Raw genomic sequence first — 65,324 nt, 5'->3', positions numbered from 1 at the left:
TTTTTGTAAAGAAAGTATATAAGAGATAATGAATGAAAATTTATTTTAAAGAGATAATAAATGGCATATATTTAATGGAATAAATGTAAAAAAATGAATTTCAAATTTCAGACAAAAAGGATTTATTTCCTATATTTAGAAAACATCCTTGTGAGAAAGATTGTTGTTTTATTGGGAGTAATGTTTTATTTTACTGTTGAGTGGTTGTAAAAATCCATTTTCTTGACTGGGAAAAAAAGGTTTAATTTAGACATATTTATATTTATAATTTATAATTTTCATACAATTAAGTGTATGATGTAGAAAATATATAAAAGAGAAAAATATTATAAATATAATTATGAAGCACCTTCGGAGTACTTAAAAGATTTTTTTTCGACTTAATAATCTTTTGTTTATTTTAATAAAAATACGTGAAGGAAAATATCACCTTTAATTCTTCTGTCACTGTCAGCTTTCTTTTTTAAACACAAAACAAATCACGATTAAATTTTATAATAAAGTTGATCTTAAATCTTTCAGTAGTTCTCTAATCTTATTTTACTACCAAAATTTTGACCAGGTCCAATTGCTTTATGAAAGAGCAAATAATTGTGAGGGAAATAGTAAGTGGCTGAGAAGCTATCCTTGTCTCTGTTTTATGTTTCAAATTTCAATAGTGTCATCTAATGGTAAAGGACCACAGCTTTTTGACTAAAAATATCTTAGGGGACCACTTGGAATCTTTTCTTTTCTTTTTTTTTTTGGGGTCCAAGCTAGGGTTACAAACTATTTATGTTCCAAGCCAATCAACTATGTTACGTATCATCTGATAAAACTGAAATTATTATTGTTGCAGAACATATAAGTTACTTATAAATTGATGCCTCCTTCACAACATGTCTGGAGGAAATATGTTTCCTGCCAAGAAAAAAAATGACAATCACATATTATTAAGATTTTTTTGGTAATTATTTTTTTTAGATTTGTTTATAATTCTTCCATTTGTTTATGCACTACTCGTAGTCGAAGAAACATCTTTGGCCAAAAATCCACTGTGGTGGACCCACTGGATTAGAAATTTATCCACAGACAAGATGGGATTGAGAAGCTACTCAAGTGCTCAAGCGTAAATAATTGAATTTAAGATTAGAAAATGTATTTATTTCAACGCCCTTAAGTGACAACTGACAAAATGAAGGAATAAAAAACCAAATTGGATACTAAATCAGTTGAGATAGTAATTGAAAGATAAGTTGATCAGACCTGGGTCAAGTCAAAGTCAAACAATCATATTAAAATAATATAATTTAATTAAAAATAAAAAAATATAACAACATTAATAATCACTAATAAAAAAATACAAGAAAATATAACAATAGTTTGTTTATAACAATAACAAAGTATAATAGTATTAAGAATTTTAATCTTTAAGATTCATTAATAACTACAATTAATAATCATTGATATCAAAATTATCATTAAAATTTATTTAAATCTATAATAACTGACATATTAAGAACTAAATGAGAAAAATAAGATGAATACTAACATAATTATCCAGATCGGTTCAACACCGATTCATACTAGTTTAACCGGTTTAATAAGAAAACCAAACCGAATCACTAGGTAGTTCACTGCTTTTCCGATTGAACCGGCCAGTTGGATTCAGTTTTTTTTTCTATGAACAAAATATCAAAAAATATAATTACCATTTACTCCCCCATCTCCTTTTATAAGAAACATATGATCAAATTGGATAAAATAAAAAAATTAGTTAAAAATAACAAAAATTATAAGTTTTATCAAAAATATTCTTATCTATGAAGCAAGGAGAGTACAAGAGAGAATAAAAAAGTAACACCCCATGAAAAGTTCTAGGGTGGTTGTTTTTTTTTGTTTTTAACATGAACAATTTAAAACATTTTCTCCCACACACCTCCATTCTTATTTGACAACATGGAACATAGAACTAAGAAATTTCTCTATAAGAAAAGATATAGGGTGTCAATAAAGTAATTATTTAGAATAACTTATAAGTACTTTTTTAATCATAATTTATAAAATATGAGATAAGTATATTAAAAAAAAAATTTAACTTACATAAAATGTGCTTATAAACACTTCTCAATGTGGTTCCAAACCTAAGCCTTGACCTTTGTTGGTTGTCTTGGTCATGTTGTTGATAATGGGGAGGGACCACAGCTTTTTAAAAACACAACCGAAATGTCCTCTGTGGACCAATACACTGAAGACTCGTCCACCGTAGCTGCAAATTAGACGTCACTTCATACGTAGCATGAAAATAGCAAGGGAAAATTATGATGGAATACCACCAAAAAAAACAATCTAAGTCGCATAGCCACTGAATGACAGCAAGTGTCTGGGAAAAACAATTATATTACCCACTTGTTATTAGGACTTTTTATTAATTATTTTTTAAGTTTTTTATAATATTTAGTTATTTAAAATTTTGAGTTAATCCAATCTTTTCATATATGATTCAGTTTGAAATTATCTTAATATTAAATATATTTTTATATGTAGTCATAATTAAATGCATCATCCTTTTCTCAGACTTTTTCTCTCTTTTTCCTCATTATTTCTTTCCCTCGTTTATCTTTTGTAGTATATTTGAAAAAAGGTACATTATTGATTCCTTACATACTTATTACTTTTAAAGGAACCGAAAAAAAGTGTATTTTTTCTTGAGATCTCATAGTAATCTCTCCAAATAAAATAATAATGACTGGAGCAAACTACAACAGTAATCACAATGAGATAATTGTTGTATATTTATTTTCAATAAAATAAAATAAATCATCGTATTCAAACAATAATACAATAAATTTTTTTTACAAAAGAAATCATGATGATCCATTCCATATCTACTGAAACAAAATAAAAATATAATTTTATTTAATGAGGTACAAGGAGTATACTTTATCATCAACGGGAGACTTTAATCTCTCTCAGATGTTGAGATAAATGATAAATCCCTTCAATTATTTTTTTACCAGCGATAATTCTCTTTCAATTAATTAGATTGCTAGCTAGCTGGGATTGAGATATTTTTTTTGCCAAAGTTGATAGCTCTGCCTGCAGTGTATGGCGGCCACCATCATGTGTGCATAGTCTTGTTTTCTCTTTGATTGTTCTGTCTTTGTGATATTTTAATATTTCTATTCATAATTACATGATGAATCAAAGTTCAAATCCTTATTAAACGAAGTATGCACATCTAATAAAACAATACTTATGTTTAGCAAAAAAAACATCGATTCATCATTATATTTTATCTTTAAAACTTATAATTTTGATCCATTTATGGCACCAGGCGCGTTAAATTAAAGTTATCATGTTAAATATTCTAATTATTTAATATCAATTAAAATTTACGTTAAAAATTTTAAAATGATTAATCTACTCTAGTGTGTGAAAAATTTTCAACAAAACCATAAAAATCCATGCAAAGATCGATCAATTTGGTCTTGAAACTACAAAAGTACACACACACACACGAGTTGTAACATACATTTAAATCTGACAATCTTTTCACCTATATATCCCTTTTGTTCATCCAATTATATGTGAATGATACTTTTTAATTTCTACCTACATCAGTGATGGGTTGGCATACTAAGTAAACTGAAGCAAAATGAATTAGATTTATGAATTAGATTTACGAGAGATGAATGTAAGCTCTATTAGAGTACTACAACAATTACTTTTGGATGATACGATTGACTATAAACTCTAGGATTAATGAGAGGTGAAGACCCTAATTGACTTTTCTGGTTTTGGTGAGATTTTCTTATCCCGCATCCTTAACACAGCAATCAAGGGCCATTTATACAGAGCCTTACTTAACTAACTAAAATAGGTTTAATAACACCATCAAAAAGTATATTCACACTTTACAAAATAAAAATCTTTTTAGATATTTATCTTGTACAATATTCAAGGTAAGTTAAACCAAATTTAAGTTTAGCTTCCCTGTGCATGCATGTTGTTCTGAGATTATAAAATTATTAAAATTAGCGTGCGAGCTCAATGTTTTTTAATTTTATGAAGTCTAAAAGAAAATTATAAGCTCCACTACTCAACACAATAATTTGTCAGAACTGTGCACGCGTTGAATTCATGGTTTCAACAGATTGATGTTGTCCAGACGACGACGATGATGAAAGGAAGGTCGATAACAAATCACTTGCCTTCTTCTTCTTCTCCTGAACACATACACTAACCCTAAGGGTATGTTTGGCTCAATGAGAGGAAGGGGAGGGGAGGGATTTTAATGGAAGGAAGGGGAGGAGAGGAGAGCGGAAGGATTTTAATATTATCTTATTTGGATTTATAAAAAAAGAGGGGAGGGGAGGGAAAAATATTTTAATATGGACAATTTTGTTCTTATTTTATTTAAGATATGGGCATAATAGTCACAACATGATAAAATATGGGCATAATGATCACAACATGACAAAATATGGGCATAATGGTCACAACATGGCAAAATATTGTCCTTCCCCTCCAAATCCTCCCAATGTTGGAGGGGAGGGGAGGGAAAAATTTTTAAAATTTTCCCTCCCCTCCTAAAATTTGTGTGTTGCCAAACAAGGAAAAATAATTAAAATCCCTCCCCTTCCCTCCCCTCCCTCCCAAATCTCTCATACCAAACACACCCTAAATGGATGCATCTCATTATATCATTTCTTGAACCAGCTTCCTACATAAATATATACTCTTCAGGTCCTTAACATGAGACCCAGTTCTTAAATTGGTTTTGGTCCTAAATATAAGACTCATTTATCATATTTATCAATTTTCTCTAAATTACCCCTATGGATACTCCTTCAATCATAATCAAGTAGAAAAAGGAGAGGGAGCATTAAGAAAGATGATTATGGTGTTTTAGGAAAAATATGTCACTTTTCTTATAATTAACTAACTTAACTAACTTCTTTAATCTAATCAAATTAGTTAAATGGGTCTTATATTAAAAACCGGAGGAGTATATATATAATATACAAGGGTTATCATGAGGAGGAGGAGGAAGTTAATGGTGAGGAGTGTGATCGAAGTCAATAAAGGAAGGGGTAAGTTGATAATTTTACAGAACCACTGGGCCTATATATATATATATATATATATATATATATATATCATCATCATCATCATCCATGGTTGGAGAGGAAGAAAAGAAAGTAAAATAGATCAATGGGGAAAGTGAGCGTCGTATTGTGGGCGGTGTTCGTGGTGAGCTCAGTGGGAATAGCATGGGGACAAAGCGCCACCAATGTGAGAGCCACCTATCACATGTACCAACCAGAGCTTCAGAACTGGGATTTGATGGCCGTCAGTGCATTTCACTCCACCTGGGACGCCTCCAAGTCCCTACCCTGGCACCGCAAATACGGCTAGACCGCCTTCTATGGCCCCGTCAGCCCCCACGGTCGGGCCTCCTACTGCTGTCGCCTCCAAGTCAACAACACCCCCACTCGCGCGCAGCAAACTGTGAGGATTGTGGATCAGTGCAGCAACGTCGGTTTGGACTTGGACGTCGGAGTCTTCCGGAGGTTAGATACCGACGGCAACGACAACACTCAGGGCCATCTCTTCGTCAACTACGATTTCGTCGACTGCAAAAGAAAAAATTGACATGAACTTGATTGTTTGAGGTTTGATTGAGGTTTCCAAACGGTGGTTGGGAATTTTTTTTAACAGGTGGATTAATAACCATAATACTTATAAATTATTTCAAAGGTACACATTAGGAAAAACTTTTAATGGTACAGCCAATGGTTAATATGGGGTAAAAGTTGTAATTAATAGAATTTATGAGAATGGTTATTTGAGGACTGTAAATTCAAAATTAAGGAGATTGAAGGATGTATAGAGGCTGAATTGCTTAGCTTTCCTAGTTGGGTTTTGATATTGATTAGATGAATATATTTGTTGTAACGTGTGTCTTAGTCAAGAATTAATTAAAAATTAAACTTACTTGATTGGGACTCAAGTAAGCAAACTTGTATCTAAATGGTTAGAATGGGTGGTAACCAGTTAATAAGTAAAATAACTATTTGGGTTGAGATAAAGGGTGAAACCCTCCACAGTGAATGTATTGAATAAGAAAAAGTGTCCAGGATGACCAACTATTACGTTAGAGCAGAATTTAATGAAATTTGGAATTTAAAGAAGGTTAGTTAAATTATAAATTATGTTGGATCAAGCATTAACCTACCCTTACTGACATAATAGGTTTTGATATCTGCAAAAGTCCACCGAGAAAGATAAAAAGAAAGGAAGAAAGTAAGGTTTAATTTTGAAACGGAAGGCTCAGGTAGTAGTTTTTCCTATCTTACATTTATGTATGATTGTTGCATGTTTGTTTGTGCCATATTGCTATTCCAAAGCATGAGAACATGTAATCCTTAATTCCTTGCATGAGTTATTAGCCGTGATCATGTGCAACTAAAAGATATGGGGCCTTATGAGCCATTATTTGCGCGGCCTTACGAGCCATTGTATGTCCAGCCTTATGTGCCATTGATTGCGTATTCAGCTAATCAATCTGACTATTTGTCATTACACTTAAATGCTTTTTATGCATAACTTGCAAGGTTTTGTTCCGTATGGCTTGTTTTGCATGTTTCATATAACCTGCATATATGTTTGATAGAAATTACTACTACAGGGATTCTCTAGAATCTCACCTTCCCTTCCATGATGTGCAGCAAGGGCAAGCAGCTCCAAGGGTAAGGAGGTAAGAGCTGAAGGTGGGCATCTATGAAGAGCAGGAATGCCTGCTACTTTTGTACTTGTGAAATAATTATTTTGGTAGATAATTAACTAACTTATTAAATATTTAAGGGCAAGTAACCTCTACTTTCCTCTGTATATACTATTTTGTATCCTCTATAAGGAGGTATGCACTATCAGCGCACAGGTAAGGGCCATTGACTGAGATGACCAATATATCTACCTAAATATGTAGCATTATTATATATCTGTCTACCTACTTTATCAGTAATAGAGACAAGGTTCAACTGTGTGAATCACTCGTCAGTATTTAGTTAGTATTTGATATAAAAAAATTTCTTGTCTTTTCCCAGAACAGAAATCTGGCATTTAGTGATTCACAAATACATTGATGTTGAAATGACCCTATTAGTATATATATAGTTAGGTGTTGCAAGTATTGTTTTTATTCTAAGGTAATAATTAAAGCAGAACACACATATCACATTTGAAGTAAAACCAAGGAACAAAAAACCGGACCGAGGACTAAACTGGCCAAGGTAGTGGGTCAAGGGTCATAGGTCGGACCAATCATATTAAAATAATACAATTTAATTCATAACATTAAAATAAAACAATCATCATTCTAATTTCCAACACTTCTACTTATCAGCTACATAGTAGCAGCAGAGTTTCAATGGAGTAGCAGAAAATAATCGATCATATTCATTATTCTAACACTTCTAACATTGTTTATTTGTTTTATTTTTAAAGAAAAAATCTGGTGAAAGGCAGAACAAACCTCTCGGCCAACGGAGAAACTCGAAAGGCAAAGGCAAGGTGAGCAAACCTCTCGATGAAAGGCAGAACTCTCAAGAAGCTAAACTTAGCTAGAGATTTTCATCTCCCCTCACTTCCTATTTCCCAAACCTCTCGACCAATGGAGAAAGGCAGAAATCAAAGGCTCAAAGCAGAGATATCTATTTTCAGGCAAGGCGAGTAGAACGGCCAATGGATCTGGGGCAAGGCGAGCTAGAGATATTTATTTTCAGGCAAAAATCTCTACTTAGCTGGAGATTGAAGGATGCTGGATGCCTTTTAGTTTCAGGCAAGGCCAGCAGCAAGGGATCTGGGGCAGGGAGCACAGTCGAAATGAAGGAGGGAATAGGAATCTTGGTTAACCACTGTGGCTCCGTCTCCAACACAAGTCGACCATTGCGCCGTTGTCTCCACTTTCCACGACAACTCGATGGCACTGCAAGGGATTTGGGGCAGGGAGAAGTGGAGAACAGTTGAAGACTCGAAGATGGGAATGGGGGAGGGAATGTGTAATCTAGCCAGGAGGAGGGAGGGACCGAGGGAAAATTATCAAACGACAGAGTTCAAAATTTTTTTTTAAATATAAGACAACATCGTTTTAGGCATTGGCTGGGGCAAAAATTAAACTGGTCAACCCCCCAAACCGGACAGTTGACCGGCCTAATACTGGTCTAACTGGTTATTTACCGGTTCTTTAAGTGGTCGGTTTTCTTCATGAACTAGATCGGACCATGGACCGGTTCACCGGTTTTCTAGTTGAACCGGCCGGTCCAGTCCCCTTTTTTTTCATTGAGTAAAACTATAACTTTAACAGATATAGTAAACGTTGGTTTAAATATTACAACAGTACTCTTATCTTTGGCCAACAAAGAAACTCCTATCAATTTCTTTTTAAATATCAATTGCCTGCCATAAGAGTTATAGATTATGCGAGCTAATTTCAGCCAACAATATCATGTGAAACAAGGATTGGAACCCCTTAATTTAGTGCTCTCATTTAAGTCTCAATTAAAGGATATTAACTATTAGATTGCCCTCTAACAATGTTGAGATTTTTTTAAAAAATAAATTTGTAATTCCTTTCAAAGCTATCAAACTCGCGAGTTTAAACACACTTGTGATAGACATGTAAACTTGAATTATAAATTTGAATCTTGAATTTGTAAGAGTTTACTTTTGTAACATCCCGAATTTTCTGACTCAGGATGAGCAAAAAAAAGAAAGAAGAGAAAGTTCATTAAAATTATTTAATAGCTCAATCACAATTGGGGAAAATTATGGAATATTGATTTTTCAAGATTTATAAATATTTTGGAAAAGTTCATTCCCCAAAAAGTGGCTTAAATGATTTTAAAGCTATTTTCATAGCAAAATGGGTTATTGCCTTAGAAAATACTTAGAGGTTTCTAATTAACTAGAAAATTTTAGGGAAATTATCTTATGAGGTAAAGAAGTTATTTGAGGCATAAAATCTTTAAAATGGATTAAGGATTAATTTCTGAAGTTAAGAGCTATTTTCTTGGAAAATTTCAGAAAAATAGTCAGGAATGGACTTTTGACCTGAAATTCTTAGGAAAATTATTTTATGGGTCAAAGAAGCTAATGGATAAGAAAAATCCATTTTGATATTTTGGTTTAATTTCTGGATATATCTTATATTTCAGAAAAATAGGAGAAGGAATAGGATTGGAGGAATAATTATTTAGAAGGGTAAAATGGTCCAGAATGCTGTAAACACGTGCTGCCTTCTCCTCAAGACGTCTGAATCATTTTTCCATTCAACAGCTGGTCCTCCACGCGTTTAGATTCAGCTCATACGGTGGCAAAAAGAAAAGAGAGAAGGAGAACGAAAGAAAGACAGAGACGGAGAGCGAGAGAGGGAGAGCACGGGAGAAACAGAGTCGGTGGAGCTGGAGGAGTGACCGGAGGTGGTATCCAGTGCATACAAACCGATCAAACAATCCAGGTGAGCTCCACGGGTCCATTGCTGTCTTCATTTTCTGGTTTGGGTTCATGTTTCCGGTGAAGTTGAGGAGAGAAAGAGATGAGCTTAGAGAGAGAAAGTCAGGGAAACGGATGATATATGTAAGGAGGATTGTAGATTGAATCTTGTGTGGTTGAAAGGTGGTGTTGCATGTTGATAAATTTGGTTGCATGTGGATTTCTTCCTCTGTTTTTCAAGACCGAAACAGAGGCTAAAGGTTTGGGGGGGGTGGCGTTTTGTTTGGGTAATGTTGCTGGTTTAACGTGAAGCTTTGCTGTTGAATGAATGAAAAATTTCTCTGTATATGATTACCGAAACAGGGTCTGTGATTTCTTGGTTTAATGGTCTCGGCTTCTGAGGCATTAAAAGGAAAACAAAATACTGATATATATATATATGAGACTACACGTGACATCATTAGTTTAGTGCTGCAGTGATGATTTTGAAACTCCCAAGCTCTATTTTAATTCAACAGCATTAGGTTCTCTGTTTCAGGTGTTATAAGCTTCGGTCACTAGAAAGTAAAAGAGAACGAAATATTTAAACGAAGTACTACTGTAGGTATATGTTGATACGTATGTACATGTGTGTGTGTGTGTGTATATAGGATGTGTGTGTGCTTTGTTGCTGTCGTGGGACTGAAAATTTTAGAAACTAGAGTAGTGCAGATATATATATATATATATATATATATTTATACACACGGTTATTGCTGCTGTTAGAACTTGGGAGATACATTCATATATATGTCGTCGTTGCTGGAAGATTTGGGATTGCATTTTCTGAGGTTCATATTGAGGAAGCTGGAAATGGTTTGAAAATGAGTATTCCATGTTTTCAAGAGCTGTACACTAATTTCAGATGGTTAAATAATGGGTAGGAATTATTCTTGAACCTGGAAGCTTGAGGGATAAGAGTATATGCAGGGCAATGTGTTATGGAGAGAGAGCATTCTTTAATATTCTAGAGGTTGAGCAATGATTTTGGATTACTGAATTAAATTTGAATGCCTTAAGTCAATGATGGAGTTAATAAGTAATTATAAAGTCTAAATTAAATTAGTTAAATGTGAGAATTATAAAGGTAGCTAAGAACATGGGGAATTGGACTTGAATTAGAACATGTAGTTATAGTAAATCTGGAAAATTTTCAGACATAAAATAAAGGGGTACAAAGGTTTGAAGTGATAGGATAATGATTTAAAGAATGTTTAAATGTGGTCTTAATAGATGAATGGCCATTGGGTTATATAATTATAATTTGGAAATTTTAATAGTTTATTCGTGGCCGTTCGAAGTGAGAATTTTGGGGGTTATATAAGCGAATATATATAAACTTGATTGTTGTCTGTTTTGACCGTGGAAGTTGGGGATGGAAAATATTGAATATGGAATTGTTTTCCAGGAGGAGGTTAGGCTGCGAGGTTTATGGAATGGGTGATTAAAACATAATTGATATATTATATATGTTTGCTACATGTGTGTATTGATTGGAGATATATAGAAGTCTAGAAGTTTTAGATTGGGAAGTATTTGAGCATTATTGAAAGCTAATGATAGTTAGGAATTTAGGTGTTAATAAAGTCATTGAGAATGTTACTAAGTAAAGAAACTGTATGGATTGAGATAAGGAAGGAAACCCTCCATAGTTTGAATAAGAAAAATTGTCCAGGATAATCAACTGCTACGTAAGGGTAGAGATTAAAGAAGATTTGGGATTTAAAGAGTTATTTAATTTATGAGATACAGTTGGATGAAGTATTGATCTACCTTACTAATATGATAGGTTTTTATATCTGCTCAAGCCCACCAAGAAATAGAAAGAAAGGAGAATGGTAAGGTTTGATTTGGAGGGATGCGGACCAGGTAGTAGTTCTTTCCTACCTTACACTTGTGTATGATTGCTGCATGTCTGTTTGTGCCATATTGCTGTTTAAAGCATGAGAACATGTAATCCTTAATTCCTTGCATGGATTATTTAGCCGTGATCACGTGTAGCTGATAGACATGGGGCAGTGATTGCCAATTATTTGCGCATTATTTATTCAGCTTGTCTATCTGTCATTGCGCATAAATGCTTAATTGCATTAGCTTGCAAGGTTATGTTCCACTTTGGCTTGTTTTGCATGCTTTATGTGATCTTCATATGTGTTTGATGGAAATTACTACTACGGGGATTCTTCGGAATCTCACCCTCCAATTTATGATGAACAGTGAAGGCTAGTAGCTAGAAGGACAAGGAGGTTATTTAAGAAGAAGGTGGGCTGGTTGAAGAACAGAGATACCTGTTATAATTCTGTAAATGGTATAGCAAAATATATGGGCAAGTAACTTTACTTGCTTTATGTAAATATTATTTTATATCCTTCATAAGCGAAAGAGCACTGCCGGGTGCAGGTATGTGCAGTCAACCAAAATGGTTGCTATATTTTTAATATAATATTATAAGATTGCACGGTATGAAATCATTCTGGGTGATAATAGATTAAGTTGAAAGTAGGATTGATTGTGGATCACTCTTCTATTATTCTAAAGGTTTGAAATATTTGATCAACGGTTTCCAATGTTAAAGGATGAGGGGAAAAAAAAATTTTCCTGTCTTTTCCTAGGACGGAAACCTGGCGTTAGTGATTCATAGACGTTAAAATAATCCTATTAATATATATAAAAGTAAGGTGTTGCAACTTTTATAATAAATGATTAAAATATAAAAATAACAATAATTTTATTTAAATATATTTTAAATCCAAATAATTGAAATTAAATTTATTAATGTTCATAATATGCCATATTTGACAAAAAGAATTTTGCAAAATTCATATATAAAGTCATTAAACATAACCAAATTAAAAATTTTAGTATGAGTTCAAGAGTAAGTTAACATGATTTTACAAGCTGAAAACATAAAAACAGTGAACTCGGTGACTAAACCTATCATTAAATGTTAAGCTCGGAGAGTCAACTCGCGAGTTTAACAGCAATGATCCCTCCTCAACACTGTTAGATCATGATATGACCGTTAATATCTATCAATTAATTGTTTCACTTGCGAAAGCCTCAATTCGGGGATCCAAATTCGTGAAATCGAATAACATTTATACGGTTTAAAAAGATTCCTCCACATTTATACGTGGGGTTAACTCAAGTGGTCAGAGTGAGATGAGGTGTAGATATAAATATACAATGGTCAAAAGTTCAAACCTCTGAATATTTTTTTAAAAAAATTATCCAATACATCTTAAAGTAGCACCAAATATGTTTATAAATAGCGAATAAATATTAACCTCATTGATAAAAGTATGATTAATATAGCTAAGAAGAGTATATCTGGCACACAAAAAAAGTTCAGAAGAGTACAAGTTTAAATTTCATTGCGAATATCAGAATGTCATTGATAGCTAGGTATCCTGCAATTACTTCTCCAAACATCCTTTGAGTTTTGGATTTGCGTTTATACAAGGTACCCAAATTTTCATCCTGTTAGAAAAAAGAAAAAGACAATATCCTTTCAATATGGAGGGGTTAACTTTCTGGTCCAGTCTTGCGTGTTCTAAGTCCCACATCTTCGCATACTTTTAGGATTCCTATTATTAGAATAAAACAATCCCAAATTCAGCTATTTGACAATTGTTCACCCTCAAACTCCAGAAACACATCCGTATCCATTGACCTGACTTCCTAAACCATTATTCTTCTCATCATCCATGGATCAAAACTGATTCTCCTTTTCGTCCTTCTGTCTCCAATTAATTTTTCCCAGAAAAAGGTCTGGATGATATTCAGTTTGTGACAGCAAATATTATCATCATCATAATGATCCCAATCAATCACCCTAAGCCACGTGGCCGTTGTCTTCACAACAGCTTCTGATAACAAAATTACATCCCCATGGATCTATAACATTCACATTATTAATCTCACCCCAACAACAACGTTGTTGCTGCTATGTTCCTGCCAAGGAATCTGAAACCTTCCTTTCATCTAAAGGACAAGAGATTTATCTTCATCCATGTCTTGTAGTTCCAATCTTGTTTTTGTTTGTGTGTTTCTAGCGTTTGTTGGTACGAGTATTGGTGGGGATGGGAATTTCATAGAATATTTTGGCACTCTTTTCGGAGAGAACAGAGCCAGAATCGAAGATGAAGGCCAAAGCTTATTCCTAACGTTGGATCAATATTCAGGGTCTGGTGTCGTTTCCAAGAGTGAGTTTTTGTTCGGAAGATTTGATATGCAAATCAAACTCGTCCCAGGAAACTCAGCAGGAGCCGTCACTGCTTTTTGTGTACGTATAATTATAATGATAAGATGTTTTACTTCGTACCATGAAGGTGTTTATATATGTATGTGCCTACATTTTTTATGGATTGGGATTGGTTTTGGAGGTTAATTAATTTTGGTGTGATTAATGTTGTGTGCATGTGTAATGTACGAAGTTAAGCTCGGAGGGGCCACAACACGACGAGACAGACAGAGTTCCTAGGAAACTTGTCGGGAGATCCTTATCTGATGTCCACTAATATTTTTGCATATGGCGAAGGTGGTCGAGAAAAATAATGCAATCCTACCTTTGGTTTGATCCCACTGAGGACTTCCACACTTACTCTATTGATTGGAACTCCCAACGTATCATGTAAGTTACATTATTACTGCTCCCATATCCATCACAATATGTTCAGACATTGCATAGAGTTTTATGTCATACGTAAAAAACACTCTTAATCTTTGAAATGTTACAATAAACTTTTCTGAACATTGGCATTATATTTATTCAAATAACTTCATATTGTTTAATTATTTGCAAATGAGTTGAAATTTAAGGGGTATTGCGTATAACTCAAAGTTTGCGTGGATTGTATATGCATACAAAAATAAAGTTTAAGAAGTGTAAAATTGATTAGTTTGAGATTAATCATCAAGTTGTAAAGGATAAAGAAGTTATTTGTACATGGTTTTAAATTTAGGGAAGTTTTATGTTTTAGCCATATTATTAATGACCTGTTAATAATAGAAGTCAATTCTCTAATCATTTTGTATTAAAAACCACCCAATTAATGAAAGCCTTGCTCTTTACATGTGTAGTTATTAAGATTGTTTGCAAAAAATTAGAAATTTGAGAAACCATAAAGATTGAGGTTTTATATTTAGAACCAAAACAAACACTATGATCATTCTTATATTTAAAACCGGAGAAAGTATACCAATCATTCTTTCTTCCTTCCATTCTAAGCATCGAATTCGGGTGTGTCTGGATTTTCATGTGCAAGTGTATAATTTTTGAATTGAATTTGAATGCAGAATACTAGTGGATAATACTCCCATAAGAGTGATGCGAAACAGACATGAGATTGGAGTGCATTTCCCTACAAGGCAACCCATGAGGGTTTTCGCAACTCTTTGGAATGGAGACTCGTGGGCTACTAGGTGGGGGCAGGTGAAGATCGACATGTCCAATGCTCCGTTCATTGCGTCGTTCCAGAACTTCACCGCCCGGGCCTGCACGGTGAGCCCGGAGCCGTCATGCCGGGGATTCAATGTAGCCAAACAGACCAAAGACATAGATCCAGAGAACAAGATGAAGATGCAACAAGTGCAGCAAAAATGGGTGGTTTATGATTATTGCCATGACTTTAGACGTTATGCTCATGGGCTTCCCTGGGAATGCCGCAAAGCCAATCTAATACCTCAATAAACACATACCTTATTGCAAACTATTCATCCGATCTTAAATATAAAACCCACCTTATATTATAATGTACATTAAAAATTGGATTTTATATTTAGGACCAGAGGAGTATTTGTTAATTGTTACTCAAGAAGTGTATATTTAGTTGTTTAATTTTACATAAAAATTTCTTATTTTAATTCTTTTATTTTATACGTATTTTTAGTTATTTTAATCTTAATAATGTTAATAAAAAACGGACATCAAAATTTAAAATATATATTGAGAAAAAAAATCTCAAATACAGACATGTTAAATTTAATTTTTAAAATAATAATGAATGTACCAAAAGATTATTATTTAAAATTAACTGTGCTAAAGTTAAATGACTATAAAAGTATGCTTTTTTTTTTTTAAATTAAAGAATCAAATTAAAATTTTATATAAAATTAGAGAACCAAAAGTTCACTTTGCCGTATTTTACATACATTTTTTAAATACTGAGATCCATATATGTGTGTGTGTGTGTGTATTGTGATCAATTTTTTAAAACTGTTTCTTACCAAATTATTCCTGAGATCGCAGCCTTGCATGAAAGAAAAAGATGAGCATTGGTTCAGGAATTTTTTTAATTATAAAAGATCAATGAAAGTCTTCTTAGAGTCCTTCTAACCACAATAAAATTTTTAAAACAGAATTTTTCACCATTTTTTTTAATTAATTGTCACTGCCATATTTTGTGCAGAAAAATCTTGCTTTAAGTAGCGTGCTCAAGATTTCCACCCGCATTTTGAAACCACTTTACAACTAATTTATCTCCTGCACATTTTCTTCTCTAACACAAAGCTTTAAAAAGCTAGTTGTATAGTTATGAGTAGTATAACGAAAATTCTCAAATCCCTTGGCCCCCATATATACTTGCAAGTGATCCTAGCTAGCGAGGAAATTGCTCTGTAAAAGTAAGTTCATTTCTTGATTCTTCAGCAGATTGATCTCCAGATGATGATGATGGAATAATATCAATGCTTGGCATGCTTATCCAATTATAAAAGGATGGTTCTGAAGGAACTGGGATGGTACAGGAAGAGCTACTTAGCAACGTAACAATGGAAGCCATTGATGGCCTATGAGCTGTGTTTACTTGAAGGCACAGTAACCCTATTTGGATGCATCTCATCATTTTACTTCTTGAAGAGTCTCCTTCTTCAATCAATAATGTTGGATCTACAATATTTGCCAACATTCCTTTTCTCCAACTTTTCCAAGCCAGCAAGAATTATTTTTTTAGCTGTAGAGTTGTGGAACCCGAAAAAAAAAAAAGAATGATTATTCAAAGATGATTCAAGTATTGATAGAGGGAAATACTTACAACAGTTCCTATATGCTCTATGTTCTCCCCATTGTGGAATTCACCATTCTTTTGGCCACTTATAATTTCTAAAACCAATACTCCAAAACTAAAAACATCTGATTTTGTTGAAAAGATTCCATGTTTTACATATTCTGGTGCCATGTATCCACTGCATGTGCATGTCAAAAGAGAATTAGTATTTAAACTTAATTAATCTAATTATAGCTCTAGTGATTAGTATATAATTCAGAATATATATAAACTTACTAAGTCCCGACAATTTTACTTGTGTTGCTTTGAGTTTGATCGATTGCAAATAACCTTGCCATACCAAGATCTGAGATCTTAGCATCCATGTCTTCATCTAAAAGTATATTGTTTGGCTTCAAATCACGGTGAATGATCCGTACTCGAGAATCTTGATGGAGATAAAGAAGACCTCGAGAAATGCCTTCTATGATTTTGACACGTTTTTGCCAATTTAAATACGATCCCTTGATTGGGTCTGCATTAAGTCATGGACAACAAATTCCATGATTTAAAGTAATAATCCATTGAAGTAAACTTACCCACGTGAGAACCTTGATACGAATATTTTAGAAATTTAACCTCTTCGAATATATATCGATTATTATGATCTAGAAATTAAAAGAAAGGAAGACATGGAAGATTAGCATTAGTTAACATACCAAAAATGAAGTAATCAAGGCTTTTGTTAGGAAGGAACTCATAAACAAGAAGCCTTTCTTCTTTCTTATGACAAAAACCAAGTAGCTTGACTAAATTCCGATGCTGTAGCTCGGCCATTAGAAACACTTCATTCTTAAACTCCACATCACCTTGCCCAGAATTCCTGCTCAACCTTTTTACGGCAATCTCTTGTCCATTACACAACCTACCCTGGAATTATATATTAAAAGAAAAAAGCGCACACACGAGACTAGACCATTGAGTTTGAGTAATGCAATGCATGGGGGGAATCTGACTTTATTGTTATTTCTTATAAGAACATCTTAATCATGTACTCCACCGCTCTTAAATAAGACCAATTTTATAATGTAATTTATATTATAAAATGGTTTTTGTATTTAAGACCGGAGTAGTCTCACTTAATACACACACAATTTAGTATCTTACCAAGTAAACAGCTCCAAATCCACCTTGTCCAAGCTTATTTGCATCAGCAAAATCATTTGTTGCCATTCTGATGGTTTCAAAGTCCATTCGCAATGAGTCAGTAGCATCCTTAGCTTCAGCTATATAAACATGGATGGTAGTATAGTACAGCGAGTTATGATTAATTATTAATAACTATATATCAACTACATATGAAAATATTTTCCTCTAATAACTAATTTGAAAAATGAATAATAATTTTTTGACCTTGAACTTGGACAATAATTATCATTCAATCTTAAAATTCAATTAAAAAAATAAATTATGTATTTTGAATTATTTCTGCAGAATATACATACATTTTTATTTACTTTCAAAGTATATATTTTAATCTAAATTTAAATTTTTGACAAAAATAGCAGTAATAAAAAAATTGGTGATTTGACTTTTCAATAAAATATAAATAATTAATATATAAATATAATTTAATCAAATTGTTGGCAACCGTGTATTTAGTTAAGACGATATATACTTGTATAGAAACATTTTCATATGTTTCATGTTACTCCTACAGTCCTAAATATACCCTTTTTGTAGTATAAATTATAGTACAAAAGGGGTTTTGTATTTAGGACCGGAAGAGTATAATATTATAAACATGAGACGTTGACTTACTTCCAATTTTATTGGGTCTCCTCATTGGTTTTAAATATATTACAACCATGAAGATGAGTAAGGTGAGTCCTGCGGTGAAGGCAACAACCGCGGCAATCCTTGATGACTTGTTTCTCTTTCCTGCACAAAGCAAAATTTGCACTTATATTTGCGACAAGTTGATCCTGATAAGTTAAATTCAATAAATTTTCCAAAAGGAAATAAAAAAAGGGGAAAAAAAAGCTTTGATATATGTCTTTTAAAAGCGTTAAGATATTTTGAAATGTAAGTCCCCGTGAATTATAAGGGGTAACAACCGTGAATTATGACGGGTAACAAACGCCACTGCACAGGCATATTCTCATTCTCGTTGGAAACCTGTTTCAGACACTATTTAGTATTAGTTGTGAACTTTTTTTTAAATGGGGATTCTAATATTGGTTCGCTATATTGTAAGAGATTAACCTGCTAAACTCAACCCTCTTTAAGTGAGACAAAATTATTTTCACACACTTTTTCTTGTTCATAATATAAGAAGTCTTCTAGAAGAAAATTTTAATCCAAAATATAAGATGTTGACGAAGTAATTAATAATAGTTTTTTACTTTTACCTCTTAGTATATTACATAGAGGGGAGAGCTTTAAATGCAAGAGAAAGAGAGGAGAATTTTAATTTTGGGCCGTGCATACTCCCTCCGGTCTATAATATAAGATGTTGGTTAAGTTTTCTCACCAAACAAAAACTATAGGCCGTAATTTTCAATTTTAGAATTATATTCTCTTGATCTAGTTTAATTTAAAAAAAAAAAAGCCTTGATCATATAAGTTTACCTTGTTTGAAGGTGGGATGAGGCAACGGTGACTGCACAAATGGTTGTGGATGAGGCAACGGTGAATGCACAAATGGTTGTGTATTATTGTACGCAGAAGCCTCAAAGAAGCTATTGGCTCCAAATCTAATGTAGCAACTGGGTCGGACCACCTGACCACCTCTCTTTCCATCACGACATTTAGAAATATTAGAGATTGCCCCACTCAGGCAAATGTCACAGTCCTTGTTCGACAAGTCCGGCGTGCACTGTGCAAGGCCATATATGGTTTGATTGCCCAGGCCACTAGCATTCGCCACCGCAAACTTCCGAAGCGAGTCGCCGGAAGCAGCCCTTTCTCTTAGATAACTCATCATCTGCATCAACACATTCTTGAACCCGTCTTTCTCCAAAGCATCGGAGCTGTCTGACGAAGTGTAACCCCCCAATGTTTCCATCACACCAAATATCGATCGGTTGGAGTATCTCAGAAAGCACTTGTCATACCACCCGATTGCTTCCCTCGCATTAGGTGCACATACTTGGAGAATAATCACCCTCGAATCTTGGATGCAACTGCGGCAATCTTGTACAGTAATGTCTCCTCGGCATAGTCCGATGACGTAAACTTTGTCGGAGTTGTTGCCGGAGGAGAAGTTGCAGAAACCATAGTCGATTTGTGTGTTGAAAGACATGTTTTGTAAAAGGTTCATGAGGTTGGATCGGAAGGAACTATTGCTGTCCGCGGGGCCTTCACCACAAAAATTGTTTGAGAAGCCTTGCTGGGCGATAGTGCCATGATGAGAAATTAGGGTTAGGTAAAGGAGAAAGAAGAGAAAGGGAACCCTATGCATGGTTATTGTACTTGTTTTCTCTGTGCCTAGTAAAGGTAGGTTTGAGAATTGTCTAACTGAGGTCTGTAATCTTTTCTTTTCTTTGTATTTAGGTTAGAAGATGGTACCAAGTGTAATTTGGGAATTGAGAGTGACAATGCCCAAACTTTACTTAGAACGACTTGTAGTCATCTCTTGAGTCTAGACTTCTTTCCGTCTTATAAAAAAAAAAATCTCTTGAGTCTAGATTTTTCAGGGTAATTAATTTATCACACAAAGCGTTATGAGAAGGAGATATGAAAATGAAGACGCCCCCACTAAATTAGAAATAGTAGGCTATAATGATTTTTCTGGACGTTTAAATTCTTGTTGAAACAAAGATGGCATTGATTTATTTTTTTTAAAAAAAAAAACCTTTAGTCACAATCATGAATAGCCCTATACTCACCCTATTACATTACCCAATTTGCTAGCCTTGTAGCCCTGTGTGTGTATCCTCTTCCCTCCTCTTTCATTGGATTAATATTTAATAGTTTAGATTTTAATTTTTTATAAACCATTTATAAAAAAAATTTGAAAACATTTAGTGCATTGAAAAACCATTAGAATTAAATTTTGACATAGTTTGTAATTTATTATTTATTTATTTTTATAATTTATTTTTTATATTTTAATAATAGTTTTAACAAAATTAAATGTGAACTGTTAAAATATTAAGTCAACGAAAGAGAAGGGAAGAAGATGGGAAGAAAATAGGAGAGGTTCGAACCGTCCCAAGCCATGGAGAAAAAATCATTTACGATTGCCTCTCTCCGACGTAAAACCATGGCGTTTGGGCGTTGAGGACTCTGTCCTATGGGGAGCCGTAGCGACAGAAGATTTTTGGGAAGCCTTGTTGGTCTTGGTGCCAGAATTAGGGTGAGGAAAAATAAAGTAAAACAAAGGAACTAGGCTTAGCCATGGTAATTGTTAAGGTCAAGGTACTAAAAACAAAATCGATTAATATTAATAAACTCATGAAGACAGTAATTTAAATTATGATGATTTACCAGAATTAGACCAATCATAATTAAAATAATATTCATATCAAGAACATTAATCCATAAGTATATAGAATATCCGTGTATAAATTATGCATGATCCAACAAATGCCATTTCAAGCTTAATAAAAGACATAAAATCTAAGCTGATCGATCTATCCAAAATTTGGGTAGGTTGGTCAAAAAAACTACTTTATTAGCTCACTAGTCAGACTAAGCAACCTGGGTTAATATGATGATGATTGTGCGTATTTTCTATGCACCTACTGAAGCGATAGTTAATCATACTCTGAAAACCATTAATCTTATTATTTCAATTGATATGTAAACTTAATTTTGCCTATGATTTGTTTTGCCATGTCTCGTGTGTATTGCTTACTGTTCTCTCTGTTTTTTTTTTTTTGCCTTTAATCTAGTACCGTTGACTGTCCTTGCTTCGTTTCTTTGAATGATATTTTCCTTTCCATTAAAAAAAAAAAGGATAGTGGGATATGATGTTTGAGAATTGTCATTTAGCAAAATGATGACTTGCTGGTCAGAAGTAAACTAAAGTGCGGGTGGGGATAATGACAAAGTTCCAAACTTAATTAATGCGGCTTTTACTAGCTAGTCATTTTGAGTTTAGATTCCTTTAGGGTAATTAAATAATTCGTTACTTCCACATTAGTCTATAAGAATAAAAGGGTAGGAAAAAATAGATGCCTCACTGTGAGAAATACGGCACAATATGATGTTTACGCACTTTTAAAGTCTTCTTCACTATTGAAAGAGACGCACAAAGATAGTGCTTCTTGGCCAACCTTTGCATATAGGGGAAACGAAAATCTCATAGAAAAGAAGTCACCAATTATTAATCAATGGGATGACTAAGTCCAAATTAACTAATTGGATGGACTTGTCACTTTTCACTGAGCTTTGACTTATTGCGAAAGTTGTATGTGGTCTTGTTTTCGCCGTACAGAGACCGTGTCTGTCCAAAATTTGATCAGACTCACTAGTCAGACTGGGCAACTTGGGTTAGGTTTTAATATGATGATGATTTCTATGCACCTACTGAAGGGATAGTTAATCATACTCTGAAAACCATTAATCTTATTATTTCAATTGATATGTAAACTTAATTTTGCTTATGATTTGTTTTGCTATGTCTCGTGTGTATTGCTTACTGTTCTTTTTTTTTTTTTCGGCCTTTAATCTTGTACCGTTGACTGTCCTTGCTTCGTTTCTTTGAATGATATTTTCCTTTCCATTCAAAAAAATACAGGATAGTGGGATATGATGTTTGAGAATTGTCATTTAGCAAAATGATGACTTGCTGGTCAGAAGTAAACTAAAGTGCGGGTGGGGATAATGACAAAGTTCCAAACTTAATTAATGCGACTTTTACTAGCTAGTCATTGAGTTTAGATTCCTTTAGGGTAATTAAATAATTCGTTACTTCCACATTAGTCTATAAGAATAAAAGGGTAGGAAAAAATAGATGCCTCACTGTGAGAAATACGGCACAATATGATGTTTACGCACTTTTAAAGTCTTCTTCACTATTGAAAGAGACGCACAAAGATAGTGCTTCTTGGCCAACCTTTGCATATAGGGGAAACGAAAATCTCATAGAAAAGAAGTCACCAATTATTAATCAATGGGATGACTAAGTCCAAATTACCTAATTGGATGGACTTGTCACTTTTCACTGAGCCTTGACTTATTGCAAAGGCTGTGTGGGTTCTTGTTTTAGCCGTGCAGAGACCATGTCTCTGTGGCTTAATACAGAAAGGGTGCCACTAGAATTCTTTTTCATGTCTTGGCTCTTCCACTTATATACTCCATCAGTTCAAATCATATACAATCTCTAAAAGGATTACATTTTCAACACTTCAGTGGGTGCAAGAAAAAAAATGAGGGAATGGTTGGGGAGTTCGACAAATTAATTAAATTACTTATAGCGACCTTAATTCAATCATTTTAAGTTTATTCTTTTATAATATAAAGAATTAACTTCTCTTGCTATATTTATAAGTTAATCACTTCCAACACGTTTCATCAAAACAGAAATAGTAGTAATAATAACAACAACAATAATAATAATAGCTCGTTAACTATGCCTTGAAAATAAATGAATGTAGCTATAATGAACTAATATTTTATACTATGTATGCTCCTATTTTTAAGCTTTGAATTTGAAAAAATATTTAGCCTATTTTATAAATTTCAATTTGGTTTTATCTCAACATATAATGTATTTTTTTTTAGTTTTACACTTAATTATTTATTATGTCTCATTTGTCATACTTTCTCTCATTATCTCTATATATTCTCTCTCATCATTTTTCTTATTTATTATAAGGCTATATTTGAAAATAAAAGTTTATTTCTTACTTATTTATTGTTTTAAACTAATTTTAGCAATTTTTTGGTTATACATTATTTGAAGTTTGCCATAATGACGGGATGGAGTAAATAAGTTCGAGTATTACTGCCAATATAAAAAATTTAGTAACAACTCATTCTATCATACTAAATAGTAAATACCAAACACTTCACGAAAAAATGATAACAATCACAATAATTTCGTTGACTAGTTGCCTTATTGCTTTCATTATCATCTGAAAAATTGCTGGTGGACCAATTACGGGTATGTGGAGGTACAGTGTTTCCGTTTTGATTTGTGATGTCAATTTTCTTAGATGGAAAAACCATTATGCCTTGCGTCCTACGTCTAAGGGAGCTGTCTCATCTCATCAACATGTATTTTCATATCGGAAGAATCTCTCTGAGATGAAAAATTACGCTACCTTGCTTATATCAATTCATTCCTCAGGTCTTCATATATCATTGTCCCAGCATTAGTAGGGTAAAAAGACTACATTAATTTAATGGGAAGAAATTAAGCTTGGTGGACCCATTACAGGTATGCGGAGGCACAATGTTTCCGTTTTGATTTGTGAAGTCAATTTTCTTAGATGGAAAAACCATTATGCCTTGCGTCCTACGTCTAAGGGAGCTGTCTCATCTCATCAACATGTATTTTCATATATTGGAAGAATCACTGTGAGATGATAGAAGAAAATATACATACATATTATATATCATTATAAAAAAAGAAAATAATCACATCAAATTCTTTATGTTATATCCATTATATCAAGTTTTTTAATGGACATAATCTGTATCGTATATATTTTTTCATATGGGTTTAATAGTTTAATGAAAATGCTGGTAAAAAAATAGTTTAATGATAATATTTTAAAAAAAGTAGACAAGGCTAAATTTGATTGAAAAACTTCACATAATGGACATAAGAAAAGAAAAACTTAATGTAAGTATTGTCCTATTAAAAATTTCAAATAGAAGAGAATAGTTTGAATCTTGTCTTTATTTTTTAGGAAAAATTACAATTAGGTTCTATCCAAGAGAATTAAATACAAACAAGTCTCTTTATATCATGAAATTATTTTATAAAGTCCCAAGAAACTTTTTTGCAATAAATTTTATTTGTTTAATTACCAAATTATCTTTTTTTTTTTTTAAGTTTATACTGACAACTGAAAAAGCAGTCGTTAACAACTTAAAATGTATGGATGAACAATTATCACTGCAAGTATTGACAATACAGTTTTTCAACACATCACAAAATCTAATATATGAGTTGTTAATACCTTCCTCAATAGTTGTCAATCCTTACCCCCTAAGTTGTTAACCACTGCTCTTTCAGTTGTCAATGCAAACTTTAGGGGGAAAAAAATAATTTGGTAACTGAACAAATAAAATTTATTACAATAAGGTCTTTAGAATAATTTTATGATTTTAAGAGACCTTTTTATATTTAATTTTCTTGGATGGGACCTAATTGTAATTTTTCCTATTTTTATCCCAGAATTTGTCATTCAATTGTTAAAATATTTTTTGATAATTATATTTCTGATTATCTTTTTTAAGACACACGAGATTTCTCCATTTATATTTAATTAGCTGTCAATTTTGTTTGGAAATTGACATGAAAGGAGAGGAAAGAGAGTCTCATCTACCTTTGAAGATAATTGTTGATTTCCAGATTATCACCTTCTTGACATTTCTTTCCAGGATGCTGACATTATTATTGGTTAAAATATATATTTAGTCTTTTAACTTTATGTAAGGTTTCAGTTTGATCCCTTAACTTTCAAAAGTATACTTTTAGTCCTTTAACCCCAAAACTATTTTAAAAAAAAAACATTAAGCCTTTGAAAGCTGATAAAATATTACCAAATGCTAAGCTATATTTTTGGGGGGGGGAATAGAAATCAAGTTCTAGACTCAATTATAAGTAGTGAAAGGTTTGTCAATGCAATTTTTCTCTTAACATTTCATAAGAAGCTACTTAATATATAAAACTCTAATTCACATGTTCTAGCTTATTTGTATAAACACTCTTTAATTTATTTAACTATAAATGATTGAAAAGGTATTAACAAGTAATTAGAGCCTTGAGTTCGGCCCAAAAAAAAAAATAGAGTCTTGAGTTAATTTAGCAATAATTGCATTATACAAATAAATTAAAGGGAAGCTAATTATAGTTTTTATGAAATGCTAAGGAAATCATCACCCCCAACCTTTCACTTCTTATTTTAGAATGTTATTCATTTTGTTATTTTTATCTCATATTTTAATTTATCCTTTTATTTTGGCTTAATTCAAACTAAGGGGTCCCCTTTACTTTTGGTATTTATCAATTATATGAATAAAATAAAACTCTATTGTTCGTTAGTTGTATGTATTATCCGATACACACACACACAAACCATATCATAATTCACAAAAGCTAATCATGAGATATAAAACCACTGCATATATGTTTTTACTCCTAGTAGTGTTACACAGCAAATCAAAATACACACACATACATATATAATAATTATATTTTTTTCTCTTTGGGACAACATAGTAATTTTTCCTACAACATATTATAGCTACCGAGGATACTGCTCTGACACTGAAAGCTGATTTATTGATCCATCGGCGGATTGATCTCCAGAAGATAGTGATTTGATTCCTGGTAAGCTTCTCCAGATATAAAATGAAGGTTCTGAAGGAACAGGAAGGGTGATTGAATGAGTACTAAGCATTGGAAAAATGGAAGCCATTGTTGGCCTGTGTTCGGCATTTTCTTGAACACACAGTAACCCTATGTGGATGCATCTCATTATTTCATTTCTTGTCCCAGCATCCTCCATCAACGTTGGATCCACAATATTTGCCAATGTCCCTTTTGTCCAGTTTTTCCAAACCTGAAACAACTTGTTCAATAATTAGCTACTACCACATCAATTTTATGTTTTTTGTTTTTCTGAATGTATGTTTCACTTAAACACTATTTAGAAATTCATGGCTAATTTTGACTTTAGTACTAAGATTAGATTTGGATGGATAAAGGGCATGTACTTACCGCACTTACTATGTGCTCCTCACTTTCTCCATTCTGAAATTGACCATTTTTCTGGCCAATTATAATTTCTAAAACCAATACTCCAAAACTAAAGACGTCTGATTTAGTTGAAAACGCTCCATTCATCACGTATTCCGGTGCCATGTATCCACTATCAGATATTTTATAGGAATAATGAGTATATTTAAATTTGATTAGTCAAGTGATATCTCTGCTAGCAAGGAAAAAAAAGAAGGTCAAGTTATATCTCCAGTGTTATAACACTAATCATAAATCAATAAACTTACTAGGTCCCAACGACTGTGCTTGTCTTGGCTTGAGTCTGATCTACCACAAATAATCTTGCCATGCCAAAGTCTGATATTTTAGCATTCATCTCTTCATCTAAGAGCACGTTGCTTGCTTTGAGATCACGATGAACAATTCGTATTCGAGAATCATGATGAAGGTATACAAGGCCTTTGGCAATGCCTTCTATAATTTTGTAGCGCTTTTCCCAATTCAATTTCACCCTTTTGACGGAATCTACATAAATACACACGTTACAAGGTGACTTGTGTATATCTAGTGATCCTTTGAATTCGACTTGTCTAAAAGAGGTGAAAGAAACTTGGCAATAGGGTACTCTGAAATCAGAAGAAAAGCTTAAATATACACGTACATGACATCACAGAATCAAACATTAATATTGACTTACCAAAGATGAAGCAATCAAGGCTTTTGTTGGGAACAAACTCGTAAATAAGGAGCTTTTCTTCTTTTTCGAGACAAAAACCAAGTAACCTCACTAAATTCCGATGTTGTAGCTTGGCCACCAGCAACACTTCATTCTTAAACTCCATCTCACCTTGCCCAGAATCTCTACTCAACCTTTTTACAGCTATCTCTTGTCCATTATATAACCTACCCTGAAATTATGTATTTTTAAAAAAAAATCAAATACGTGAGTTTTGATCTAATATAAAATACAGGAACTGGAATATTCCGTTTGAATATATTTAATTTTTTTGAATAATATTTAATTTAATACTGTATAATTTAATTTCTTACCAAGTAAACAGGTCCAAATCCACCCCGTCCAAGCTTATTTGCATCAGAAAAATCATTCGTTGCCGCTCTGATGGTTTCAAAGTCCATTTGCAATGACTCAACCGTCATGATTTCATCTTTATCTTCGCCGACTACGTTACGCATGGCGGCGCAAGTGTATGTACGCAAGAGGGTTAAAGCGACATAAGAAAATATTTTTCAACTAAAATAATGTTGGACATGATTTTCCAGGACTCCTTGTTTTGTATGTTTTTATTGAATACTGAACTTCTCTATACTTTATTATTTTATATTGAATTGAGATTGATTGATTATACGTGTAATCAATCAATGTTTCAACTCAATTATAAATCAATGTCAGTTGTAACACAGTCCTTATAATTTTGACTAAGTTATAACTCAATCTCTATAATTTAACCATTTAATAAAAAAATTTGTCTCCATATTTTAAAAAATAAAATTGATATTTCTTGAAGTTTAGGGCAATGGTTGCTATTTAGGAATTGAGTTGCAGCCGAGTCAAAACTTTAGAAAGTGACTTAATAATATATAGAAACTGAGTTGCAATCAGCTAAAATTAGAGGGGTTAAAAGATCAATTTTTCATAATTTATAATACGTTGACTTACTTCGGATAGTCTTCTTTAGCCTCCTGGCCTTAATAATAACGATGAAGATGACCAGTGCGATGAACGCAACAGTTGGCACAACTATGGCAACAACAATTCCTGTTGTGTTTCTCTTTCCTGTACCAAAAAAACAAGATTTTGTGCTCATAAGTATAACATGTAAATCGGAGATTGCCCCATTCAAGCAAATTCTGGAGGGATACAGCTAGAGATTGACTCTGATAATCTTTTACCCCGTATGTGTGTGTGTGTGTGTGAACTGAATGCAAATATTGATACCTTTCTTGGGTGTCGTCGGAGGAGCAGGTGGCGGAAGAGGAGACGGCGGCGACTGTAATGATATGAATGGTTGTGCAGCCGCAAGATCAAAGAAGCTGTAAGTCTCATATCTAATGTTGCAACTGGGTCGTACCACTCTGCCACCTCTCAATCCATTGCAACATTTCGGAATTTCCGAGATTGCTCCATTCAAGCAAGCTCTGCAAATGTTCTGTGACAAGTCTGGCGTGCACTGTACCAGACCATATATCGTCTGATTGCTCGGACCTGTCGCATTCGCCGCTGCGAACTTCCGAACAGAGTTGCCGGAAGAAGCCCTGTCTCTTAAAAGATTCATCATCTTCGTCACCACGCTCTTGAACTGGTCTTTCTCCAACGCATCCTGTGTGTTCCACAAATAGAAATATGGCGATGTTTCCATGAGACCGAATATGGTTCGGTTGGAGTATCGCAGGAAGCAGTTATCGTACCACCCGATCGCCTCCTTCACGTTAGGGCACACTTGGAGAAGAAGAACCTTGAATCTGTGAGACAACTACGACGCTTCCTTAACATCTCCTCGGCAGAGTGCGATGGCGTTAACCTTGTCGGAGTTATTGCCGGAGGAGAAGTTGTAGAAGCCATAGTCGATTTGCGTGTTGGAGATATTCATCAAAAGGTTTTTGAGATTGGTCTGAAAGGTACTGTTGCTATCATCAGTAGTCCCGTTACCACAGGAGAATTTAAGAAGTTTGGTTGGGCTTCAGTGCCCTGATGAGACATTAGGCTTAGGGTAAGAAGAAAGAAGAGAAAGGAAAGAGCCTCATTGTGACAATGGTAAGAACTAAGAGTACTAGTGAAAGTGTTTGAGATTTGGGTGATGAGGCTTGTGTTGTGTTGTTTCTATTTATAAGATATTATCTCTAGGCCCTCAATTAATCAATTAAGTCTTATATTACCTTCGATCTTAACTATAAGATCTCATTTGCAGACTACAAATGAGTTTTTAAGACCAGAGGTAGTATTAAGGACCATAGGTAATATATCGTAAATGTCTCTTTCTCCATGTAACCTTGTGGTTGGGGAGATCAGGTGCTGACTAAGTCCAACGTTTCTGGAGTTTACCTTAATTTGCCTTTTAAATGTTATATTTGTGTGTATTAATCCCGGATACTTATTATAAACATGTAATAGCAACTTTATATAAATTAATAAAATTAGTTAAAATTAGGTTTTTTTTTTGCCAAAATTTAAAATTATCATCCGTAAAAGTTATTAATTAGAATGAAGAGTTTGATTAATTAGTCAGCAAGTTTTATAATTAGTTAGAAATGCAACGTGTAAAAGATTTTTTGTTGTTGACCAGCGTATAAAAGAATGATACTTTAGACAAAATATATTAATTATATTATGAAATATGTTAGCAATCTTGATAATAAACGCGGACACACATTATTGTATGGGTATCTAGCTACTACTACCACCTCCGATCCTTAATATAAGACTTTGTTTGACTTTTATTTTGGTCCTAAATATAAGATCCCAATCCACTTTGTCTCTCATATTTATACATATTTTTCCAAAGTACCCTTCTAATAATAAGAGTTCTAGTTAATTCACTTGATTAGCAAGGATATTTTAGGAAAGACAACACCTATTTAGGACAAATAACTAACTCAACTTATTTTCTTAATCTCCTCAAATTAGTCAATTGGCTCTTATAATTAGGACTGGAGGTAGTATTATAATTTATTGCATGTAGTCACTATGTTTAACAGAACATTTTGTTTATTTGTTTCAATAATACATAAAAAGATTTTAAACATCAATAAAATGAGGTTCTGAGTTGTGAAAGATAAATCAACAATCAAAATTAAAATCATTTCAAAATATTGATTGTCACACAAAAAAAAAGGACTAATCTACATATTTGAAAACTAAAAGTGTCCTTTTACTCTTTTATTTTACATGAGATTTCATTTTGATCTCTTAATTCTATAAACTATCTTTTCAGTTTTTTTAACCCTAGTGCACTTAACAAAAAAATATTCAGATACTGAAATTTTAAACGTCAACAAAATGTTCTAAAAAATTATCATATTAATTATAATTTTCAAAATAATAATATTTGTCACAAAAATCAACATTTGTGACTAATGAAGTTAGGGTTAGATAACTGAAAAAAATATTTTTAAAAATTAAGGGATCAAACTTAAATCTTATATGGAGTTAGAGAATTAAATGAGTGTTACCTATTTTAAAATATTAATGAGTAACCATTTACGCATGCATTGATAACAAAAATGTCACTAGTAGAAATAGGAGAAAAAGATAGAAAGGAAAAAAATTTGGTGAAATTTGAGTGGTTACAAATTCATCATATCCTTTATTCTAACTGGGGGAAAGGAGGATAATAACAAATGTAAAATTGTATAGAAAAAATTATAAAATTCACTTATAATCCTTAACAAACTCGAGTGATATTAATAAATTCGTATGAATAAATAAGATTCCTTTTGTCCTTCCACTAAATGACATCCGAGGTTGCTCAAAAGAGAACCTCTTCACTTCTTATCTTCATTGCTAGATTAATTTTAAACGGTCCAAATTTAATATCATGTAAAAACATTATTATAACATCGAATAATGTGTATAATTAAACTATTAAAATATTACCTATCAAAACTGCAAAGGATTAAAAAAATCAACAAAAATATTCACCGTAAAAATCATATTTAACAGCATAAAATTATTTATATATTCTTATCAAAAAATTTATTTATATATTTTTGGTTATTTCATAATATAATTTTTTTATAAGATATTAGATCTCAATTACTCCCTCTGATTCATTTTTATAAAAGCCTGATAACTAAATTACATGATTTAAGAAAATAGTTAAAATTAGTTAAAAGTAATAATATGTAATAAATGGACTTTATAATGCAATATATAAAATTAATTAGGAACAAAATGCAAAAAAAAACAAATTAAATATTTAAACAAACATATGTGTAATCTTTTAAAATAAACCAAGATAATTCAAATTTTAAGCTATTATAAAAACGACATGAGGAAGTATTTAAATTTCATCTAATGATAGAGACAAAAAGTGGAGGGGGAGGGAAGTTGAAAGGCTTCCAATGTTGATTGTAAGTGCTCCTTCTATCTTATTTATAAGTTCCAAATTTAGGAAGGAGTATAATCTATTTTATAAGTTTAATTTGAATTTGTTTCAATATTTAATGTATTTTTTAATGTTGTTTTAATTATTTTTCTCTTGTCATATTTTGATTTCTCATACATTCTGTTTGATCCTTTTTCTTATTTATTATAAAAATATATTTAAAAATAAAATTATATTTCTAACTAATTTTTATTAATTATTCTTCCGGTCCTTAATACAAAACCTATTTAACTAATTTAATTAGATTAAAAAGTTAGGTAAGTTAGTTAATTATAAAAAATATGATATGTTTTTTCCTAAAACACCATAATCATCTTTCTTAATATTTTCCTTTCTCTTCTACTTGATTATTGTTGAAGGTGTCCATAGGGATAATTTAGAAAAATTGATAAATATGAAAAATAAATATTATATTTAAGATCAAAATTAAATAATAATTAGGTTTTATATTAAGAATTGGATGAGTACTTGTTATTCAATGGCTTTTCCTTCCATAAAATTGTCTCCTCTGTGACCTTCCCCATTTATTGCGCTTTTGACGGGCAAGGACGACACTTCTTAAACCATGTTTGGATCCAAACACTCCCTAGTCAATAATCCATCATCCATGAGAAAAAGACCAAGGTGAGGACGGCCCCGTCTTACGCGCCATGTGAAAAATCTGTGCAAGTCTATCTAGTTTTTTTTTTCAAAAGAAAAAATTATTTTCTGGGTGAAAGGTAATTTTGTTCCCAAAATATTCACGCAAAAAAATTATAAATATATTAAAAAAATTTATTCAATGTAGTCCTAAAAGTATCAAAAAATGAATGATATCGCCATATTTCAGTTAATGTTAATTTTTTAGCTGAAAAGCTGACAACATTGTTTTTTTTTTTTAACTCTTCCTGGGTGATTTTTTTTTTTACCATTCCTCCTAAGTAATATTAAGAAAAAAAAAACTTTTAGATACATACAGTTCCTTAATGCTACTTCTGGTGCTAAATATAAGAATTAGTTAGAGATTTAATTTGATTCTGAATATAAAAACTTAATCTATTTTGTTTTCCATATTTATTTATTTATTTTCTCAAAATAGTCCCCATTATGATTTTACATGTTTTTCCCCACAAAAATTATGATTATTTTTTTGATGAACTCACAAAAATTATGATTATACATGTTAGAGAATTTTTATCATTCTAATATGAATAATTAACAAAAGTATTTTAAGAAAAAAAACACATATCTATTACAAATAACCAGCTTAACTAATTTTTTTAAATATTCACGAATTAATTATCTAACTCTTATATTAAAAATTGAAAGTAGTAGTTTCCAACCAAAAATTACCCTTGAATTTTTTTTTTCAGTAGGGTCTATCTATTCTTTTGTATAACATCTGATTAATTACTTCCTTCGGTCTTTTATACAAGACACAATATATTTCTCTAATTTTATTTATAGGATAGAGAGAGAACAAATTTGTTGGTACTATTTACAGGAAAGAGACGGAAATTTTTCATATACATGTATAATTTTATTCTTCATTTATTATGTTGTTAAATTTATATTCATGTAGTGTGTAGAATGTACATTAAATATGGATTAAGTTGAAAAGTTATTAAATTTTAAAGTTAATAAAGTTTAAAATTTTTCTTAGTTTGTATAAAACATATTGAAAAGTAAATTTTAAATAGAATCAAATGAGTAATTTTAGAGCAAGCATAGTCCTATTCATAATATACACTTTTAAATCTCTGTAAATTTTTTTAGCAATAATAATTTTATTTTTCACTCAAAAAAAAATACTCGCTTAAAATGTCTAAAATTTTAACTAATTTTTTAGCATTGATTATCCTTTTTTCCTACTGATTCTCTCTCCCCCATTTTTTCTTGGGTTATTTGAAAAACAAAAGAAATAATTAGTGGGGAAGATGATTATCCCAATCGAGCCCAATGGTCACACTTCAAGAACTGTAATTAAACACTGGAAGCTTTTAGCTTCGCATCGGTTTAAATGGCCAGTACATATTCTGCAATTTTTTCTAGTAATAAAACTCAAATATATATTCCATTACAACAGCTCGAATTACGTTAAAGTCCTTACTAGTACTAGTACAACTTAAGCCAAATTTATATTGCCATTAATCTGCCAGTTAAGCTAATTATCTTTATTGGAGTGTGGCGACTGAGCTTTATTGGCTCCTGGATTTCCACCGTATTGACCATTTTGTACCTATAAATAAGAATACACATTAATTAATTAATTAATTAATTAATATGAGCAACAAAAGTAAAAGATTTAATTACTTTTATAATATGACATTAATTACCATGGTAACAAGCTCAGATGGCAACTGACCCTCACAGTTTTGGAGCAGGAATGCCAAAGCTGCATTCATTTGTTGCTGTTGTAATCTGCTCTGTTCTTGTTGCACTTTTACTTTCTGCACTTCATTCTCTAACTCTACACACAACCACTCAAAATTAATACTAGGTGTTTGGCAAAAAACCAAAACATGATTTTAAAAGTAATTTTATAGTATATGAAGTAAATATGTAAGATAAATTTTATTTCCTCCGATCCTATTTATAAGACATGATTTATAGTCTACAAATAAAGTCTTATAATTAAGATTGAAGGTAGTATCTCGATTTGCATCAAAGCACTTTTTAAAGCTACCAAACACCCAAATCCACTTATCTCCATTTGTAACAAGTCAACAATTATGATCCATTTTATGGCTAGATTTAGCACACTCATATAAGAAAAATATTAGATTAAATATACAAATCTACCCGTGAAATATTCCCTCAAACGGATTTGATGCTATAAAGTTTTGTTTTGTTTTGTTTTGTTTTGTTTTTTTAAGGCAACGATATAAGTGTAGTTAACGTCCATTTATTTTATGACATTGGATTCGAGTGGACCCATTTACTTTTTATGGTGTGAATGTGAGATGTGATTTGGCCCAATTGAAATGGCCTGGGTAGCCCAACTATGGCCTAGCTGTTATTGGGCTTTTACGAACTTAACCCAGAAAATTTTACTTACAAATAAAGTTGTTAAATTTAACATGTAAATATAATATAAATTCTTGGGACCTCTTGCATTATATTCACTTGTGTCTGCTTCATTCCAATTTATTTTATTATTTCTGAAAAATAAAAAGGACATATATAGATTTTGTAGCAAAATAATTTGTTTTTTCTATCCCCTAACAATTAAATTAAGAGAGAAAGTTACATATAAATTAAATAAGCATAGAACTCACCACAAAGATGAGCACTGCCAGCAACACAATAATTGGCACTCCCACGGCAATTATAGCTCGGGATGAGTTGCACTTTCCTGCTCAAAACAACTTTGGGTTACATTACTTTTTCTTATTGATCATTAGATTATATATGAAATCAAAAACATTTTGATGTGTTATAAATATAAAATAATACGGTTTTGAATTTTTCTTTATGAATTTTGGAAGAAAAATACTTTAAAAAAGCATGCAGTTTTGATTTTTAAAAAATTATAAAAAGCTCAAAATTACATCATTTCATGTCGGTAACTTATTTTATGAAAAATCTAATGATCAGTGATATGTGTGTGTGTAAGCTTGTTGCATTAGAGAGTGGGCATAAGAGACCTTTTATCCCCAATCACAAACAAACAATTTAATCAATAAAAAGTGTCACAAGAAGTGAGTGGGATTAGGGTGTCAGCTGCCTCTTAATTTTAGAATTTTTCCCAAATATTTTTTGTGAGCCTTTTTTTATTATTAGATTTTACAGACATTTTGATATCTTATTTATAAAAAAAGATTTAATTTTTAATTTTTTATATTTTTTTAAGATTAATACTCTAAATGGTTCGGTTTGTTTTTAGCTTAAAGTATTAAATCTTTAAAAAATTATTAAAAAATTAAAAAAATGTCATTCATTTTAGCTAAAATCTAATGATAAAAAGAAACTAAATTTTTTTTTTGAAAAAAAACCCCAAAATCAACGGGTAGCTAGGAGGCGGCTGACAAAACTCAGCTCACGCCTCAACTCTTATTAAAAAAAATGTGATTGAAAAATTCTCTTTTATCTCTCATCCTTGTGACAAGGTTTAAAGATGAAAACTATCATCAATTACCATGTCAAAACATCTTATATTTTGAACCAAAATTTTTTTCTAACCAACTTTTTATGTTATGGCTCAAAGGGAGTATAATCATGATGGAAACTACTTTGATGATGAAAAAATGAATAAATACGGAGAAAAAATTGGATTAGAGTATTATATCTAGGATCAAATTGATTTTTCAACTAGCTCTTATATTTAAAATAGGATGTAGTGGATATATATACACATGTACATACATATATGCATATAATAATGCCTCCTAAACTTTTAATTTGTATGTGCCCATAAATAATAAACGGCTTTAAACTACTAGTTGGAAAGTTATTTGTCTGAATGTATAAGTTTAACAGATTTATTGTGAAATTTTAAAGATTAAAAAATTATCTGTACATAAGATATATAATATAAAGTTAAGGGGGAGTTATGTATAATTCTAAAAAATATTTTAGAAAAAACGAAGTCTCGTACACGCTTCCATTCTTTATATCACGTTCTCTTTGAAGTTTTAGACAAATTTTACAATAAAAATTTCTTGAGATTATGAGATAAGTATACATTTGTAGTTGTAATTAATTAATAATATACTATAATTAGAGTAATGATGTATGTTCAAACAAGATTAATGACCCATTGATTCTTCATAATCTTCTCGCATGATCAACACAATTAATCCAACCTTCATGAGAGCTGGAAGAGTGAGACCACCGGACTTCTTGGGATTTTGTGGCTGGTGAAAATCCTTTTTTTTTTTTCCTTGGCATTTTGAAAATTTTTTAACTGGATCTTTTGCCATAAGTATTTTTTTTATAAAATCTTGATAATCAAATTATCTAGTTTAAAAAAATAGTTAAAATTAAATATAATAAATATGTAAGACATAAACTTTTTTAAGTATGCCCTTATAAGGAGCTAATAAAAGAAAAATAGAATAGTAATAATTAATGAGATAAAGTATAAAAGAGAATGTAGTACTTCAAATTTTCAATATTTTGATTAATGCAATGTATAAAAATAATTAAGGATAAAAATGATAAAAATATATCAAATGTTCGGACAACGACCCCAATTAAGATCTTATAAAAAGAATAAAGACAATTAAAATTTCAAATTCTTATAAAATAAACTTTTGCTTATTTATCTCATTTTTATAATCAAATTGATTTTCTCCTTCTATGACTCATCGTCTATAATTTTTATTAGGGCCAATTTACACATGAATTTTTTTTCTTGTTTTATTCCCTTTTTGCATATTTTCTTCTTTAAATCATTCAGCCATATTGTTTGTTAATTAATTAGCCGACCTGATCGATTAATAAACACAGAGCCACGATTGATTGACTCAGAAAGATCTTCATAACTTTCGTAAGCAAACCCTTTTTTCCCCGATTGATCAATTTAAAATTTAATTATTAAGGTAAACATGCGTCACAATTAGTAAATCAAAAATTTCTCTTCATAAATAAGACATTTTTTTAAAAAATAAGTTATATTTTTTTTACATATTTATTACTTTTAATTAATTTCATCAAATTTTATCTACATAATTTAATCATTTGTATCTTATAAAAAAGATTAGAGTGAGGTTTTTTTTTTTTGGATGAGCGAATTGTATCACATGAATCACGTCGAAAAAGCTATAGAAGCTGCATTGATGAAATTTTAAATAGAGTTAATCTTGAAAAAATTGTGATGAATATCGCAATTTGGGCATATAATAAAGATTATTTCTTTCTTGTAAAATGTGCTTTATGATAAGGATAGAAGGAAGCAATATTTGCAAAAAAAATAATTGAGAAATATTTAAATATATTAATTAATTTTAGATGCAAAATTTGTTATATATTTATTATTTGCGTTTAAAAATATATCAATAAGTTTTTGGGAAATTATTGCTGAACTACTCAGTTGCTAGATATTGTCTTCTGAATTAAACACAAGAAACTAGTTCCGTGTACAATTAGATAGTCAAGTTTATTATTTTACAAATAACAATTTTAGATCAATGTATTTCAATCCCTACACTGTTATTTTTTCCTAAGGCCTCTTCTGTTTCTTTCTTGGATTCCACATGTATACCAAATGGGGCCTAAGATATTTCTTATAGACAACTCCACCGTCTCATTCAAATTTTATACTCTAGGACGGTTTGTGACTTGAAGAAACGGTTGACCTTGTGATAAGAATCAACTTGGTTTGACAATTTGTTGTTCTTCTTCTTCTTACACAATAAGTAAATAAACCAATTAAATTTCCCTATAAAATATGTGAAGCAGCACATATATCCCTCAAGACAACCAAAAGGAAATAAATGAGTTCAGCATTTTCGAAATCCTTGATCCTCTCATGAAGTTTAACTTCCCTTTGATTGTCGCTTTGGGGTTACTCCAAAAATTAACCGAATTAATGTAATATAGTGCACAATCCGGGTCGTATTCACTTTGAGGAGCCGAAAATGAAATTGAATTCTAGTAAATAAATGCAAGTAACCTTAACTATAAAAAGGGATTTTTGATTTTTGAAAAACTGCTAATTAAATGCTACGAATCAAATTGAAACTAAAATACTTTTTTTTTGTTTTTATATAAAAGTAATTAAAATGAATGAAAATTAAAGAAATGAAAATGAGACACACAAATAACACTGATAAAAATTAATCCTCCAATTCAACAACGCAGGCAATCATTACTCTAAAAGATGTGGGAGTTAAAAACAATGAATTAAGAATTATAATTAAGCTTTTGATCCAACAACCGAGCCACCTCGAGTTGCCACAAAATATTTTTCTAAAATCCCAACTTACTAACTGCAACCAGAATAGTAAACTGGGATTAAGGATGCTAAAAACCAATACTTAATTAGAACTCTTAAATCCAAAACAATAGATTTAAAACTAGCAAGAGACAATATGATCCAAGATTTCAAGCCACCTTAGAAAATCACAATATATTAACTCTAAAATCAATACAAATGTCATAATCACAACATCATAATTGAAATCAAAGCTATAAACAGCCCAATGTCAAATGCTAAATAATAATCCAGCCACAATAATTTCCACAGATAATCAGATTTAACAATACAAAATTTTCTAATAATTAGAATAACTATCCTAAGACCTAGGAATTATTAAACAATTATTAGATAGGAAATTAAAGTAACTAAACTCTCCTTTGATGATCCAAGCTCCTGCCATTGTTGTTGAATTAGAGAATTAGAGGATCTTAGCCACGGTTTGCCATGAGAAATGTCATATTCAGAATTTTGCTACAGGATCCCATGAAAAATAATAATAATACTGTTCACGCTGTTTCTGGTTCAGCCGTGAGCTCGATGGAACAGTGGATGATTTCTTCCTTCTTCGTTGCTGGCAGCAGTGAAGAAGAAGCAGACGACGCCGCCTCCAGCTCCTGTTTTATTTCTTCTGCTGCCGAATGCCTCTCCTCTGGCGCCGCTGATCTGGTTCGTCGAGCTCGTGCTGTCGCCTTGCTCTGTTTCGTATTCGCCGCCCAGCTCCCTCTGCCCGTGTGTGTGTGGTTTATTTCAGCGCCGCCCAGCGTCTTCTCCGTTTTTCTCCCCGGTTCCCTCCAGCCGCGCCTCGCGTGTGTGTCCTCTGCTCGCTCGGCGTTCAGCTTGTGGGTCTCCTCTGTTTTCGTTCGGCCGCCCCAAAAACTTCCTCCCAGCTGATGATAATAATGGATATTAGGGGTGGAGCAAAACGCAGCGTTTTGCTCCCCCCTTTTATTATATTATTTTTTTCTTTTCTTTTTTTAATTAATTTTTTTTATTTTTAAATCTTCTAAAAACCTGCAAACAAAATTCAAAAATAAGGTAGCATTAATTGTCCTCAAAAATCAATTAGTCACAATCAAACCAAAATATGACAATTTTGCCCCTATAAAATAATAATTCAAAATAAAATAAAATAAAATAAATCAAAGAACAATCAATTAAGGCAAAAAGGGACCAATTAAGCTGACAAAACTCATATAAAAGATACCAAAATATATAAAAATAATTAAGTTTGTCATCACAACTTCACTACCAATGTCCACGGATCTCATGTGCGGCTTCTTCTTCCTCCTCTTAATTGCATTTGCTTCTTTCGGTTTCTTGATGCACAAGCAAAGCCATATCAGAAAGAAATAGAAGCTGCCACCAGGCGAAATGGGGTCCCTATGGATCGGAGAAACCATGGAGTTTTTCAATGCACAGAAAAGAAACAAGTTGTTCGAGGACTTCGTGCAGCCTCGGATTCTGAAACATGGAAAGATCTTCAAAACAAGGCTCATGGGGTCACCAACTGTGATAGTGAATGGATCAGAGGCCAACAAGTTCTTCCTGTCGAATAAGTTCAAGCTGGTGAAAGCTCTTGGCCTTCGTCTTCAGTTCAGCTCATGGGGAAGGACTCAATCATGGAGAAAGACGGCGAAAGGCACCGATTCCTCCGTGGGGTTATAGTCTCAAGCCTTGCCCATTCTGGCCTTAAAATGCTGGTTTCAAAGATTTGCAGCTCAGTTCAGCTTCATATTTCCAGAGACTGGCATGGCCGAGAAACGATTCACCTGTACAGATCAGCCAAAATTCTTACTTTCAACAGTGTTCGAGTGTTTAATGGGGATGAAGGTGGATTCAGAGATGCTGAACACGTTCGAGAGGGTTTTAGAGGGAGTGTTCTCACCAGCAGTTAAAGTTCCTGGTTCTAGGTTTTGGAGAGCGAAGAAGGCGAGGGAGGAGATCGAGAAGATGCTGGGGAATGTCGTAAGGAAGAAGAAGAAGGAGATAATGCAAGGAAGGTTGAAGAAAGAAGAAGAAGGGATGCTTCTAAGTAAACTTGTTTGTGGGATCATTAAAGGAGAGATCCCTGAACAAGAAGCCGTCGACAACATGGTTCTGCTAGTTTTTGCAGCTCACGATACAACTTCTTTCGCCATTGCTATGACCTTCAAGATGCTTGCTCACCACCCTGACTGCTACGCCAAGCTTCTTCAAGGCATTTTGATTACATTGTTCAGTTACTTGATCTATATATATCTTGATTTTCAATGAATGTATCAAATACATATAGATCAGATATATATATATTAATTTGCAGAACATGAAGGAAGAAGAAAAGGAGGGGTGAGAAGTTGACAGTGGAAGACGCAAAGCAGATGAAATATTCATGGCAAGTTGCGAGAGAAAGCATGAGATTGCACCCTCCTATCTTCGGCTCCTTCAGGAAGACAATTGCTGATATTGATTATGAAGGCTTCACAATACCCAAAGGATGGAAGGTCAACTTCTTTATTTATTTCTCTCTTCCTCATTTATTACAGAGTGAGACACCATATATATATATATATATATTGCGCAAAATCTCATATATGATACTCCCTCCATTGATATAAATAAAATATAAATAACCAAATTATATAAATAAAAAATCAGTTAAAAATAATAAATATATGTAATTTTTTCCTCAAAAATATCTCCTTATTGATATGGGGTGAAAGATATTGAGTGGGAAAAGAGATAAGACCTGAAACAGAAAGAGTGGGGGAAAAATAAGTGAGACATGTAGTTAATTGGAGTTTAAAATGGAGAAAGTGCATTCAACTTTTAGAAAAAACACAAAGTATTGCTTATACATAAAATTAACCCTATGTGGCAAAATGTTACGTATATATAGGATTGAAGGAAGTGTTATAAATTTAATTTTAATTAAAATTTATTATTTTTACTACTAATTCATATACACCCTCAATTAAGAGTAATTTAGGAATGTTTGAAGAAATTAAGACACTTAATTAACTAAGTTTGGGGGGAGTTTGGGAAATCCCAAAAACACTTAAAAAAATATTTTTATGCAAGTTAAGACAAATTTTTTTTCATATATTTATCTCGCATATCTAACATTACTTCTAACAAGCTAATCCAAACACCAGTTTCATCACATTTCTTAATTCTTATGATCGATTAGTTAAAAAGCGTCTTATATATGATGAGACTGAAGAGAACATATTATATAGAGATTAACTGCATTTGTAGCTAAGTGGTGTGGTTACTCTTGATCAGAGAGAGAAGGCTAAGCTTATTAATATTAAATGGTGATTTTGCAAATTACAGGTGCTATGGACAAAATACGGGACACACTACAATGAAGAGTATTTTAAGGATGCAACGAGGTTCAAGCCAAGGAGGTTTGAGGAGGATGAGGCAACAAAAATACCACCATATGCATTTGTTCCATTTGGAGGAGGACCAAGACTTTGTGCTGGTTACCAACTGGCTAAGCTCAATATTCTCATATTTCTCCATTATGTTGTCACTCGCTTTGATTGGTCCTTACTTCATCCTCATGAGCCTATCACTTTAGATCCCCTTCTCTTGGATTGCCCATCAAAATCTGCCCCAAGATCTCCCTCACTACTCCTTCACAACTTTGAATTATATGTATTTCTTAGATTTAGGGAATTGTTCAGATCAAATTTTAGTCGTTAACTTTATCGGTCGGTCTAGATTGTTTATTTATGACAAGTGGCAATAATAACATGGGTGTGATGTGTCCATGGTAGTTAGTTCGAATTGATCTATATTTGTTGTCCACATTAAAAACAGAGACGAGGATTTAGTCAACATTATTTTTTTGGTAAAGTCAATGATAAATAAATGTGTAAGTCTATGAATGTTTATTGGATCATGATTTTGTTTTCTTGCGTGGAAATGATAATTTAGTTTGGATATATAAGACCAAGTTTGACTAGAGATTTTAATATTAAGAGAAATTAATTCTGGCAAAATGAACCTCCTTAAATACAAAGACAAGTAGACATATATAATATCGTTGAAAAACCAAGTCAATTATCTTCCATTACTGGGTAACGTAACACTATAAATAACAGAACATAATGATGGCTCAATTGTTGGCCGACGTAAAAGATTGTTCTCATATTTTTTGTTGCTCATACAGGTTATGTTTAATCAGTGTTTTTCTTAATTTCCATATGTAGTGAATAGCTGAATTACATATTAGTAAGATCTAATTTAAATACAAATTTTTATATTTTATTTTAATTTATAACAGGTTATACTATTCATAAATCACAGATTATTCATTTAGCATAATATGTGACACGGCGAAAAATATCAGGGCTTCATCACCATTTCAAGGGAACGAGTTTCAGTGCGAAGCGGCTTGATAAGCACAAGGAGCTCATCACGGCAACGCACCGTTTCATTAAAGTTCGAATTGATCTTGACCGTTGGATGATGAGCGATATAAAATGCTGAAGGTGTGGGCGATTTCAATCCTCTCTCTTCGTTCCCCCTTCTTCTTCGGCATCATCTTCATGCGCAGGTAAACACCTGATCAATAATCTCAGCAAGATGCTTCAGGAGGTGCCTATAAAGTGTAGGTTTTGAAGGATCTTGCTTGATAGTTGGGGTGTAAAGTGCTGCGACTTTGACTTCTCTGACTTGAAAAATTCATTGCCTTGATCTTTTAGAGACATTTGTTTTTTTTTTTTTAATTTAGCTTCTGCTTCTGCTGAGACAGTCGCCATTGGTATTTTTCCTTTTTTTTTTTTAATGAAAAGGCAAAATGCATTAATTAAATAGAGATACAGATTTGAAGGTTCACTACACTAGAAAAAAACAGGACTAACCGAAGCAGCTACTTTAAAATGATCAAAAGTAGAAGTCTAAGAGCTGCAGAAAGTCCGAGACAATAACATCCCGTGATTCTGCTTTGCGGCAGGTTGAGACTTGCTTTTTGATTGAGAAAATAACCTTTTTTTTTTTTGAATGGCTGCCTCCTGAAAAGGAGAGTTGGTATCCAAACCAAAGCTGCCCTTAAACAACAGCGGAGGAGGTTTCTGTTGAAACATTCGAGCTTTCCCAAGGGGACTTCGATCGAAGACTGGCCCTGGTATTTTTCTTCGAAGAGGAAGAGAAGCGAAAATTTGGAACTTGCATATCTATTAATATATAAAAATAGAGTACAAAGCAAGAGCTACTGACAGCATGACACATGACATCACCTAAGATTAGATAAATGTTTCTTTTTTTCAAAAAAAATGAAATGCCACATTTTTTACCCATGTTGCTACCCACGTTCCTAATAGTCCGATATGTGAGTGCTTCTAACGGTTACCCATGTTTTCATTGTAGCAGTTACCCTTTCTAATGTAGACAATGTGTAGTACTTTTCCCCTTTAAGCGATCGTGCCACGCATATCATTCTTTACCGACGCCAGTTTTGGGATGGACTCGGACTTCTTATATCACTAGGGATGGTGGCAAGCATTATATCGATAGGGGTTTGTATTGCTTGACTCTAAAGATGGTTTACAGCAATTTGAAACTATCAGAGAAAGCTTCTTTTTTCTCACCTTTTGAAGGCGTGGTTGACATCAGCTTCCAATCTTCTCGCTTTGTCTTGGAGGTTTAGCCGACGGGAAGCTCTAATCTTGCAACAACAGAGCAGTCTGGTTGCACGACACTGACGTAAGCGTTCCACCGTACTTGGCGTTTCCCTCTTCTTTCACCCAAGCATCAAAGCTTCCTAGATCACTGTGTCTCTATCTTTCTTGGTGTAATTGCCTCCCTATTGCTCAATGGCGACAATACCATTCATGTTCTCTTCCCCCCCCCCCCCCATGAATATCTTGTGGCTTGGACTCGTCGGCTGCATGTTTAAGGAGAGAATGGATGATTGGGTCATGCTTGAGGAGAAGAAAGAAAAGGTTGAACTGGATCCCCCCCCCCAAAGTCAATATTGTGAGTAAAACTCTTTATCCTATTTCTGTTATTTTGATCTTCTCCGTGCAAGTCTCTCTACGCACAAAAATTGGTACATCCAATTGATCTTTCCCCAAGGATATTGCAATGAGTTTGCTGAGAGCTATTTTAGTTTGAAAAGTGTTGATTTACGACAGTGGTGTTTTGTTGAGAGCAATTTTGGTGATATGGGACATGGAGAGATAGAGGCACTCTCGCTGACGTCTCTCTCTCCGCTTTTTGTTGAGTGTCTTAGCTTGGGTGAATCTTGTGTGTGTGTGTGTGTTTTGGTTTTTGTAGTGCAACCACAATTGATGTTGATCTCCAATAATGAAAAATGGTTTCAAATAGAATTTTAATTCACTACTGATCAAGTCATTTAAGAATGTCAGTTTTTTCCTCTAATTTTCTTACAGCAACTACAACACAAAACACATACAGGTAATGAGGGGTGCATTACACTTTTTCTGTAATATAGGTACTTGGTTGGCTATGAGGGAAGCCCTGCATCTATCAGTGCATCATCACAGTGAAATCAGAATTACAGGAAATATGGATAGTTTTATTTTGCAGGACCCGCGTTGCTATATGATTAGACTGTATATAATCCACGGTCGACTTATGTTTATATAGTGCTTGATCCTTTCAGATGATTTTGATTTGTAAATACTTCTACTTGCATTTTAGTTTTTTAGAATGTTTAACCAGTATTTGATTAGACTGTATATAATCTCTGCTAGGGAAGGTGTTTATATTTATTATGACTTGAAATAGAAATGTAATATTTAACTAATTATATTGTGGTGATTCAACTTTTGATCTTATATAAAAAAAACTACCAATTTATACCCGTGTATTGCACTGGCGCTGTACTAGTTATTAAAATAGAAAAAAATAGAACTTGCCTTGAATGGAGGGAACTTCGTTGACTTTATCTCAGAGAACGACGTCGCATGGCAATTAAATAGAGGGAACTCGTCCTTGACTTTGTTAAAACGGTGCGCATAAATGATGAGCTCTCAGTGCTCATCATCTTGCTTAGCACCGAAATTGGGTCCCATTTCAAGGTGCTTCCATTTATATAACAGAAAAAGTGTATTGTTTATAGTGAAAAGGAGAGCAAGACACGGAAACAGCTAGTGTGCATAATTAATGAGCTCACATGACAGATAATTAATACTGGTATTAAAATAAAACCAAATCTTGAAGACAAGAATAAAGCATACTTAAGATTTATATACTACTTTCAGTCTTAATTATAAGATATCATTTATAAACTATAAACGAGATTTTATAATTAGGATCAGAGATTATATAATTCATAATGTTAATACCTAAAATGTTAAGAATAGTTTGGTCAAATATTATAAACATTTATTAATACTAATAGTAATACTGATATCCTTTTTCTTATTATTAGTGCCTATTTTTCTAATAAGATAAGAGTACTGTTTTTATTCTAAGGTAATAATTAAAATAGAACACACTTATCCCATTTGAAGTAAAATTATAGCCTTAATAAATATGGTAAATGTTTGTTTAAATATTATAACAGTACTCTTATCTTTGGCCAACAAAAAAACTCTTATCAATTTCTTTTTAAATATCAATTGCCAGCCATAAGAGGCATAGATTATGCGAGATAATTTCAGCCAAAAGTACCATGTGAAATGAGGATTGGAACCCTTTAGTTGAGCTTTCTCATTTAAGTCTCAATTAACGGATATTAACTATTAGATGCCCTCTAATAGTGTTGAGATAAAGATCTTTATTTTTTTTTAAAAAAATAAATTTGTAATTCCCTTCAAAGTTATCAAATTCATGAGTTTAAATACACTTATGATAAATATGTGAACTCAAATTATAAACTCGAATCATAAACTTGTAAAAATTTACTTTTATTAATAAATTAGTATTAAAAATAGATAATTAAATAATTAAAATATAAAAAATAACACCAATATTATTTAAATATATTTTAAATCCAAATAATTGGAATTAAATTTATTAACGTTCACAATATGCCATATTTAACAAAAATTTTTTTTACAAATTCATATATATATAAAGTTATTAAACATAATCAAATTAAAAAATTAACACGAATTTAAGTGTAAGGTGACATGATTTTATAAGCTGGAAACGTAAAAACAGTAAACTCAGTAAGCAAACTCTTAAGTTTAACCTAGTTTATAATTATCATGAGTTTAAGAGCAAGTCGATATAACTTTATAAACTGAAAATGTTAAAATATTAAACTCGGAAAGTCAACTCTTGAGTTTAACAGCAATGATCCCCCTCAACACTATTAGATATCATGATATATATGATGATTAATATCTATCAATTAATTGTTTCACCTGCGAAAGCCTCAATTCAGGGATCCAAATTCGTGAAATCAGATAACATTTATACGCATTAAAAAGATACCTCCACATGATCTGACGCATGCTACGTGGGGTTAACTCAAGTGGTCAGAGTGAGGTGAGGTGCAGATATAAATATACAATGGTCAAGAGTTCAAACCTCTGCATTTTTTTTTGAAAAAATAATCTAACGCATTAAAGTAGCACCAAATATGTTTATAAAATAGCGAATAAAGATTAATCTAATTGATAAAAGTACGATTAATAGCTCAGAAGAGTATATCGGGCCAAAAAAAAAAAAAGCTCATAAGAGTATAAATTTCATTGCGAATGTCAGAATCTCATTGATAGGTATTCTGCAATTACTTCTCCAAACATTCTTTTGAGTTTTGAATTTGCGTTTATCCAAGGCACCTAAATTCTTATCCTGTTAAAAAAAGAAGAAAAGAAGACAGTATCCTTAGAATATGGAGGGGTTAAGTTTCTGGTCCAGTCTTCGTATATTTTTTGGATTCCTAGTATTAGAATAAAACAATCCCAAATTCAGCTCTTTGACTATCGTTCAACCTCAAATTCCAAAAACACATCCGTATCCATTGACCTAACTTCCTAAACCATTATTCTTCTTATCATCCATCGATCAAAACTGATTCTCCTTTTCGTCCATCTGTCTCCAATTAATTTTCCCAGAAAAGTAAAAGTCTAAGGCTTAGATGATATTCAGTTTGTGACAGAAAATATTATCATCATCATAATGATCCCAATCAATCACCCTAAGCCATCTGGCCTTTGTCTTCACAACAGCTTCTAATAACAAAATTACATCCCCATGGATCTATAACATTCACATTATTAATCTCACCCCAACAAGAACGTTGTTGATGTTATGTTCCTGCGAAGCAATCTGAAACCTTCACTTCATCTAAAGGACAAGAGATTTATCTTCATCCATGTAGTCTTGTAGTTCCAATCTTGTTTTTGTTTGTGTGTTTCTAGCGTTTGTTGGTACGGGTATTGGTGTGGATGGGAATTTCATAGAATATTTTGACACTCTTTTCGGAGAGAACAGAGCCAGAATCGAAGATGAAGGCCAAAGCTTATTCCTAACGTTGGATCAATATTCTGGGTCTGGCGTCGTTTCCAAGAGTAAGTTTTTGTTCGGAAGATTTGATATGCAAATCAAACTCGTCCCAGGAAACTCAGCAGGAACCGTCACTGCTTTTTATGTAGGTATAATTATAATGATAAGATGTTTTACTTCGTGCCATGAAGGTGTTTATATATGTATGTATATGTATGTGCCTACATGTTTTATGGATTGGGATTGGTTTTGGAGGTTAATTTATTTTGGTGTGATTAATGTTGTGTGCATGTGTAATGTACGAAGCTAAGCTCGGAGGGGCCACACCACGACGAGATAGACATAGAGTTCCTAGGAAACTTGTCGGGAGATCCTTATCTGATGTCCACTAATATTTTTGCATATGGCCAAGGTGGTCGAGAAATGCAATTCTACCTTTGGTTTGATCCCACTAAGGACTTCCACACTTACTCTATTGATTGGAACTCTCAACGTATCATGTAAGTTACATTATTACTGCTCCCATGTCCATCAGAATAGGGTAACTTTCAACCATTGCATAGAGTTTTATGCCATGCGTAAATAACATTATTAATCTTTGAAACTTTACAATAAACTTTCCTGAACATTTATATTTATGCAAATAACTTGACATTATTAATTTTGTTTATTGTTTTATTATTTGCAAATGATCATTTAACGGGTATTGCTTATAACTCAAAGTTTGTGTAGATTGTATATGCATATAAAAATAAAGTTTAAGAGGTGTAAAATTGATTAGTTTGAGATTAATCAACAAGTTGTAAAGGATAAAGAAGTTATTTGTACATGGTTTTAAATTTAGGGACCTTTTATGCTTTAGCCATATTATTAATGACTTGTTAATAATAGGAGTCAATTCTCTAATCATTTTGTATTAAAAACCACCCCATTAATGAAAACCTTGCTCTTTACATGTGTAATTATTAAGATTGTTTGGAAAAAATTATAAATTTGAGAAACTATAAATATTGGGATTTTATATTTAGGACCAAAACAAAGACCGTAATAAACTCTTATATTTAAAACTGGAGGAAGTATACTGATCATTCCTTCTTCCTTCCATTCTAAGTAAGGAATTTGGGTGTGTTTGGATTTTCATGTGCAACTGCATAATTTTTTAATTGAATTTGAATGCAGAATACTTGTGGATAATACTTCCATAAGAGTGATGTGAAACAGGCATGAATTGTGTGATGAGCATAAGCCCATGAGTCAAACAAGGAACATGCAAATGAAGGTCCACATCGCAGCACCTGTGAGAAAAGACTCACGTGGAAACTCAGGCAAGAGTGAGGAATATAAGTCGTTAGAGGAAAGAGAGAAGGGTGTGGAATATGTGATTGATCTCTGATTTCTCTCTTTCTAGGTCTCTTATTCTCTCTAAATATTCTGCTCCTTCTCTGGTGTTTTCCCTTCTCATTCCCTGTTTCCAGTCATTACGTATCTGTTGAGCTTGTATCTGGGTATTATAAGTTCAATGGGCTCTCTCTTCTAATAGGCTAATCTTTTGGGATGAGCTCTCCTTTTGGGCTTATGCTCATCACATTGGCACTTTCATTAAGAGTCGGCCAACCGAAAAGAGCTACCTACGGAGGATTCTGATCAATAAGAAGACTGAGTGAAGTGTCGTAGAGTAGAGCTGCCGAGGACATCGGCTCTTGAGAGGGGTGCTCTGTTATGAGTCCCACATTGGGGAATCTCACAAGTGTTGTGGGGTTTATAAGTTTAAGGGGCTCTCCCTCCTAATAGGCTAGTCTTTTGGGATAAGGCTCTCCTTTGGGCTTTTGCTCACCATAGATTGGAGTGCATTTCCCTACAAGGCAACCCACGAGGGTTTTTGGAACTCTTTGGAATGGAGACTCATGGGCTACCAGGTGGGGGCAGGTGAACATTGACATGTCCAATGCTCCGTTCGTCGCGTTGTTCCGGAACTTCACTGCTCGGGCCTGCACGGTGAGGCCGGAGCCATCGTGCCGGGGACTTGGCGTAGCCAAACAGACCAAAGACATAGATCCGAAGAATAAGATGAAGATGCAACAAGTGCAGCAAAAATGGGTGGTTTATGATTATTGCCATGACTTTAGACGTTATGCTCATGGTCTTCCCTGGGAATGCCGCAAAGCCAATCTAATACCTCAATAGACACACACCTTATTGCAAACTATTTGTTAATTGTTACTCAAGTAGTGTATGTTTTGTTGTTTAATTTGACATAAAAAATTATTTTAATCCCTTACTTTTATACGTATTTTTTTAGTTTTTTTAATCCTAACACCATTAATAAAAACTACTAGCATCAAAATTTTAAATGTTGAGAAAATAATCTCAAGTACTAAATGTTAAATTTAATTTATAATAATAATGAATGTACCAAAAAATTATCATTTAAAATTAGCTGTGTTAAAGTTAAATGACTATAAAAGTACACTTTTTGGGGCAAACAAAAATCTTAAACCGTGTGAGTTTTTACTGCGAGCGCACACGAAGAATGATGAGGGACGGAACTGCACATAACGGCGCTACCTCCGAGGAGGTGGATGCCTTGGTTCGTAGCCGGAAGAAGGTTAGAACAGGTGATGGTACTTTGTCAAATGATCAATCGCTGGTCCCTAGATTGGAAGATTGGATGAGTGATGATGCGGAAGATGTGAGCCAGAAGGTGGTGTCACCTACGAAGTCCTACCAGGAAGCTTGTTCGAATCAAAACACAACCACCATGAATGAAGATGATGAGGGAGAGTGGTGGCATGGTGATGGCTGGAAAACAAAGCTTAGAGTCGAGATCACGGAAAAAGGGCCTAATGTTATTGTCCTTCCAGAGTTTCAGAGGAAACTGGCTAAGAAGTGGGAGACGTCGCTCTTGTCCGCTTGTTGGGGCGAATGGTGCGTGAAGATTACTTGGGTGATAAACTGCAAAAGATGTGGGGTCGTCATGGTGAGGTCGAAACGCTGGAGATTGGATCTGGATACTTCCTGGTTCATTTGAGTAATAAAGAAGATTATGATCATGCTCTAACTGAAGGTCCTTGGCTGATCCTGGGTCATTACCTGGCGATCCAACCTTAGAGGGCAGACTTTGATCCGGATGCCGACAAAGTTTCAAAAATCGCTGCTTGGGTAAGGATTCCTAAGTTTCCTGTTGATTATTATGACCAAGGAATCCTCTATGTTGTAGGTAATCAGATTGGAAGAGTGTTAAAAGTTGATCGAAATACGCTTCGCCAAGCCAAAGGTCGCTTTGCTCGATTGTGTGTCGAGTTAGATTTGAATACACCTCTCTTGCCATCGATCCTGATTAATGGAAAGGAAAAGAAGATTGTGTATGAGGGCCTGCATTTTATATGCTTCACGTGTGGAAAGTATGGTCATGATTCTGAGCATTGCCTCAACCGTAAAATGTCCAACGTTGAGGTGCATTCACAACCAGCTGCTAGTAATCCAGAGGTTAGCAAGGCTGCAGTGGTTGACAAAGAACCTTCTAGTAGCACCTCATTGCAAACCTACGGTGAGTGGATGGTGGCTCCACGGCGGCGTAGGCCTCAACGAGCACAGGCGGGGAATGCGTATAATCCTGGGCGTAATGGTCGGCGTGATGGTGGGGTTGGTGTCGTGAATGCAGGATCGAGATTCATGGCTTTGAATGATCTTGATTCTGAGGAGATGGCCGTTGAAAATAATCAGTTAGTATCGCGGGAATCTCTTAATGACGTTGGCACTATAACTACCGTTATCTCTAAGGACCTGAAATCACGGGATCTTAATGTTGGGAAAAAGAAGCAAGTAGTTGCAAGCAGTGGGTCTAAAAACGATGGTGTGGGTCGAAGTGCAAGTGTGGACCGAAGTGCTATAGTTGCAAGCCTAATGGAGGCATATTTAAAGGTTAAAAATAAATTGGCAAAACAAGGCCCTACACAAGTAAGCTCGGCAAGCAAGATAGTGGTGCCAAAAAGTTCCACTCATGTTGATAAAATAATTAATAATGGACTTCCTCATTTGACTCATAGTGGGCCGTTAGATGCTGGGGTCAATTATGTGGATAGGGGTTTAGTCCCAATTGATCCGAATATTACAAATGGTGCATCTATTCCTTTAGATTCGGGTTCAGGTGGACGTACGTCTTTTGTCTTGCATTCTAATCCTTTGATGGAAGATAATGATGTGGTTATGCGTGTTGAAGGTGAAGTCTCGCTTGGGACTTATAATCAGTAGCTTCTTGTTGTTTCTGGTGTTCATCTCTCCTTTAGCTTTATGATTATAATGACTTGGAATACTCGAGGTGCCGGTGGCGCCTCTTTTCGACGTCTTTTATCTGATCTTATGGTTCGTAATAATGTCAATATTTTTGCACTTCTAGAGTCGAGGCAGGATGGGGAGAAGGCAGGATTAATAGCTCGTAAGCTTGGTTGGCCGAATAAATTTTTGGTGGAGGCTAGAGGTTTTAGTAGAGGCATATGCCTCTTTTGGGACATGAATACTGACTTTGTTGTTCTATCTTCAAGTGACCAATTTGTTCATTGCAAGGTGAGGAATGGTAATGGTGATGCATGGTTGTTGACCTTTGTTTACGGTCATCCCAATACAATTCTTAGAAGACAGTTATGGCAGTCCCTTCATAATATCTACAATGCTTCTAATATGAAATGGGCTGTGGCAGGGGATTTCAATGCTGTTGCCCATAGTGAAGATCGTTGGGGGAGGGGCAGGCAAGGTAACTCTAGGATTGATAGGTTGTTTCGTGCTTGGATTACGAGCTGTGGCTTGATTGATATTGGTTTTAGTGGGCCTCGCTTCACCTGGGGGTATGAGAGGAGTCAAAGCAGGATTGACCGAGTCTTTGTCAATGATTTATGGCATATTGCTTTTCCCAATGCTACTGTTGTTCACTTGCCCAAGTACAAATCCGATAATTGTCCGGTCCTCCTTAAGACTGACAATTTCACCACTGATCGTCCTAATAATCGGCCTTTCCGTTTTTTTGCTCCATGGGTTCTTCATGATGAGTTCCATAATTTTGTCAAGGAGAATTGGTTACCACAACATGATTGGGGTGCTTCAGTTTTTGAATTTACAAACAAGCTTTTGACTTGGAATAAGGAGGTCTTTGGAAATATCACATGAAATAAAGAGAAACTACATCGGCGACTTGAGGGAGTGCATCGTAAAATTGCGTCTACAGGGCCAACCATGCATTTGGAGAAAATTAGAAAGGATTTGTGGCACGAATTGGAAAACATTCTTAAGCAAGAGGAGGTAATGTGGCTGCAATACTCACGATCTTCTTGGTATATCAATGGGGATCGTAATACTCGGTACTTCCATGCAGTTGCTAACGGACGACGACGACGTAACAAAATTGAAGCTCTTAAGCTTGATAACAGGATGTGGTCTTATGATTCAAATGAAATCATGAACATGGGAAGCAGGTTTTTTGAAGAGCTTTATACAGAATCTGGCTCTCTAATAGGATCTCTTCACTTCTCTTGTACTTATCCGGCTATTGAGGATAGGCATCTGCAATGTTTAGGGAGGAATATTGATGAGAAAGAAATTAAGCAGGCTCTTTTTGATATGGGGCCCCTTAAGGCTCCGGGACCGGATGGCTTAAACCCCCTATTTTATCAAAGCCAATGGAATACTGTAGGGGCATCTCTTATTTCTATGGTGAAAGAAGTTTTCAACAATCCTCGCTGTGTTGAGGATATTAATGGCACTCAAATTGTCTTAATTCCTAAAATTGATCATCCACAGACTATTCGAGATTTTCGACCCATCAGTTTATGTAATGTGATTTATAAGGTGGTAACCAAAATCATCACAAATAGGCTCAAGCCCATCATGCCTCTTGTGGTGGCGCCTAATCAATGTAGCTTTGTGAGAGGGAGACAAAGTTCAGATAATATTATTTTAACTCAGGAAATCATACACTCCATGAGAACTATAAAGAAAAAGAAGGGTTTTATGGCCATCAAAATTGATTTGGAGAAGGCTTATGATCGTGTTCGATGGAATTTTATTTTTCATTGCTTAGCAGAACTTAAGGTTCCTAATTATATAAGAGACGTCATCCATTATTGCGTGTCCACTCCCCATATGCAATTACTTTGGAATGGGACTGCTAAGGAATTTTGCCCGTCTCGTGGGGTGCGACAAGGAGATCCTATCTCCCCATATCTCTTTATTCTTATCATTGAGAAACTGGGCCATCTTATTCAGAGTGCTGTTGATGATGGCGACTGGCGCCCTTTTAAATTAAGTAAAAGAGGTACGCCAATTTCTCACCTATTTTTGCTGACGACCTTATCCTATTTGCTGAAGCGGATATGGAGCAGGCTGGAGTGATCAAAGCTATTCTTGATGATTTCTGTGACATTTCTGGACAGAAGGTAAATGCAGGTAAATCACGGATTTTTTCTCAGAAAATGTGAACCATAATAGGTGCCGCGAGATTAGCACGTTCTTGAATTTTGCACCTTCTTCTGACTTAGGCAAGTATCTGGGTATGCCTATTCTCCATAAGAGGGTGTCAAAGTCTACGTATAAATATATTCTAGATAAAATGGATTCTCGCTTATCGAGTTGGAAAGCCAATACTCTTTCGCTGGCAGGTCGACAAACACTGGTTTCGTCTGTAGTTTCGGCCCTGCCGACTTATGCCATGCAAACTGTTCCACTCCTGAGTGCGATCTGCAGTGAAATTGACAAGCGCTGCCATAACTTTATGTGGGGTAGTGGGACTACGTCTCGCAAAGTGCATCTGGTTTCTTGGAACAATGTTTGCCGTCGTAAACAGGATGGTGGGTTGGGGCTCCGTCATGCTTCTCTCCAAAATAAAGCCTTCATGATGAAACTAGGGTGGTCTTTAGCTACTCGTAGTGATTTACTTTGGGTGAGGTTTTTGAGTGAGAAATACAAGACTGGTGAGGATATTGTCCCAAGAGTTGAACGGAAGAGGTTTGAGTCTAGCACCTGGAAGGGCATCAGATATGCTGGGAGAAGGTTAGCGAGGGGTTGGCATGGCGTGTTGTGGATGGTCGACGAACACTTTTTTGGAGAGATTGTTGGGTTCCTCATCTAGACAATTGGGAGAGCCTTGCTATATGCGAGATCCCAATGGATTACTTGGAATGGAAAGTGGCCGAGTGCATTACGCAATCTGGGTCGTGGGATTGGCAGAAGTTAGCAGAGTTCTACCCCCTCAGGTCTTGGAGGCCATACAAAGAGTACGTGTGAATGCTACAGGGGGAGGGAAACGATACACTAGTGTGGGGATGGTCTGCTGATGGAAGCTTTACGAGTCAGTCAGTGTATGGACGTCTCTCTATGATTCACCCTCCTGTTCATAATAGGAACTTATGGCAGTCTGTCTTGAAATTACGAGTGCCACAGCGTAACCGCATGTCATGTGGCTTTGCTCCCATGATCGTTTGCTCACGAATGTGTCGCGACAGCGACGTGGGTTACATTCTACCGGGCTATGTGAAGCTTGCTATGAAGCACCTGAAACCATCCTTCATGTGTTGCCGATTGTTTCCACTATCAGGCATGTCTGACCTCCTTGCTCACCGGGGAGTGTTGGGATTGATTCTTTAGTGAGTCAATACTTACGGAGTGGATTGGGTGGTGCTTGTCCCAACGGGCCTTGGTGGAGGGCTATGAGTTTCAGTTATGGTTTGCAATTCTTGGAAGAAACATTTGGTTGAGGCGAAATGATCGTATCTTCAAGAATATTGCTTGGAGAACTAATGATTTACTGCACGCACTAGAGCCAATCTTTCTTGGGCTCCATGAATTTATCGCAGAAACAATCCTCTGTGTTTACGAGTGTCGGGTGGAGACCACCTCCGGCTGGTTTCGTAAAGATTAATGTCGACGGATCACGGAATCTAGCATTGGGTCTTTGTACTTGTGGCGGAGTGTTAAGAGACCATAATGAGAGTTCTTGCGGGGCTTTATGTATAAGGTTGGGTATGGTTCAATCCTCATGGCAGAAGCTTGGGGTGCACTTTGGGGATTGAAGTTAGCTTGGGACATGATTTAAAGAAAATCATTGTTGAAAGTGATTGCTGTGATCTAGTTTCGTACAATCCAGTCTGAGATACCTTGTGACCATCCGGACTATGGTGTTCTTGTGGAAATTCAGCGGATGATTGCAAGGGAATGGGAAGTTGATCTGGTTTTCTGTGATAGAGAGACAAATAAGGTTGCTGACGCCTTGGCCGCTGAGCTTGGACCATGTTGACTATTTCCATGTTCTTTCCTCTCCTCCTGACAGAGTGGTTGCCTTACTGAAGATGGATGCAGCGTTTCATTTGCATAATGTTGCCCCTGTTAGTTAGTTTTCTGACTGTAACCTTGTTTATCAAAAAAAAAAGTACACTTTTTAAAAAATTAAGCATTAAATTAAAATTTTATATAAAATTAGAGAACCAAAAGTGCAATTTTTGCCGTATTATATACATTGCCCAAACAGATAACGAGCATACATTTTTTAAATATTGAGATCCATATATATACAAGCACATTGGGATCCATTTTTCAAACTGTTTCTTACTAAATTATTCCTGAGGGATCGTAGCCTTGCAACTTGCACATTATAAAAGATGATGCCGTTGACATGCAAGGATATAGCGGTGGCATATGGTGTTTTTTGGGAAGAGGGTATTGACTTCCAGGTTTCCATCCTGAACCGATCAGCTTATGCATGGTGCAGTACTTAGGGGACACACCGATGAATTCTCCATTACGGTGGTGTGTGGTAAGCCTCTGTTTGGGTATCATCAGAAGCTCTGGGATTCTCTTCGAATGATTGGGCCAAGCATCTGGATGCCTTGGTGTGTGATAAGGGACTTCAATGCTACCTTAATTACGAGCTGGTGAACACTTGTCTAAGGCTGTTAAAGGAGTCATGGCGACCCTTTCTTTAGAAATGGGTTATGGACTATAAGTTCGAGGATCTTGACTTTTATGGTCCCTCCTTTACTTGGAATAACCAAAGTTGCTTTGGCCATATTGATAGAGGGGTGGTGAATAAAGCATGGTTGGACAAGTGTAAAGATGCTAAAGTCTTTCATCTGCCCAAATACAAATCGGATCACAGTCCGTTGTTATTGAAGGCATATGATACGAACAGGGAAACGCGACGGCAAGAAAGGCCCTTTTGCTTTTTCACTCCTTAGGTGACTCATGAGAGCTTTCATGACTTCGTTAAGAGCTCTTGGGATAACAGTTTGAGTTGGAACTCTACGGTGGAGGCCTTTACAGACTGTGTTGTTTCTTTGGAGCAAAGAGGTCTTTGGGCACGTTGGATACCTAAAAACAAATTTTGCACAGGAAGTTACAACACTTGGAACAAGGTCTGAGTTTGAAACCGGGTCGTGTTGACCTTTTACAGGAGAGAGGAGGTTGGAGGAATCTGGAGGTTTATTGTTGCAGGAAGAGGTCATGTGGCTACAGAAATCAAGGTGCAACTGGTACTCTTTCAGTGACAAAAATGCAAAGTATTTTCACTGCATAGCTAACAGTAAGGGGAAAAGAAACAGCATTGAAGCTCTTAAGCTTGAGGATGGAGAGTGGTCGTATGACTATGAAGAAATTATGAAGTCAGGAACTCAATTCTTTAAAAACTTGCATAAAACTGAGGGGGATCAAAATGTGAAGGTCGTTTTTGACACACACTTTCCGACACTTGATGCAGACTCGCTTAGTAGACTAAATGAACAGGTTTCTTTAGAGGAAATTAAGAGAGCGTTGTTTGATATGGGGCCTCTAAAAGCACTGGGTCCAGACGGTCTTAACCCACTCTTTTACCAGAGTCAGTGCGAGACTGTGGGTCAGTCAGCGGTACAAATGGTTGCTTCAGTTATGGAGCTGCCGGAGACTATTAGCTCAATAAATAAGATTGATATTGTTGTTATTCCCAGGTGGAGACGCCCGAGACATTTAGGGAGTTTCGTCCAATTAGCCTCTGTGATGTGATCTATAAAGTTATTACTAAAGTTATTACTAATAGACTTAAAGGGATTATACCAAAGATTATCTTTCCTAATTAATGTAGTTTTGTTCTCGGCCGGCAAAGTGTAGATAACATTATTTTGGTTCAAAAATCATACACTCTGACTTGCAAACAGGACAAGAAATGTTTTATAACTCTTAAAATTGATCTTGAAAAAGCTTACGATCGTCTATGGTGGAAATTTCTTTTGGAATGCCTAGAAGAGTTGTCGTTACCATCATGGATGGTTAATCTCATTAGAGAATGCATATCTTTGGCGTCCATGCAATTAGTTTGGAACGGGGAAAAAACTTGCTCGTTAATCATCATACGTTATCTGACAAGGTGACCCACTATCTCCATATCTATTTGTTATTGCAAAGGGGAAATTAGCTCATATGATCCAATCTGAAGTTGCTCATGAAGTTTGGCTCCCCTTCAAATTAAAGAACGATGGAGTAGCAATATCTCATTTATTCTTTACTGATGATTCAATTTTGTTTGCCGAAGCTAGTATGGAGCAAGCGGGGTTGTGAAGGTATGCCACGATGATTTTTTCCATGGTGTCATGTGAGAGGGTTAACGCCGCAAAATCTCTGACCTTCTTTTCGTCTAATGTTAACCGCACCTAGCAAAAAAAGATCATTGTATTTCTGGGCTTCACCCTTACAAGTGACTTGGGAAAGTACATTGGTGTTCCGTTACACCATAAGAGGGTCTCAAGGGGCACTTATCATCACATTCTGGACAAAATGGATAGCAGACTGTCCAATTGGAAGCCTCCTCGTTGTCTCTTGCTGCACGAAATACACTCTTGTCTTTTGTTGTATCGGCCATTCCGTCGTTTGCCATGCAAACCACTCCCCTACCACGTACGGTGTTTAAGGATATCGACAAGAGATGTAGAGCTTTTCTGTGGGGCAGTAATAATCAGGAAGCCTCACCTTGTTGCATGGGATGGCATGTGTAAACACAAAGATGAGGGCGGCCTCAGAATTTGAACGGCTACGAAGCAAAATAATGCTTGTATGATGTTGGGATGAGGCATGATTAGAAGAAGAGATGCTCTCCGAGTTTAAGTTCTTGCGAGAAAAGTACAGCGAGGATGTCGTCCCTAAGATTAAAAAGCGTAGAAGTGAATCACAAGCTTGGAAAAGGATCAGAAATAATTGGGAGAACATGTGAAGGGTTTGGCTTGGAACATAGGCGATGGCTCGTAGGTTAAGTTTTCGAGTGACAGGTGGCTTACTAATCATGAACCGCTGTCTTTAAAGACTTTGGTATATGATATGTTGACACCGTCGGGGGGCTGGTGCTGGGACAGTTTCAAAGATCTTTTGCCTGTGTCTATCTTGAGAGAGGTGGATAAAGTCAGAATAGGCAGTGAAGGTCTTTCTCTTGATATGCCCAAATGGAGGTAGTCCAACAACAGAGAATTCACTCTTCGGACAGCGTATAACAGTCTAAATGACCAGGTAGATCACTCCCAATCTGGGTTATGGCGCAAGGTTTGGAAACTTAAGGTACCACAATGATGTAAGACATTCCTATGGCTTTTTATTAGAGGATGCCTCTTGACTAACTCAGTTCGATGCTTAAGACGTTTCACATTAGATGAAAGGTGCACCTTCTGCGAGAAGGCTTCATCGAGATTTCTTCGACTTCACCAATGTCACTTTTTTGGGTTAAGTGGAATATTTCTCAAACTATGAACCAGATGGAGTTAGATGGGGGATATACTTTGCTGTTGCTTGTCGAAATATTTGGTTCAGCTAGAAACAAAAAGGTCTTTGAGAATGCTATGGAGGTAAGAGTTGTTTTAAAGCGACGGCCCTGGCTTGCTTAGCTTGGACTAACCTGGAAATGAAGTCCCTATAAGGTTTATGTGAGCCTAACCCGAAGTGGCACCCACTGTTGGAGAATTGTATTAAGATTAACATGGATGGAGCCTATAGTGCTGCTATGACTAAAGCGGCTTGTGAAGAGATATGTCGCGATCATACGGGGAAACTATTGCGGGGCTTCATGGTTCATTTAGAGCCTTGTAGCAGTATCTCCATACAGAGCTTTGACCCCTTTTTTTAGGGAAAAAAATATCAATGAAGTCTTCGTTGGGTCCTTCTAACCAATAAAACTTTTGAGCAGAAAATTTTCGTCAATTTTTTTATTAGTTGTCACTACAATATTTTGTACAATAATCTTGCTTTAAGTGGCGTACTCAAGATTTCCACACGCATTTTGAAACCATTTACAACTAATTTATCTCCTAATAACACAAAGCTTTAAAAAGCTAGGTGTATTTTATGAGTAGTATAACAAATTTCTCAAGTCCCTGGCCCCTACATATGCTTGAAAATGATGATCTAGCGAGGAAATTGCTCTGTAAAAGTAAGTTCATTTCTCGATTCTTCAACAGATTGATCTCCAGATGATGACGATGGAATAATCTTAATACTTGGCATGCTTGTCCAATTATAAAAGAATGGTTCTGAAGGAATTGGGATGGTACAGGAGGAGCTACTTAGCAACGTAACAATGGAAGCCATTGATGGCCTATGAGCTGCTGCGTTTTCTTGAAGACATAGTAAACATATTTGGATGCATCTCATCATTTCACTTCTTGAAGATCCTTCTTCTTCAATCAATAATGTTGGATCTGCAATATTTGAATACATTCCTTTACTCCAACTTTTCCAAGCCTGTAAGAATACTTTGTTTAGTTGCAGAACCCAAAAAACAATGAAGAATGATTTTCAAACCTGATTCAAGTACTGATAGAGGGAAATACTTACAGCAGTTCCTATATGCTCTATGTTCTCCCCATTGTGGAATTCACCATTCTTTTGACCACTTACAATTTCTAAAACCAATACTCCGAAACTAAAAACATCTGACTTTGTTGAAAAGATTCCATGTTTTGCATATTCTGGTACCATGTATCCACTACATGTGCATATCAAAAGATGATTAGTATTTAAACTTAATTAATCTAATAATAGCTCTAGCAATAGTATATAATCTAGAATATATAACTTACTAAGTCCCCCAATTGTACTTGTGTTGCTTTGAGTTTGATCGACTGCAAACAACCTTGCCATACCAAAATCTGAGATCTTAGCATTCATGTCTTCATCTAAAAGTATGTTGTTTGGCTTTAAATCACGGTGAATGATCTGTACTCGAGAATCTTGATGGAGATAAAGAAGACCTCGAGAAATGCCTTCTATAATTTTGACACGCTTTTGCCAATTTAACATGCTCTCTTGATTGGATCTGCATTATGTCATGGACAACACATTCCATGATTTAAAGTACTAATCTAGCTATTGAAGTTTAACATGATACTAATATTTTAGAAATTTAACCTCTCCAAATATTAGCTATCATACCAAAAATGAAGTAATCAAGGCTTTTGTTAGGAAGGAACTCATAAACGAGAAGCCTTTCTTCTTTCTTGAGACAAAAACCAACTAGCTTGACTAAATTCCGATGTTGTAGCCTGGCCATTAGCAACACTTCATTCTTAAACTCCACATCACCTTGGCCAGAATTCCTGCTCAACCTTTTTACAGCAATCTCTTGTCCATCATACAACCTACCCTGGAATTATATATTAAAAAAAAAAAGCGCACACAAAACTAGACCATTGAGTTTGAGTAACGCAATGCATGGGAGGAACCTAAATTTATTGTTATTTCTATAAAACAATTTAGTCATATATTCCTTCAATTCTAAATATAAAACCCATTTTATATATAATTTACATTATAAAATAGGTCTTATATTAAAATCGAAATGGTATCTTCAACTATTATCTTACCAAGTAAACGGCTCCAAATCCACCTTGTCCAAGCTTATTTGCATCAGCAAAATCATTTGTTGCCATTCTGATGGTTTCAAAGTCCATTTGCAATGAGTCGGCAGCATCATTAGCTTCAGCTATATAAACATGGATGGTAGTATAGTACAGGGAGTTATGATTAGTTATTAATAACTATATATCAACTACATATGAAAATAAGTTCCTCTAATAACTAATTTGAAAAATGAATAATAATTTTTCGACCTTGAAATTGGACAATAATTATCATTCAATCTTAAAATTCAATATAAAAAAATAAAGTATGTATTTTGAGTTATTTCTGCAGAATATACATACGTTTTTATTTACTTTCAAAGTATATATTTTAATCTAAATTTAATTTTTAACAAAAATAGCATTAATAAAAAAATTGGTGATTTGACTTTTCAATAAAATATAAATAATTAATATATGTAATTTAATGAAATTTTTGGCAACCGTTTATTTAGTTAAGAAGATACATACTTGTATGGAACATTTTCATATGTTTCATGTTATAATATTATAAACATGAGACGTTGACTTGCTTCCAATTTTATTGGGTCGCCTCATTGGTTTTAAATATATTACAAAGATGAAGATGAGTAAGGTGAGTCCTGCGGTGAAGGCAACAACCACGGCAATAACAATCCTTGATGACTTGTTTCTCTTTCCTGCACAAAGGAAAATTTGCACTTGTATTTATGACAAGTTGATCCTGATAAGTTAAATTCAATAAATTTTCCAAAAGGAAATAAAAGAAAAAAAAAGAAATAGCTTTGATATATGCCTTTTAAAAGGGTTAGGATATTTTGAAATGTAAGTCCCCGTGAATTATAAGGGGTAACAACGGTGAATTATGACGGGTAACAAACGCCACTGCACAGGCATATTCTCATTCTCGTTGGAAATCTGTTTGAGATACTATTTAGTATTAGTTGTGAACTTTCTTAAAAATGGGAATTGTAATATTGATTCCCTATGTTATAAGAGCTTGACCTCTTCTGCTAAACTCAACCCTTTTTAATTGAGACAAAATTCTTTTCACAATTTTTTCTTGTTCATAATATAAGAAGTCTTCTAGAAGAAAATTTTAATCCAAAATATAAGATGTTGACAAAGTAATTAATAATAGTTTTTCACTTTTACCTCTTATTACATAGGGGGGAGAGTTTTAAATGCAAGAGAAAGAGGGGAGAATTTTCCAATCACTTTCTTTAATAAAGATAAAATAAATAACTTTTATCAATCGAAAACATATTTAATGACTTTCCTAACTTTTTGTTTTGTGGAGAAAACATAACCAACTTTTTATATTATAGATCGAAGGGAGTATATACAGTCCAAAATTATTTCTCCACAACTAATCCAAACACAAACTCTAGGCAGTAATTTTTCAGTTTTAGAATTATATTTTCTTGATCTAGTTTAATTTTTTTAAAAAAAGCCCTGATCATATAAGTTTACCTTGTTTGGAGCAGGATGAGGCAACGGTGACTGCACAAATGGTTGTGTATTATTGTATGCAGAAGCGTCAAAGAAGCTATCGAGTCTAAATCTAATATAGCAACTGGGTGGGACCACCTGACCACCTCTCTTTCCGTCACAACATTTAGAAATATCAGAGATTTCCCCGCTCAGGCAAATGTCACAATCCTTGTTTGACAAGTCCGGCGTGCACTGTGCAAGACCGTACATGGTTGATTGCCCGGACCACTAACATTCGCCACTGCAAACTTTCGAAACGAGTCTCTAGAAGCAGCCCTTTCTCTCAGATAACTCATCATCTGCATCAACACATTCTTGAACTCGTCTTTCTCCAAAGCGTCGGAGCTGTCTGACGAATTGTAACTCGGTGATGTTTCCATCACACCAAATATCAATCGGTTTGAGTATCTCAGAAAACAGATGTCATACCACCCGATCGCTTCCCTCGCATTAGGTGAACATACTTGGAGAATAATCACCCTCGAGTCTTGGATGCAACTGCGGCAATCTTGTCCACTAATGTCTCCTCGGCATAGTCCGATGACGTAAACTTTGTCGAAGTTGTTGCTGGAGGAGAAGTTGTAGAAACCATAGTCGATTTGTGTGTTGTAAAGACATGTTTAGTAAAAGGCTTCTGAGGTTGGATCGGAAGGAACTATTGCTGTTAGCAGGGCTTTCACCACAGACATACTTCAAGAAGTCTTTGCTGCTGGAGGGCGATAGTGCCATGATGAAATTAGGGTTATTAGGCAAAAAGAGAAAGAAGAGAAAGGAAAACCTAGCATGGTTATTGTACGTGATTTCTCTGTGAGTAGAGATAAAATAAACTAGGTTTCTGTATAATAGTGGCGCACTGAGCAGAGGACTAGAGGATTACTATTCATTTAAATAGGGGTTAGAAACCTAGAATGTACAATGGTGTGACACGTATACAGGACGAACAATGTAACAAATAAAATATACTCACGTCAAGAATAATAAATGGACTCTATAACAATTGGGCTTTGGACTCGTTTTATGTATTGGGCTCTATAGTCTTTGTCTAAACAGGCCCCCTCAAACTAGGGATGGGTTAACTTCGAGATCCCTAGTTTGTCTCTTAAGGCCCAAAATGTGAATGAGACAAAGGTTTAGTGAAGAGATCTGCCACTTGCTCAGAGGAAGGTACATAGCACATAGAGAGTTTGTAAGCAAGAACCCGGTCCCTGACATAATGCACATTCAGCTCTATGTGCTTTGACCGAGTGTGGAAGACTGGATTTGAGGCGAGAGCAGCGGCGCTAAGGTTGTCCACCAGGAAATCGGAGGCTCCCTCAGATGAAGTCCAATTTCTTGCACAAACGCTTGAATCCAAGCCAGCTCCGTCGTGAGATCTACAAGTGCTTTGTATTCGGACTCCGCACTGGATCGAGCGACCACCTTTTGCTTCTTCGCTGACCATGACAATTAGAGAGTCACTGAAGTATACGCAGTAGCCACCCATGGATTGTCAGTCATCAGGACACCAGCCCAGTCGGCGTCGAAAATCCTTGCAAGGTAAGATGATTGCTCGGTTTAATATGTAAAGCCATATCCTTTGTTCCCTTTAGATACCTGAGTACTCGCTTTAAGGCTTGCCAGTGAGTGCTTATGGGTGAACTCAGAATTGACTTAGTTTATTCACTGCGAACATGATATCCGTCTAGTGTTGACAAGATATTATAGAGCTCCAATCAGTTGTCTGTACAGAGTAGGATTTCTAAGTGCGATTCCGTCATCTTTGGTGAGGTGTCGTTCACTACCAGAGTACCATGAGTGTAGGAACCGTGAGGAATTCTGCATGCCACTCTAGTCAGTAAACTTGCAATATACCTTTCTTGTTTGAGATACAGACCAGTATAGTCTCTGTAAGCTTCTATTCCCAGAAAATGATGAAGTCGGCGATGACTTGCGTTCAGGGCAAAGTGTTCGTTCAGGTGCTTGACAAATAGATTAATTAGCTTGCCTGAGTTTCCTGTGACAATAATGTCATCTACATACACGAGCACAAACATCACATTTCTTTCATGCTTCAGGAAGAACAACGAAGAATCACTTTAGAGTGTAAGAAACCCCAGCCAACCAAGATAGATTTAAGTTTCT

General features: G+C 34.4%; 2 protein-coding genes and 5 pseudogenes across 2 annotated transcripts; 4 read left to right on the top strand and 3 right to left on the bottom strand.

The window, feature by feature from the left end:
• Positions 1 to 5,196: 5,196 nt before the first annotated feature.
• On the top strand, positions 5,197 to 5,637 carry LOC114758383 (pathogenesis-related protein PR-4-like; annotated as a pseudogene).
• Positions 5,638 to 7,728: 2,091 nt separating this feature from the next.
• On the top strand, positions 7,729 to 15,208 carry LOC114758382 (xyloglucan endotransglucosylase/hydrolase 2-like; annotated as a pseudogene).
• Positions 15,209 to 16,115: 907 nt separating this feature from the next.
• Positions 16,116 to 19,965, bottom strand: LOC114758380 (putative receptor-like protein kinase At4g00960; annotated as a pseudogene).
• A 5,877-nt stretch (positions 19,966 to 25,842) lies between these two features.
• LOC114758404 (putative receptor-like protein kinase At4g00960) lies at positions 25,843 to 28,566 on the bottom strand. The gene is made up of 7 exons (XM_028947445.1): positions 28,318 to 28,566; positions 28,085 to 28,201; positions 27,457 to 27,587; positions 27,104 to 27,314; positions 26,694 to 26,931; positions 26,407 to 26,557; positions 25,843 to 26,248 (listed from the first exon to the last, which is right to left on the bottom strand). The coding sequence occupies exons 1-7, from the start codon at positions 28,469 to 28,471 to the stop codon at positions 25,931 to 25,933; spliced, it is 1,320 nt and encodes a 439-aa protein (XP_028803278.1). The 5' UTR covers positions 28,472 to 28,566; the 3' UTR covers positions 25,843 to 25,930.
• An 11,115-nt stretch (positions 28,567 to 39,681) lies between these two features.
• Positions 39,682 to 42,062, top strand: LOC114758379 (taxane 13-alpha-hydroxylase-like; annotated as a pseudogene).
• Positions 42,063 to 42,167: 105 nt separating this feature from the next.
• LOC114758378 (xyloglucan endotransglucosylase/hydrolase 2-like) lies at positions 42,168 to 50,025 on the top strand (annotated as a pseudogene).
• Positions 50,026 to 60,209: 10,184 nt separating this feature from the next.
• On the bottom strand, positions 60,210 to 63,583 carry LOC114758377 (putative receptor-like protein kinase At4g00960). Its single transcript, XM_028947427.1, has 6 exons — positions 63,412 to 63,583; positions 61,695 to 61,813; positions 61,264 to 61,474; positions 60,908 to 61,136; positions 60,667 to 60,817; positions 60,210 to 60,573 (listed from the first exon to the last, which is right to left on the bottom strand). The coding sequence occupies exons 1-6, from the start codon at positions 63,581 to 63,583 to the stop codon at positions 60,238 to 60,240; spliced, it is 1,218 nt and encodes a 405-aa protein (XP_028803260.1). The 3' UTR covers positions 60,210 to 60,237.
• Between the last annotated feature and the right edge of the window lie 1,741 nt (positions 63,584 to 65,324).

The sequence above is a fragment of the Neltuma alba genome, unplaced genomic scaffold, assembly GCF_004799145.2.
Source record: "Neltuma alba isolate B1F8T4 unplaced genomic scaffold, ASM479914v2 tig00010691_pilon, whole genome shotgun sequence".
NCBI classification, from domain to species: Eukaryota; Viridiplantae; Streptophyta; class Magnoliopsida; order Fabales; family Fabaceae; genus Neltuma; species Neltuma alba.
This window is presented reverse-complemented; position numbering and strand designations above follow the sequence as displayed.

Bases quoted from the DNA above. Each gene is read 5' to 3' on its own strand.
- LOC114758404 (XM_028947445.1), bottom strand. From the start codon at position 28,471: ATGAGACTTACAGCTTCTTTGATCTTGCGGCTGCACAACCATTCATAT. The intron at 27,315-27,456 runs GTAAGAAATTAA...ACATAATTTCAG, and splicing joins GATTTGGACCTGTTTACTTG to GGTAGGTTATATAATGGACA. The intron at 26,249-26,406 runs GTAAGTACATGC...AAGTTGTTTCAG, and splicing joins AGGAGCACATAGTAAGTGCG to GTTTGGAAAAACTGGACAAA.
- LOC114758377 (XM_028947427.1), bottom strand. From the start codon at position 63,583: ATGGAAACATCACCGAGTTACAATTCGTCAGACAGCTCCGACGCTTTG. The intron at 60,818-60,907 runs GTTATATATTCT...ATGCACATGTAG, and splicing joins ACAATTGGGGGACTTAGTAA to TGGATACATGGTACCAGAAT. The intron at 60,574-60,666 runs GTAAGTATTTCC...GTATTCTTACAG, and splicing joins TAGAGCATATAGGAACTGCT to GCTTGGAAAAGTTGGAGTAA.